The 72,089-nt window shown below is 37.3% G+C and overlaps 1 protein-coding gene and 4 long non-coding RNA genes across 5 annotated transcripts; all 5 read left to right on the top strand.

Moving 5' to 3' along the window:
- The first annotated feature begins 14,676 nt into the window (after positions 1 to 14,676).
- On the top strand, positions 14,677 to 16,374 carry LOC130467197 (uncharacterized). The gene has a single exon (XM_056835628.1). It carries the CDS (start codon positions 14,677 to 14,679, stop codon positions 16,372 to 16,374), a length of 1,698 nt encoding a protein of 565 aa, XP_056691606.1.
- A 104-nt stretch (positions 16,375 to 16,478) lies between these two features.
- Positions 16,479 to 17,849, top strand: LOC130466754 (uncharacterized). Its single transcript, XR_008926906.1, has 4 exons — positions 16,479 to 16,834; positions 16,935 to 16,971; positions 17,072 to 17,173; positions 17,808 to 17,849. It is a non-coding gene; the product is annotated as an uncharacterized lncRNA (long non-coding RNA).
- Positions 17,850 to 23,657: 5,808 nt separating this feature from the next.
- On the top strand, positions 23,658 to 25,292 carry LOC130466755 (uncharacterized). Its single transcript, XR_008926907.1, has 4 exons — positions 23,658 to 24,277; positions 24,378 to 24,414; positions 24,515 to 24,616; positions 25,251 to 25,292. It is a non-coding gene; the product is annotated as an uncharacterized lncRNA (long non-coding RNA).
- A 40,976-nt stretch (positions 25,293 to 66,268) lies between these two features.
- Positions 66,269 to 67,521, top strand: LOC130467734 (uncharacterized). Its single transcript, XR_008927449.1, has 3 exons — positions 66,269 to 66,744; positions 66,816 to 66,875; positions 67,362 to 67,521. It is a non-coding gene; the product is annotated as an uncharacterized lncRNA (long non-coding RNA).
- A 9-nt stretch (positions 67,522 to 67,530) lies between these two features.
- Positions 67,531 to 70,401, top strand: LOC130467735 (uncharacterized). Its single transcript, XR_008927450.1, has 3 exons — positions 67,531 to 67,568; positions 69,225 to 69,370; positions 70,227 to 70,401. It is a non-coding gene; the product is annotated as an uncharacterized lncRNA (long non-coding RNA).
- The last annotated feature ends 1,688 nt before the right edge of the window (positions 70,402 to 72,089 follow it).

Below are 72,089 nucleotides of genomic sequence, written 5' to 3' on the forward strand. Positions count from 1 at the left end.
TCAAGTGGAGATTTATGTTCTCATCATCGAACCTTCCCTTTCGGGAATGGGGAAAAAAGTAGGTGTCTACAGTCTTCAACCGTGCAATTGCCATCTAGCTTGAAAAATTGTCTAATTTTCTCATCATTGAATAAAAGTATCCCAATATGTGGTCCCTTGAGCCCCTAAGTGTACCCTTATTCCCTTCAAAGTGAAACTCTACAAAAGACTTAGTTTTACCTTCGTATCATTCAATAAGTGGCATCATAAGCCACAAGTGTATTTTTCATCTTCTTTGCTCAAATAAAGTTTATTCTTGTAAAGAGAAAATCCCATAATAAGGGAAAAAGAAAAAGCCAAAAACAGTGAAAAAAGGAAAAAAAAAAAAAAAAGAGAAAAAAAAAGGTCTAATAAGAGGTCAATTTGTGGATGCCTCCCACGCTTAGTTTTCACTCGTTCATGTCTTGAGTAGAGGGAAGCAAAAGGGGGTCTAATCGTGCATTTGGGAGATGTGGACCATTATTCTTGGATTCTTTTAACCAAAGTATAGCTTATGAAACCTTTTGAATAGCTAGATGTGCTGTAATGTACCAAGTAAAAGCGCTAATAGAAGTGTCATCTAGCAATTTAGATTAGTCCTCGCCTTTACTCCTAACTTTGGCATACATTTGGAAGAAACTTTTCCGAGAAGTCACTCAATTGTCTTAATTTGTCGACCACTTCCGTGATGGGTTAACTTGGGCATGATCGTGTAGTTTAATTTTCTTTATTTCTATTTTCATTTAAGTTATGGGTAATACTCGAGGAAAACCCTTGTGAGATCTCACTCGCCCTCTAGAATGACTTAGGGGTTTAAAGAGCTTATTGCATGTGCTTAAATGCAATCGTGATTCCTACGACAGTGATTTAGTGTATATTCTCACCCCCGTTTTTCCTTTTTGTTTTGTTTGAATAAAATCTCGTCTTTCCCTTGTTCTTCTCTTGTTTTGCTTGAGGGCAAGCAAAAGTCTAGCTTGGGGGAATTTGATGAGTGACATTTATGTCACTCTTAGGATAGTATTTTGCCTCTTTTTATTCTTGTTTTTGTTTGTTTTCCTCCTCTTTTATGCTCATTTTAGTCCCTTTGCTCTTGTATGCTTAGTTGACTCGGTTTCTCCTAATTACCGTCCTTTCGCCTTATTTTTCTTAATTTTGTCAAGCTTTTACTTTTCACGGGTTTGTTAATGTGTAGGAAAACAAGTAAAACGGACGGAAAAGTCAATGGAAGTCAACGGTATGCAAAGAAAGCTCGAAGTGGAAGAAAGGAGTCAAGGAATCAAGAACTCAAGATGTTCGGCCGAACTTCAGAAGTGTTCGGCCGAACCGAAGCAGAACAGCCTGAAGCAATCAATCCCAGAGTTCGGCCGAACATTCCCAAAAGTTCGGTCGAACTTACCTATGTGCGGGCGAACCTCCCCAAAATGTTTGGCCGAACCACGCAATCAGCAGTTCCTGTTTCTTCCCAGGTTCGGCCGAACCTGCCTTATGTTCGGCCAAACTTGCCTCTTAGTTCGGCCGAACTTTCTTAATGTTCGGCCGAACCTGCTGCCAGCACTGAGCCCTTTTTCCGGGACTATTTAAAGAATTTTAGGAACTTTTAGAATACCCAGTTTTTTACAAAAGTAGTCTGAATTTTTATTTTAGAGAGAGAAAGGAGGAGAACTTCATTCATTGCTCATTGTATTGCTTGGGATTCTCCCTAATCTTGGATTTGAAGCTTCATAGTAATAATTCTCAACTCTTATTTCCATTTATTGTCAATAATTTCTGATTTTTCTTACTTTTGTCTCTTATTTTCTCATTAATCAAAAACCCCAAAAAAGGCACTTTTATGTTTTTCCTTCCTACTTGTTTGATTATTTAGCTTTTCCTAATCCCTTATGATTAGACTTACTAGTTTCTTTGCTAATCTTTTAAGATTTGGTGATCTTGATTGTATTGTGGATGATGGTTTTGCTTATAGATTTGATTGCCATGATGAAACTAGCTTGAACTATTTGGTTAGGGATTTTTGCTTTGATTATTCGGAAATGCATACTCCTATTGAATATATCATGTTGAAATTTGTGGTTAACTCCATGAGTGAGTAGTCTTCATCTAGGGGTTTGGGTGTAGCCTAGGGTTTCCATGTATGGGGTTTTAAGGTAGGATTTATTAGATTTTACAATTAAATGTATAAGTTGGGGGTTCCTCGTTGCTTGCTTGGTTAGACGTAACTTTGCTTGGTCAATGGAATACGATGCATTGATTTGGCAAGGGATTGTGTGTCATTGCGTTGTATGTTTTCGATCGGATTTATTTTGATTCATTCTTAGCCCTTGGATTGATTGCGGAAGCATGATTCATTGTTTGAGAGTATTAAAGATCGATTCCCCTTTCAATTTGTCTTTGCAAGTTTAGTTAATCCCCAAATCCTTAATCCCCTATTGCATGTATCCCTTGGTGAACCCCAATTGCCTAGTGTTTTTAATCTTTGTTCAACATTCTAATCGCTTAGTTTGAATTTTCATTTTCAACAACCAACCCCTTTTAGAACTAGCTTATGTTAGCATTTCTAGCTACGAAACTCGCAATTCTCTTTTTCCCTTTATCAAATTGGCGCCGTTGCCGGGGAGTTGCGGCTAAGTTTAGTAGCTTTTAGTGTATGAGTCTAGTTATTTTAATTGCTTTCCTCTTTTCCTTTTTGATTGTCAATGCTAATGTTTGCTTGAGTGTGCATGCCAAGAATTCCTAGAAAATCTCCCCTCATTCCTCAAGATCCGGAAATTGAGCGGACATTTCGTGCTAGGCGACGAAGCTTGCAACAAGCATCTAACAACATTGATCATCAAGAGGAACCCGTTTTTCCTTTTGACCACGAAGAGTTAGAATATTCGGACGGAGAAATAGAAAGTCTCCGATCTTTCAAGAGTAGTTCAAGTGATACATTTCAAATGGCGCATGATTTGAGGAGTTATGGTGCCCCAGGGGCTTATGAGGCAAAAAGTGCCATCTCACTTCCGGCCTTGGAGGCTACCGATTTTGAGTTACGACCCGCACTTATTGGGATGGTTCAAAGGAGCCAATTTACCGGGTGGAGACTTGAGAGTTCAAGGGAGCATCTAAAGACTTTTGTCGATTATTGCTCCACGGTGAAACACAATGGGGTAACCAAAGAATACATTCGAATGGCACTCTTCAAGTTCTCCTTGATCGGTAATGCAAGAAAGTGGCTCGATGGCCTCAAGCCAAACTCATTGACCTCTTGGAATGAGGTGACGGAGGCATTCATCAACAAATATAGTAGCCCCGCACAAACCGCGGACTACCGGTCCAAGATGATGACATTCAAAGAAAGGACCGATGAAACCCTTCAAGAGTCATGGGAAATATTTAATGATCTGAGCTTCTTCGTCAATGCCTACATCATGGCATAGAGATGGGGGTGCTTCTCCATTGCTTCTACCACGGACTTTCTAAGGCTTCTAGGACGACCCTATATGCGAGAGCCGGTGGGGCAATCATGAAGAAGAGCTTAGAAGAGGTTTTTGACGTAATTGATGATGTGGTCCGAAATTGTGAAGATTGGAACGATGATAGAAGAGAATGAGACAAGAAAGGAGGAATGTACGACCTTGAGCCGATCCATGCTTTGAGCACCAAGTTTGTGAAGGAAATAGTGCCCTTGGTCCAAGTATGCATATAATATTAAGTCTAATAAATGCGGTTCAGTATTAATTAACAAGTTAATAATTCAGTGAGATCAAGTGAGCTGAATGCCTAGCTAGAGGCCGCTTCAGTTCAAGTGGAATTAATGATATTAATCCACAGCTTACTCTTGACTGAACCCGTAGGGTCACACAAATAGTACGTAAACGGATCAAGTATTTAATGGCATTAAATACTCCATCTATGGATATTCAGAATCGACGGATCTTGGTTTCAGTGGGAGCTGAGATCGTCACAAGCAAGAAATGAATACTCCGGAAACGATGATATTGCCGGAAAGGGAAATATGGATCGTATCGGAAATATAAATATTATCCAAATCGTAGATGTTGCCGGAAACGGAAACATGGTACGTATCGGAAAATATTACTGGAAATGGAAATATTGACGGAATCAGAAATATTGCCGGAAACGGAAATATTGTCTGAATCGGAAATATTATCGGAATCGGAAAATAATTCCGGAAACGGAAATATTAAATATTTTTTCGAAACGGAAATTAATTCCGGAATCGGAAATATTAAATATTGTTCGTATTCGGAAATGAATTCCGGAATCGGGAAATTAATCGGAAGCGTATCGTACGAATTAGCATCGGACGAGGCCTGCCGGACAAAGGCCCAGCACGAAGCCGGGCCATCGCCCAGCAAGCCAGCGCGCCACAAACGCACCAGCCAAGGCTGCGCCAGGCCCACCGCAAGGCAGGCCCAGCGCGCGCCAAGGCTGCGGCAGCGTGTGGGCCTCGTGGCAATGGGTTGCGAGCTCGCGGGCTGCGCGCGCGCGCATGGCGCCCCTCGTGGGCTGTTGTGCGTGCGTGTGTGTGTTTGTGTGCTATACGAATCCTAAAGCTATCAGGTTTCGATATATGATTAAATTCCTAATCCTAAAAGGATAAATTAATTAAATAAGAGTTCTATTAGGATTCTAGTTTAATTAATTCGTATCCTAATAGGATTCCAGTTCCTTTTCCATACCTCTATAAATAGGTGCCTAGGGTCATAATTTATAGAGACAATTGAAGTATTCTAAAGGTAAGATTTTGAAGAAAAATCAGCCATACACTTGCACCTAAATATGGATCGTATCGGAAATATAAATATTATCCAAATCGTAGATGTTGCCGGAAACGGAAACATGGTACGTATCGGAAAATATTACTGGAAATGGAAATATTGACGGAATCAGAAATATTGCCGGAAACGGAAATATTGTCTGAATCGGAAATATTATCGGAATCGGAAAATAATTCCGGAAACGGAAATATTAAATATTTTTTCGAAACGGAAATTAATTCCGGAATCGGAAATATTAAATATTGTTCGTATTCGGAAATGAATTCCGGAATCGGGAAATTAATCGGAAGCGTATCGTACGAATTAGCATCGGACGAGGCCTGCCGGACAAAGGCCCAGCACGATGCCGGGCCATCGCCCAGCAAGCCAGCGCGCCACAAACGCACCAGCCAAGGCTGCGCCAGGCCCACCGCAAGGCAGGCCCAGCGCGCGCCAAGGCTGCGGCAGCGTGTGGGCCTCGTGGCAATGGGTTGCGAGCTCGCGGGCTGCGCGCGCGCGCATGGCGCCCCTCGTGGGCTGTTGTGCGTGCGTGTGTGTGTTTGTGTGCTATACGAATCCTAAAGCTATCAGGTTTCGATATATGATTAAATTCCTAATCCTAAAAGGATAAATTAATTAAATAAGAGTTCTATTAGGATTCTAGTTTAATTAATTCGTATCCTAATAGGATTCCAGTTCCTTTTCCATACCTCTATAAATAGGTGCCTAGGGTCATAATTTATAGAGACAATTGAAGTATTCTAAAGGTAAGATTTTGAAGAAAAATCAGCCATACACTTGCACCTAAATAGCCGAAATTCCCAAGCAACCTTAAGGGCGATTCTAGTTGGTCAAGCTTAAGGCGGATCCGGACGTGTTGTGGACTATCTACGGAGGGACGACACTTGGAGTCCTAAAGACTTGTTCTTGTTCGGTTCGGGCGCAGCTAGGGAGGGCACGCAACAAAGTGTATGCATCTAAACTATGCTAAATGATTATGTGTAAATAATATGCTTTCCTGGCTTTATGGTTTTTCCGCATGATTTATGTTTTGTCATATGAATCATAACCTATCAGTGGTATCACGAGCCTCTTATTATTTTCATAATCTAAATTGCACAAACATGGTTAAATATTACAAATTTGCAAGGAATTAAAAGGGGTGATTAATTTTCGTAATTGTTAATTAATTGCAAATTGCGTTTATTTAAATATATGTACGCAGTTTTTCGGCAGTTTCTTCGTTACTCATCCAAATCGAGTGATTTTTGTGTCAATTCCGCATGTAAAAGGCATTCTAAAATTTTGACAAAAATAGTAAATTTTCGCCGAAACCCAGAATTCCCAAATTCGAAGCCTAACTATGACTTTTCGGAGGTTTTAGTTTTTCGAACGCAAAAGTTTGTAAATTTAAGATGTTAAATTAAATATTTGCGATTCTTGTTGATAAATCTTGAATTTTTGATTGACCTACTGTATATGTTTAATAAGTTTGAATGCCTAGCCTTGTTAATTATGCAATCTAATTTGTAATTATGATTAATTTGTTGAAATTCGAATAATTTAGAATTGATTTGATTTTCATAATTAATTAATAATTTAATTAGATGCCTATGATTAAACCACCATAAAAATTGTTAATTTGTGTTAAATTTTAAATTTTTATGACCTAGATTTGAATCCATGATTAATCGGAAATTAATTGATTAATAAATTTTCGATTTTTCGCCCTAAAATTATGAAATTAATATGTTTTATTAATTTGTCATTACTTTTGAATTAAAAATTTTAAATTTTTTATGAAAACGCTCATAAAACTTGCACGCACAATGCAATGGACTCTACGTGTTAGCCTTAAGGGGTGTTGTATAGTGCGGGCATGCGACGACGAGCAAGGGAGCTCGTCGCCCATGCGGTACGAATGCAGCGAGCAAGGCGAGTGGCGCGCGAGCACAAGGCAGTAGTCGTGCCTTGTGTCGAGTGCTGTGCGCATGTGGGCGATGGGCGAAGAGCGATGGCATGGCACGAGGAGACGCGCGCGCGCGAGGGCGAAAGCTGGTCGCCCAGCGATCGCTGCTCCGCGCACCAACACGCGTGGCCTCGAGCGCTTGCTTGCGCGTGCGAGCGAGCACTATCGTAGCTGCTGCGATGCCATGGGCAGGCAGGCTGCGCGCAAGCGTGGCTTGGCTTGCTGCGTTTGCACGTGGCTGCTGCTACGATGTGCCATGGGCCAGCGACAGGCCGAGCAATCGACGGGGCTTGGGCGCAAGCCCAAGTGCTCGTCATGTTACGATTGTCGAGTTTTAAATTTTAATTTGAGATTTTCAGTTCATGTAATTTTAATTAATTTTAAAATTAATAATTTAAATTGTTTTCTTGGATTTTAATTTTGAATATTATAATTATTATAAATTTTATTTATTCTAATTATTTTACTAAAATTAAAAACCTTAAATTAATTTAAATTCGACTGAAAATAAATTAAATAAGTGGATTCAATTATAAATTTATATGAGCTTTAAATTTTAATTAAATTTGTATGTTTCCGGTTAGACTAGAAATACATTTTTATGTTTAAAATTAGTAAAGCATATGAATTTATTGGTTTAAGTGTGAGCCCTTTTTAGTCATAAACTCTTTATTAGGTCTACAAATCCTTTAAGGTTAAACAACTTGATTAGAATTAATAAGGACTGAATAATTGGTAGATTATTGGTGCCCTTGATTAATTGCTGCAAATGTTTATATGATGCATACAATGTGTTTTAACTAACCAATTATGTAGGCCATTCATGATAATGAATGGATGAATGATATATATTGCATATGTATTGTTTTGCAGGTTATGAAGTGACTAGTATGGCCCAAATAGGATAGAAAATATGGTCTGCGTACCATTAATTTGAATGTAATTGGTCTAAAGTACCAAATTTGTTTTTCAATTCAAATATGGTCTGCGTACCATCAAATAGTTGTAATTAGTTTTAATTATAGCTTATCCTATTTGGAGAAAATGGCGCCTCCCACGGTGAAATTCAAGACGAAGTTTCCATTTTCGAGATGGACTTTGAAGTTGAAGCTTCAAGATGAAGTCGGGCCATACTAGATCACATTTATCTTATGCATGCTTTAAGTTATTTATTGCTATTAAATATGTCTTAAATATGCATGAGATCAAGGCTTGATTATGTTGCATGATTAAGGATTTTAGTTCACTTAAAATCTAACCAACATAGTAAGAGCCTTAAGTTCCAAACTTAAAAATTGAGTTAAAATGTGCCATGCCAAAATAACACTTACTTGGATATCCTTTACATCGATCTTAGTAATAGTTTTCCGCCATAGCGAGGTGTTACTTATCGATACTAAAGGGGTAAGGTACACAAATAATTGTGAGTACATGTTAGTTTTGGTGAAACTCAACGATATAAGTAAGGAGTCCTTTTATGTCGTGGCAAAATCGATAGGTTTACCTAATAAGTTCTTAGACGTACCTATCAACCAAGATTAGTTTCTAGACTATTAGCAAAAGGCTTTTGCTTACCTAAAATGTTTTAGAATTGAGTCAAAATACATAATGTGCTTAATTCTTCAATGGTTTTAGGGTCTTGGAATCATTTTATTCACACCTGCCGGAACATTAAATTCGAATAAAATGCTAATAACTTGTTTAAATTGCATGAATGCTTTAATTTTCAAGTTATTACTCATGATAAATGTTTAGACTTTGCATGCTTCAATGTATGTTTTAATTATTGTTTATAATTAAATATCTTGCACTGCAGTAAATCCTTTTAGAAAGGTAACAGTAAATTTCCTCAATTGGTAGTGAATCCAAGAACGATTCACGGAAATGAGAGATGTGAGCAATTTAAAATGTACGTTTCTTTTAGCGACTTTTATGGTTGTTTTCGAGTATCAAAGTCGAATGGCAAACCGATTGGTGCTTGTGAATTCAAAATACAATGTAGTTTTGAGATCATAAAGCATTGAGTTTAAACGCTCAGCTTTACCAATGGTTAACAACCTAATATCTTTTTCCATTTAATTCTCGAATGAGTCTAGTCCCTAGACATTCGAATAGATTGATGCTTAGAGAATTTTAGAAGCTTCTGGTAAGATCATCTAGTTGAAGCAAAACATTCAACATAAATAATATGGTAAGAACTTTGTTGGAGTGACATTGGACATGTCTAAACAAAGTATAAAAGTCAACACTAGAGAATTCAATTCTTAAGACTATAAGAAAGGGTACAAGAAATAGGAAAACAAAGGAACAAATGAAAGGAACTTACAATTCCGTTTCTACCTATAAGTTTATGTTTAAAGAGCAGTGACCTAGCAATCAAACTTCCTTGGTATCATATACCGCCTGAGGTTATTACTTCGGTAATAACTCAAACAATGGAAGCTAGGCTACACTAATGACCTACAAGTGGGAAATGAAGCATGGCAATGCTACATTAGTTGTAGGGTCATCTAGTTTGTTTTAAGTCCTTTCAAAGGCTGGAACTTGATGGCTATTTTGTTCCATAATTAGCATACCTAAATTTCTGTTTTCAAACACAGAAAGACTCACATTCAAGAAAAACAAAAACAATGTTTGTTTGTTTATTTGAATGAAATGGTCAATTACGGGTTGAGTCAATATGCTTGATTAAAACAAACAACTCTTTAACAATAAGAACTTTACTAGGTTCAAATCAACCCCTTGATTTGAGTTCCACTAATCTTTGGCATTGTTGCTTAGACCATATCAACAAGTTAACATTCAAAAGCTCTATGGACTTTTGAAAGTTCATTGATTTCTAGATCAATTTAAGACAACTAGTCTTACTTGTTGAAAGTAACAAAAGATATGAACTATTGTTAGAACACCTAGACAATAGAATTCAAAGCTAAAGAAAGAGATTTTATGACTTTATTATTTCACCTAGATTTGAGTGAATGTTGGTTCATTTACTCGAAGTGATATAAGTTTGAATCTGTTTGACTAGTTCAAAGATTCAGAAGTATGAAATCCACTTGGTAAGAAATCATAAAGACCTAGGATAGATCATGTTAATGATTACTTGAGACCAAAATGATCATCAATGATTGTGTGTAGTAAAATTCACAATCTAGCTCCATAAGATATGGCATATCTAAATTGGAATGATCGAAGTCGATTAGTACTTGATTCGATCAATGATAGATCATAAAGGCTTTTCCTATAATTTCTAAAAACAAAATGCTCAACTACCACCAAACTAAACCAAAATTCGTCAAAGCTATTGAAGAGTAATTTCATAATATCTTTTCATCATATATCTAAAGAAATGCCAAACTCAGTGGGAGCTTAGCAACAAGCTAATGCCCAAGTATAGATATATGTTTCATTGTGATTTATTCAAATGAGACACAAGGGTATTGTTTCTACCACGAATTTTTGAGAACATAATGTTTGTTTGCTCGAAATGATGTCCTTTTGGAGATTCGTTTCCAAAATGACAAGTGGAGAAAATAGACCTCGATAGTCTTCGAGGTGAACAACAACCATAAACGGACATTCCAGAGGCTTTTTCGAAGTTCTTCAGAAAATCCGAACACTTATTCTTAAGGACTTTAGAAGTGGCTTTAAAGAATAGACATCTCTTAGAAGACTTTACAAGTGCTTCAAGGAGAACAGAATATTCAAAGGACTTTCAAGTGGCTATTGATATTCTATTGTTTGATGTTCGATACCCAAGTAGGCATAGAGTTCAAGTCACTGAAACTATGAGATTCTTCTATTAGATAGTGAAGAAACATGGAGATCAGGTCAATGAAGCTATGAGATTCTTCTATTAGATAGTGAAGAAACCTACAACTTGCAGTCAAACTATTATCACATAGATAAATGAGTTTGTGACTTGTAAGAAGGCTATGACGAAACCCAGATTCCCTAAAATGGTTAGAGGCCATATATAGACTCAATGTTTTAAATGGTTAGAGGCCATAAAACATACTCAATGTTTTGATGACAAAATTGAAATTTTGTTGATTTGCAAGAATAGTTTCACACCTATTGGTTGCAAGTTTGTTTTAATGATAAAAACCATCAAACATGAAATTATGTTCACACACAAAGCTAGATTTGTTGCTAAAGGTTACAAGCAAATTCACGGTGTGGATTGTGTTGAAACCTCATGCAAAATCGTAATGCTTAAGTCTATAATTCAAGCACTGATTGCATATTGGTACATATGGCAATTGGATGACAAAACAATTCCTCAATCAAATGTTGGAATAAACTATGTACATGGTATGTCATAGGATTTGTGGATCCAAATAAATGCTTGAAAAGGAAAGCTAGCTTATGAAATCTAAGTACATATTTAAGCAAGTAATTGGGAATTGGAATTGTATTTTAGTGAAGCTAATAAGTATTTTAGTTTCATAAAATGTACATGATTCTTATAGATATATAAGAAGTTTAGTGGGAGTACGTAAAACTTAATTGGTCCTATGTGTATCACACACATATCTCTCTATTGTGAAATAACATTCAAATGCTAATGACTTAGGTTTGAAATTATTCATCAATGATGGACCAAGGCGAAACTTAGTACATACTGGGTATTAAGATCTATTTACAAAGATCTTATGATATTGTTTTGGATTAAGTAATGGCATTTACTGAATCAAACTCGAAAGACTCCATTGGAGATATTCGACCCATATGAATAAATCTAAGTAAAGGATGTTTGAACTATGTATAAGCATTTACTAAGTTAAACATCAAAGAGTCTAAATGAGATTCTTAACCTATATTATATGTCAAAGAATTTAGCTGGAATTAGTATCTACTGAAACTAGATGAGCTAAAGTTACATGAATAGAATTCAATTGGGAATTATTCTGCAAAAGAATTTATCATGTATGATATAATATGAGGATCGCCAAAAACGTATTGTATGGCTTTAGGCATGACGATCATATACCAATCTCTATTGATCTAAGTGAAGATCAACTAGATTGAGATCAAGAATACTTATGGTACTTGAAAAAGTACATAGGAATAGTTCTTGATTCAAGGAAATAAAGATATGCTAAATATTGATGCTACACGCATAAACACCAGCAAAGGATCAAGCAAGATTCCTTTGGAGTTAACCATTGACAAAGACGAGCTAAAGAGCATCGTGTTTTGAAATGGCAACATGGATTGAAGACCATGAGTTTTTGCGTGGGAAATTAAAATAATAATTTATATGTTCTAAGATATAGTTGGAGAGTCTTCCACATATCTATGAACTGCTTGGATAGGTAAATCCAAACAAAGCATCACTAGCAACCTATACAGTTGAAGTAAAAGTAATTATTTCCTAAGAAGCAATAAAACAGGGTTGTTTATGTTAAAGAGTTCTTCACTGAACTTGGGTAGATCACATGTCTGCTGGCTTGATGGTTCTTCATTGAAAAATGCGTAGATCACAAAATAAACATACTCAAAAGATCTTATCATCTATCTCGAAGAACATTCGTTGAAAAGGATATTAAGATTGGCAAAGCATGATAACTAAACCTATGCAACAAGTGAGAAACAACACTCACATTGTAGCACTGGAAATCAAGCATAGATTTGAATTCCATGAACTGTTTTAAAGATGGGTTTGAGGCCCATGGTTGTAAAACATTGGGGTTGAACATTTATCATATATGAAATGCATTTTCATATTCCATTTAATCTTGGTTTAGTATTAAATGATGAGTCCCTTCAATTTGACGAAATATTCAAGATAGACTGTCAGGACCAGTCCTGTGACTAAGAAATGTCTATCAAGTGAACTTGAATGTCAAAATTTGAAAATGGTCCCTGGCCGGAGTTTTCTATAAAGATGGACGCATAGAAAACGTTAGACGACTAGAATGCAAGATGACTAGTAGTTCTGTTTCTTGAACTATGTGGACATGGCAATGTCGCAATCATTTGCATAGATACTTACTTTGGGAAGACTAGTATCGGACAGACCTATGAAACTTTACTATTAGAGATGAAAATCTGTCATAAGTAAATTTCATTAAAATTATTAGACACTAAATCCTCAATACCTGAGTGATTTGATATTACTTGTTTGAGAACTGGTTGCTTTGACGTTGACTAACCGTCGCACCGTAAAAGGAGGCTATAAAGGCAACGCTCAGGTAATTAATCACCTATCAAACGAAGTCTAATCTCAAGATCACGAGATTGGGATTGTCCTCCCATAAATCGGGATGAGATGCTTAAAAGTTGTACAAGGCCACTCGGAGAGCTAGAAACTGTGAAATGCATGGCCGTGCTCGGATGAATCATAGGCTATGATTATCTTTTTATTTGATCAGTTGAACTCTGAAACCGAGAAACACCTCTGGACATAATAAGGATGACAACTCTTACCTTATGTTCAAGAGCAAGCATCGAGCGACAAAGGAATTAGGTAATGCACACTTGTCCCTAAGGACAAGTGGGAGACTGGAGGAAATAGTGCCCTTGGTCCAAGTATGCATATAATATTAAGTCTAATAAATGCGGTTCAGTATTAATTAACAAGTTAATAATTCAGTGAGATCAAGTGAGCTGAATGCCTAGCTAGAGGCCGCTTCAGGTCAAGTGGAATTAATGATATTAATCCACAACGTACTCTTGCCTGAACCCGTAGGGTCACACAAATAGTACGTAAACGGATCAAGTATTTAATGGCATTAAATACTCCATCTATGGATATTCGGAATCGACGGATCTTGGTTTCAGTGGGAGCTGAGATCGTCACAAGCAAGAAATGAATACTCCGGAAACGATAATATTGCCGGAAACGGAAATATGGATCGTATCGGAAATATAAATATTATCCAAGTCGTAGATGTTGCCGGAAACGGAAACATGGAACGTATCGGAAAATATTAATGGAAATGGAAATATTACCGGAATCGGAAATATTGCCGGAAACGGAAATATTGTCTGAATCGGAAATATTATCGGAATCGGAAAATAATTCCGGAAACGGAAATATTAAAAAAATTTTCGAAACGGAAATTAATTCCGGAATCGGAAATATTAAATATTGTTCGTATCGGAAATGAATTCCGGAATCGGGAAATTAATCGGAAGCGTATCGTACGAATTAGCATCGGACGAGGCCTGCCGGACGAAGGCCCAGCACGAAGCCGGGCCATCGCCCAGCAAGCCAGCGCGCCACAAACGCACCAGCCAAGGCTGCGCCAGGCCCACCGCAAGGCAGGCCCAGCGCGCGCCAAGGCTGCGGCAGCGTGTGGGCCTCGTGGCAATGGGCTGCGAGCTCGCGGGCTGCGCGCGCGCGCATGGCGCCCCTCGTGGGCTGCTGTGTGTGCGTGTGTGTGTTTGTGTGCTATACGAATCCTAAAGCTATCAGGTTTCGATATATGATTAAATTCCTAATCCTAAAAGGATAAATTAATTAAATAAGAGTTCTATTAGGATTCTAGTTTAGGGTCATAATTTATAGAGACAATTGAAGTATTCTAAAGGTAAGATTTTGAAGAAAAATCAGCCATACACTTGCACCTAAATAGCCGAAATTCCTAAGCAACCTTAAGGGCGATTCTAGTTGGTCAAGCTTAAGGCGGATCCGGATGTGCTGTGGACTATCTACGGAGGGACGACACTTGGAGTCCTAAAGACTTGTTCTTGTTCGGTTCGGGCGCAGCTAGGGAGGGCACGCAACAAAGTGTATGCATCTAAACTATGCTAAATGATTATGTGTAAATAATATGCTTTCCTGGCTTTATGGTTTTTCCGCATGATTTATGTTTTGTTATATGAATCATAACCTATCAGTTTGATGCTCTCGTCACACAACTTCAAAGGTCCAATTCTATCCCTTCTTGTCCGTCTACTCCCCAATCCCCTTCTAGTGTCATGTCTTATGCTTTGTCTTGTGATTATTGTGGTTCATTTGAGAATCCCTCTTCATATTGCTATCCTTTCGACCAACACATGGAACAAGTTAATGCTTTTAATAATGCAAACAACCAACGGTTTGATCCTTATTCCAACACCTATAACCCCGCTTGGAGGCACAGCCCAAGGTTTAGTTGGAAGGATGATCAAACCCAAGGTCAAAACCAATTTCAAAACCATGGGAATGGTCGAAATAAAGGCAACTATGAGGGTGGAAGTTCAAGCTATTATGGGGGTCCAAGGAATCAAAACTATGCCCAAAATTTTCAAAATCAAGGCCAATCTTCAAACTTCCAAAGACCACCACCACCACAAAGCTATCAAAGTCAAGGGAGCTACCAAGGTCAATCCTCCTCTTCTTCTCAATTTCAAAAGCCACCTCCACCACAAAGCTTTCAAAATCCTCCTCCCGGTTTTCAAAGACCACTCCTCAATGCTCCACCTCCTCAAGAGTCCAATATTGAAACAATGTTGAAAACTTTCATGACTCAAGTCAACCAAAAGTTTGATTCCATGGCCACCCATAATAAAATGCTTGAAACACAAATTGCCCAATTGTCATCCTCTAATGCTTCAAGAGTTCCCCGTTCTTTACCCCCTCAAGGGATTAGTCCCGGTGAGACCCATCAAGCCAATGCTATTGTGACAAGAAGTGGGAAAAACCTTGTGAATTCAACTACTAAGTGTCCAACCCAAGGAGAGAGAGAGCCCATTGATGAGAGTGAGCCTATTGTTGATACCACCATAGATGAGGAAGAGGTTGTGGTGAGTGAGCCAATGGTTGTTGAAGTTCCAAAGAGATTGGTCCCTCCTTACAAGCCCAAATTGCCTTTCCCATCTCGTTTTGCCGGAGCTAACTTTGATGATCAATTTGCAAAATTCCAAGAAGTGCTCAAGAACCTTTATGTGAACATTCCTTTTGCTAAAGCCCTTAGGAAAATGCCTACATATGCCAAGTTTTTGAAGGAGATTCTAACCAAGAAGAGGGTTGTGGATGTGGTTGAGACTATTAGCCTACCCGAAAGTTGTAGTGCCATTATCCAAAATAAGTTTCCCACCAAATTGAAAGATCCCAGGAGTTTTTCCATCCCTTGTGCAATTGGGGAACTTGTCATAGATAAATCCCTATGTGACTTAGGAGCAAGTGTGAGTGTAATGCCATTCTCTATTTTTCAAAGGTTGAATGTGGGAGAGTTGAAGCCTACCCAAATGTCCCTCCAATTAGCCGACCGTTCGGTGAAGCTTCCATTGGGGAAGGTAGAGGATGTGCCTATGAGGATCGGGAAGTTCTTTATCCCTGTAGATTTTGTGGTCTTAGAAATGGAGGAGGACCCTAATTTCCCAATCATCTTAGAAAGACCTTTTCTTGCCACCACGGGGGCAATCATAGATGTGAGAGGTGGTAGACTATCCCTTAGTGTGGGGGATGAGAAAATTGAGTTTCAACTTAACCAAATCATGAGATGCCCATCCCATATGGATGATTGTAAAAGGATTGATGTCCTTGATGAGATTTTCAATGAGTCTATGAGCATGCATATGCATTCTACTAACGATGTTCTTGAGTATGTTCTTGTGCATGATCCCAATGAATGCAATGCCACCATGGAGATGAGAGTAGAGGGGAGGGGTTTGAGTTCATGTAATCCCCCGTAATTTTATATATTTCATTTATATATTTTAACGTATATTTAATATATTTAAATAAGAATTTATGAATTTTGGAAATAAATATATAGTTAACGTATATTTATTTATTACATTTTAATATTTTCAACGATTTACGAAATCGAAAATGATTTTAGAATTTTAAGTTGAAAAGAATTTGAATTACGAAAATTGATTGAATTTAGAAAACGATCCTATTCAGTTTTGGACTCGAATCATTAAAGCTAAATCCTAAGTCTAGCCCACTTGAAAAGCCCAACATTAAAACCCAAACTCAAACCCTCCCCTTCTTTCTTCTAATTCACGTGAAAGCTAGGAAGAGAAAAACAAAACCCTCCTTCACTATTCACGTAAGTTTTCAAACCCTCAAGAACTCATCCTCTCTCTCTCCTCGTCGCTGCTCTCCTCCTTCACGCCGTTGCTCCAGCCGCCGGTCTCCTCGCCGTCGGTAAGTATCCTTCGACCTTCTCCTTCGTCGTCCTTTTTTCCCCTGTTTTCGTTCTTCCTTGCGTTTCCTCTCCTCCTTAATGCTTTGTCTTCTTGAACAGCCACCAAGGCCGCCGGACCGCGTCGCTGTCCTCGCCGGTAAGCCACCGCTTCATCTCCTCGTCGTTCCCTTCTTTTCTTTCGATTCACTGCTGTTCATCCTCCCTCACTCCCCTCCTCTTGTTCGACTTGCGCACAGCACCACCCGCGACAGCAACCACCGCTGCCGCCACGTCAACAACCCAGCCGGCCGCCGCTGACCGCGTCGTGCACCGCCCAGCTTTTCCTCTCCTCTTTCTTGGTTATTTCTTAAACCCTAAGTAACTAATTATTTTAATTATAGTTTGTTAATTTAAATGATGTTCTTGGATTAAATTTATAATTTTGTTGTTGAATATGATTTCCAGATTTGGGTGTTGATATTATAAACCAATTATTTTCAGTTTTGGTTAATTAAAAATAAGTTAGGGCTTAATGAGGTTTTATTAATTTGAATTACGTTTTCGTGAATTAAAGTTATGGTTTTTGTGATTAAATTATAAATTTCAGATTATGCAAATTATATAATAAAGTTATTAATTTTCAGATTATCAAATTACTTTGAAATATTAATTTTGATTGTTTAAAGTATGAAATTCAAGGTTTTTATGATTATTAATCATGGTAAGTTGAGTATGGATTATTGAATTCGTCGTTTTGAGATACTAGGAACATAGATTGACCTCGGTGAAGCTTTTAAATGAATTTATATTGCTGAAAATTTAAAGTACGATGTTTGCAAAAAGTTTTCAACGAATTTCAATGATGCTAGGAAATCAAATGTCTAAGTTTAGATATTGGGGAAAGTTCTAAATATGTTTAGGATGCATTTAGAATGCTTTATTATGGTTGCCAATGATTAGAAATTGATTGGGATTACTTGCTGGTTATTTTAGGCGGAGAATTCTCTTTAGGCGACTTTTGAAAGTGTTAAAGTGGCCTATCAATTTGTTTACACAAGGTACGTACATACCTGCGTGCTTGGAATGTGTGCTAATTGTTGAAATCATGTTGATATTATTGTTGAACTTGGTGATGTTGATATTATAGACAAACTTGGTTATATGGAATGTGCATGTTTAATACTGTTGGACAAACTTATTGAACTTATTTTGCACTATAAGAACTGTAACATGTTAGTATGGATGTTTGATACAAACATGTTGGTTGGGGACACTAGATTATTCTATATGATTGGGTTGGATCAATTGGTTGTTGTTCCCTTTCTATCTTTTCACTACTTTATAAGGGCGGAGGACCTTGTTTAGTAAGTTGAAACTTTATGCCCATATAAAGGGTTGCTCATGGTTAAAGGAAAGGTTGGTTAAGTTGGAATGAGTCTTGATTGATGCTGTTATGATCACTTACTTAATTCCAAGAAAAAAAAAACAGTTGTGAACAAATGTGAATTGTCTGTCTTATGTAATGGTTGAGTCATAACGGGATCTCAATTTGTAAATCATGTAAAGTGAAACTGAATAGCAATAGCTTTAGACTGTGCACGTCTGAAGTGACGGACAAACAGGAGTTGGGGTTCATGGTGGTAGCCCATGGCCTTTAATTCGGACCGGATTGATCACCGTGTCCTATTTTTATTTAAACGTTCCTCGATATCGCAGGTCACTGAGGTTACGGAGTCGCGCCCGTACCTCGTCTTCCTTAGTGAAGACTTCTGGATGGTCAACTCGGTCCATTGTCTATTTCAACTAAAATAATATTATTGCTAAAAGTCTAGCCTAGTCTAGTCTGGTCAAGTATGGTCGTCAAACTATCATGTTTTGTCTACCCTTGTTTGTGTTCATTAGTATCATGTTAGGGTGTTTCGTTTAATAGAATCATGTTAGGATTATTATTGATTTAGTATGTAGTACTCAGCTTTGCTGATTACGTGCTTTTGCTTGTGCATGTTGATCATGGCTATGCCTTATTGATCCTGTGATGACCCAATCTTTGGTGAGCAGTCTCTAAGGATCAATAAGCATTGTCCATCTGCAGGTTTGAAGATGTTGCATCATTGGGATCGGGAATAGAGAGCTTGTATTTAGTTTTGATTTGCTAAGTTGACTTGGGTTTGTTTAAATGGACTTTAAACTTGTCATACTATTTATATTTCCTTATTTTCGTTGGTTGATTTTTGAGACTAAACCTGTAATCGATTATTTATAAACCTAAAGTTAGTTTTATGTTTTCCGCTGCAAAATTCTGAATAAGCCGTTACGTTTTCACACGGGCGATAATGCCTTGATAATTCTCTATGTTTTATATTAAAAGGTTATTTTAGAAAAGAGAGAATTGTCGGGGTGTTACAAAGTGGTATCAGAGCTAAGGTTTTACTTTAATAAATTTTTAGGCGCCTAACTATCTAGTTATTTAAAATAAATTTCTTAAAAATCGAGATTCTACGTATTATAGTGTTCAAAAATTGGTACTTTTTTTTTGGGGGGGCAGATCTCCTTTTATCTTGTTTGAAAGTATATAATATTTCTTATTTAAGTTCGAAATCAAATTATTTATTCGAATTAAATTGACTTTCGAAATTTTTATTCTTTTTCTTATTAATTATTATTCAAAAAAAGGAGTACAATTTTTTTTTTTAAAAGTTCAATTTTTTTTTTAAATTGTTTCAAGAGTTAGAATTCGTTATTTAAAAAAAAAAATATATATATATAAATCTTCTTCGAATTAATAACTTTATTTTCGAATTTATTCGCTACGCATTTCCTTAATTTATTTTACTTTATTTATTTTATATTTTTATTCTATGTTATAATTTTATTATATTATCGTCCTTTTAATTTGTTATTTAAACTATTTCAATGCTTTAGTTTATGAGAGATGGGTAGTATAAGAAGGGCATATAAGATAGAATTATATGTGCATTAGTAGCTAGTCAATGCTAGCATAAGAAATTGATTGTTATGTACGTGCGTATGCTAATTGTTTAATGTTACATTTAAATGTGCATAAAGAATTGTTTGCTTCCACCAAACTTATTGCATTATTGAACTTTGTTTATGATTTGGCTGGAAAATCGTTAGTGAGACCTTGAATTGTTTATTTCAGGAATAAAATGTTTCTTTCCAAGTATACCAACATAGGATCCTTCGAGAAACTTGATATAGAAACCCCTGATATTTACGTGAAGAAAATTGTGTTTGGATGTGAATATTATGCTAAAGTTCAAGGGCAACCTATCTTAATGAGAAAGGATATCATAGCAGCCACTATCATTAATTGTTTACCTAACCAAAATGCCATACCTAGAACTCAAATATAGGTTTAAAGACATGCATTCTGATGATGGAACACCAAAGTTGATTAAGTATGGGACTAGGGATGGTAGGTAGAGATATGACGTAGAGATCCTGACCACCATTATTGAGGTCGTAGAAAATGGGTTCAAGGAGGGTAGAAACTCATGGAGTCATGCTTGGGATGCAGTTATAGAAGAACCTATTAGAGTTGTAAATATCTAGAGGGAAATGATGTAACCGTGGAGAATGAGAATGTAGTGGTTGAGGCAAATAACCCTAACCCAGTGGCCCATGAGCCTACCATTGAGATTCCTAGTGAGTCGGATGTGGAACCTAAAGGTGATGGTGAGGTGGCAAGTGAGTCTCATCAAGATAAAGACATGAAAGAAGACTCATACTCGGAAGAAGAATTCGACGAATATTGAAGATCTAGATCTTACTCCACAAGTTTCCAAGGAAAGAATAGGTAGGCAAGATGCCTTAAACATTTGAAGTTGTAATAGTTAGTTAGTTCTTTTATGTTTTAAAGAATAAGTGGCATATCAGCAACGGTTTAAAGTTAAAGCAATAAGAGTTTGAGTTATTCTTTATTCTCTTCAAGGATATAATAAGCCTTTATAGAGTTAGCAATAGAAGTTAAAGTATTCATTTCCAGTTTGAGAGTTTCGTTATTCAACAACAATAGTTTATGTTTGTGTCGTAGAACCTTTATGTTAATTTGAGGACAAGTGCGTTATTATGGTTTAGAAATTGTTATTAACATTCTTTTGAGGAATAGAGTTAGATTATTGATAATCCAAATGATCAAAAGTTTATTTTGGGCACGCGAATGGGAATATTATTACTTATTTGTTGTGATTGAACTTCCATTCATTGGTTTTCAAATTTTATGTCCTTGATAGGGATATTTTCTTGAATGAGTGACAATGATTGCTCTATTATTGGTGTACATTCTTGAATAAGTGTTTGTTGATGCGATCTCTATGATCAAATCTAAAATTCTTTCGTAGAGGGGACATATGAGTTATGTATCGTAGAGTAATTAATTTTAGGTCGCACACTAGAATGTCAAGCAATAGTGAGTTAGTTGCTACTATTCGCCTTTTGGCGGGAAGACTGGCTGAAGAGAGAACTGAGCGTCCTGATTCTACTGGGGACATGTTTGAGAGACTAACCAAAGTTAAGCCATCATACTTTAAGAAGCAAGCTGATCCTACCTTTCTAGAGAACTGGGTTAGAGAGTTTGAGAAACTGTTTGGGGATGTGAACTGTCTTGAGAACATGAGAGTGGGTCAAGTTGCACTGTACTTGGAAGATGAAGCTGATTTGTGGTGGAGAGAAAATGGGGTTAGACTTAGCGTTGTTGAGAGATTCAATTGGGATTCATTTGTTACCGTCTTAAGGAAAAAGTTTTATCCTCTTTTTATGAGAAAACAAAAGGCACAAGAATTCATAAACCTTAGGATGGGATTGGCTAAGTTTGTACAACGCTAAGATAGACGTACTGTGAAATTCAGAAAGTAAATTTAAGGAACCATATTGGAAGATTGACCTCGTATAGATGTTTTGAGAAGTCCAAGAACCTTTAGTTATTTCTGTAATGCAAGTGAGGACTTGGTGAACAAGAAGTGTGAACTATTTTTCGATAGTGTGTTAGAGGTTAGTAAAGAAGTTAGAGTGAAAATCGAGGATGTTACCTTTGTGAATGGATTCATTGATGTGTTTCCGAGTGAAATTGCGAGTATGTCACCTGCTAGAGCCTTTGAGTTCATTATAGAGTTAAATCCTGAAACGACACCTATATCTAAGGAACCTTATAGCATGACACCTCCTGAAATGAGCTAATTAGGACACAGTTGTAAGAATTGTTTGGTCAAGGAATATATTAGGCCTAGTGCATCACCGTGGGGAGCTCCTGTGTTGTTTGTTAAGGAGAAAAACAAGAGTATGGAATTATGCATCGATTTCAGGGAGCTAAACACCATCCATAACAAGTATCCCTTGCCTAGGATAGATGACATATTGGATCAATTGAATTGGGCGAGTGTGTTCTCGAAGACTGATTTGCGTTTGAAGTACCACCAATTGGGAATAGCTGATAAGGGTCTAAGACCTCATTAGGATTCGTCATTGTCATTATGGGTTTTAGAGTAACGTCTTTTGGGTTAACCAATGCACCTGCATTAATTATGGATTTGATGAATGAGATTTTCTACGAATTCCGAATTAAGTTCGTTATTATGTTACTGATGGTATCCTGATTTATTCAAGGAATGAAAAGAGCATAATGAAATCTTGAGGATTACTTTGGAGACGCTTAAAAAGAATCTAGTTTTATTAAATGAAGTATACAAATCTTGAAGTCATATGTGTATAAGTGACATTGACGGAAAAGTGAAGGGCTAAATTGATTGAGAACTATGTTACGTAAGGGAATAAATTTAAGAGAAGATTTGAGTGGTCCAGGATCGTTAGAAATTATTTGTTGTCTGGAAAAGATGAAAAGAAATACATGAATTGGTGAAAGAGCTAAGAGTTAAGCCCAAAAGTTATACATCCGTGAAAGACATAAGGAGGTTTGGTAAAAAGGAAAAGTTGACCAGAAGGAGTCTCTGTAGATCCTGCTAAGACTCAAGCTGTAAGTGAGTGACCTATTCCAAGAACGTGTCTGGTATCTAAAGTTTTCTAGGCCTAGATGACCATTATAGGAGGTTGTGAAAGACTTTTGGAAGAAAGAAAAACCAATGAGCAACTTGTTGAAAAAGGAATCGAAATTCAAGAGTGAGAAATGTGAAGAAGCTTTCCAGATCTTAAAAGAGAGTTTGACATCCGCACCTGTTGTCGCGTCAGTTGAAACCTTGTGAGACAAATAACCCTACCCATAACCTAGAGCTAATTGTTATTGCATTCGCTGTGAAGATTTGAAGACATTACCTTTATATGAAAACGTTTGAGATCCTTACCGACCATAAAAGTCAAAAATTTTTGCAAAAAGTTCCAATTGAACCTTGGGAACAACATTGAAAATGAGTATTGCCTTTCACCCTGCGACTGATGGATAGACTGAGGGGATTAACTAAACCATGGAAGATACGTTGAGAGCCTGTACTAGTGACTTTAAAAGACAGTTGGGAACACCATATAGATTTGATTGAATTTTCGTGCAACAATAGTTATCATGCGAGCATTAAGATGTCACATTTTGAAGCATTTTATGGAAAGAAGTGCAAAAGCCCCACTTGCGGGAATAATTTTCGTAAAAATATTGTATTGGGGACAGACTTCGTTGAAGGTGAAATATCCAAAGTTATTCCCTGAGATGAGTTACGAGGGCGTAACTCGTTTTCTTTAAGGGGGGTAGAATGCGATAGAAATTCGCGCTTTTTTTACCTATTTTTATGGTATTTTATGCATTTTATGCTCATTTTTAGCAACTTATACATGTTGATGTAAAGGAAATAGATTCTCCGCATAAGAAAATGTGTTCTTGAATATTACAAGTAACTCTTAGTTGGCAAAAGAGTGCACAAGAGTGGCACAAAGTACTTCTACAATAAGAATAAGTTGAAAAGTTTGGAAAAATATGTGAATTTTCGTGTCAAGTTTCGGGACGAAACTTCTTTTAAGAGGGGTAGATTGTAATCCCCCGTAATTTTATATATTTCATTTATATATTTTAACGTATATTTAATATATTTAAATAAGAATTTATGAATTTTGGAAATAAATATATAGTTAACGTATATTTATTTATTACATTTTAATATTTTCAACGATTTACGAAATCGAAAATGATTTTAGAATTTTAAGTTGAAAAGAATTTGAATTACGAAAATTGATTGAATTTAGAAAACGATCCTATTCAGTTTTGGACTCGAATCATTAAAGCTAAATCCTAAGTCTAGCCCACTTGAAAAGCCCAACATTAAAACCCAAACTCAAACCCTCCCCTTCTTTCTTCTAATTCACGTGAAAGCTAGGAAGAGAAAAACAAAACCCTCCTTCACTATTCACGTAAGTTTTCAAACCCTCAAGAACTCATCCTCTCTCTCTCCTCGTCGCTGCTCTCCTCCTTCACGCCGTTGCTCCAGCCGCCGGTCTCCTCGCCGTCGGTAAGTATCCTTCGACCTTCTCCTTCGTCGTCCTTTTTTCCCCTGTTTTCGTTCTTCCTTGCGTTTCCTCTCCTCCTTAATGCTTTGTCTTCTTGAACAGCCACCAAGGCCGCCGGACCGCGTCGCTGTCCTCGCCGGTAAGCCACCGCTTCATCTCCTCGTCGTTCCCTTCTTTTCTTTCGATTCACTGCTGTTCATCCTCCCTCACTCCCCTCCTCTTGTTCGACTTGCGCACAGCACCACCCGCGACAGCAACCACCGCTGCCGCCACGTCAACAACCCAGCCGGCCGCCGCTGACCGCGTCGTGCACCGCCCAGCTTTTCCTCTCCTCTTTCTTGGTTATTTCTTAAACCCTAAGTAACTAATTATTTTAATTATAGTTTGTTAATTTAAATGATGTTCTTGGATTAAATTTATAATTTTGTTGTTGAATATGATTTCCAGATTTGGGTGTTGATATTATAAACCAATTATTTTCAGTTTTGGTTAATTAAAAATAAGTTAGGGCTTAATGAGGTTTTATTAATTTGAATTACGTTTTCGTGAATTAAAGTTATGGTTTTTGTGATTAAATTATAAATTTCAGATTATGCAAATTATATAATAAAGTTATTAATTTTCAGATTATCAAATTACTTTGAAATATTAATTTTGATTGTTTAAAGTATGAAATTCAAGGTTTTTATGATTATTAATCATGGTAAGTTGAGTATGGATTATTGAATTCGTCGTTTTGAGATACTAGGAACATAGATTGACCTCGGTGAAGCTTTTAAATGAATTTATATTGCTGAAAATTTAAAGTACGATGTTTGCAAAAAGTTTTCAACGAATTTCAATGATGCTAGGAAATCAAATGTCTAAGTTTAGATATTGGGGAAAGTTCTAAATATGTTTAGGATGCATTTAGAATGCTTTATTATGGTTGCCAATGATTAGAAATTGATTGGGATTACTTGCTGGTTATTTTAGGCGGAGAATTCTCTTTAGGCGACTTTTGAAAGTGTTAAAGTGGCCTATCAATTTGTTTACACAAGGTACGTACATACCTGCGTGCTTGGAATGTGTGCTAATTGTTGAAATCATGTTGATATTATTGTTGAACTTGGTGATGTTGATATTATAGACAAACTTGGTTATATGGAATGTGCATGTTTAATACTGTTGGACAAACTTATTGAACTTATTTTGCACTATAAGAACTGTAACATGTTAGTATGGATGTTTGATACAAACATGTTGGTTGGGGACACTAGATTATTCTATATGATTGGGTTGGATCAATTGGTTGTTGTTCCCTTTCTATCTTTTCACTACTTTATAAGGGCGGAGGACCTTGTTTAGTAAGTTGAAACTTTATGCCCATATAAAGGGTTGCTCATGGTTAAAGGAAAGGTTGGTTAAGTTGGAATGAGTCTTGATTGATGCTGTTATGATCACTTACTTAATTCCAAGAAAAAAAAAACAGTTGTGAACAAATGTGAATTGTCTGTCTTATGTAATGGTTGAGTCATAACGGGATCTCAATTTGTAAATCATGTAAAGTGAAACTGAATAGCAATAGCTTTAGACTGTGCACGTCTGAAGTGACGGACAAACAGGAGTTGGGGTTCATGGTGGTAGCCCATGGCCTTTAATTCGGACCGGATTGATCACCGTGTCCTATTTTTATTTAAACGTTCCTCGATATCGCAGGTCACTGAGGTTACGGAGTCGCGCCCGTACCTCGTCTTCCTTAGTGAAGACTTCTGGATGGTCAACTCGGTCCATTGTCTATTTCAACTAAAATAATATTATTGCTAAAAGTCTAGCCTAGTCTAGTCTGGTCAAGTATGGTCGTCAAACTATCATGTTTTGTCTACCCTTGTTTGTGTTCATTAGTATCATGTTAGGGTGTTTCGTTTAATAGAATCATGTTAGGATTATTATTGATTTAGTATGTAGTACTCAGCTTTGCTGATTACGTGCTTTTGCTTGTGCATGTTGATCATGGCTATGCCTTATTGATCCTGTGATGACCCAATCTTTGGTGAGCAGTCTCTAAGGATCAATAAGCATTGTCCATCTGCAGGTTTGAAGATGTTGCATCATTGGGATCGGGAATAGAGAGCTTGTATTTAGTTTTGATTTGCTAAGTTGACTTGGGTTTGTTTAAATGGACTTTAAACTTGTCATACTATTTATATTTCCTTATTTTCGTTGGTTGATTTTTGAGACTAAACCTGTAATCGATTATTTATAAACCTAAAGTTAGTTTTATGTTTTCCGCTGCAAAATTCTGAATAAGCCGTTACGTTTTCACACGGGCGATAATGCCTTGATAATTCTCTATGTTTTATATTAAAAGGTTATTTTAGAAAAGAGAGAATTGTCGGGGTGTTACAGTTCAAGCTTGCTTACCTCCTTGGTGGTCTCAACGGACACCAAGGGCTCTTCACAATCCATAGCTAAACTCAATGATGAAGAGCTTTCCAAACTCTTAAATGTTTTGAGAAAATATAAAAAGGCCATTGGGTATAGCATTGGTGATTTGAAAGGGATTAGCCCGGATTTTTGCATGCATCGAATTTTTCTTGAAGAAGGTCACAAACCTTCCATTGAGCCTCAAAGGAGATTGAATCCCAAAATGACGGAAGTGGTATGGAAGGAAGTGGTAAAACTATTGGATGCGGGAATCATTTATCCGATTTCGGATAGTAAGTGGGTTTCCCCCGTCCAAGTAGTACCCAAAAAGGGGGGAATTACCGTCATTAAGAACAATAATGATGAGTTGATCCCCACTAGGGTTGTGGCCGGTTGGCGCATGTGCATAGATTATCGCAAACTAAATACCGCCACCCGAAAAGACCACTTTCCTCTACCATTCATTGATCAAATGTTGGAAAGGCTTGCCAAGCACAAATATTTTTGTTTCTTTGATGGATATTAGGGATTATTCCAAATCCCCATACATCCAAGTGACCAAGAAAATACAACATTCACATGCCCAATTGGCACCTTTGCATATCGAAGGATGCCGTTTGGGTTGTGCAATGCTCCGGCAACTTTCCAACGATGCATGATGGCAATATTTTCGGAATTTCTTGAGAAAATCATGGAATTCTTCATGGACGATTTTAGTGTCTAGGGAGAAGACTATGATTCATGCCTAGTCAATCTAGGAAAAGTATTGAAAAGATGTGAAGATGTGAACCTTGTTTTAAATTGGGAAAAATGTCATTTTATGGTTGAGGAAGGCGTTGTCCTTGGTCATGTGATTTTAAGCAAGGGAATCCAAGTTGACAAGGCCAAAATAGAAGTGATTGAGCAATTGCCTCCCCCAATCAATGTCAAGGGGATTCGTAGTTTCCTTGGTCACGCCGGTTTCTACCGGCGGTTTATCAAGGATTTCTCAAAAATTGCTAAACCACTATCTAGTTTGCTTGTCAAGGATGTCCCTTTTGTTTTTACTAATGAATGCCTTGAGTCTTTTAATAGGATCAAACAAGCTCTCGTCACGGCACCCATCATTCAACCCCCCAATTGGGAGCTACCATTTGAGATTATGTGCGATGCTAGTGATTTCGCCATTGGGGCGGTGCTTGGGCAAAGAGATGGTAAGGCCCTTCATGCAATTGCTTATGCAAGCAAGACTCTTGATGACGCGCAAGAGAACTATGCCACTACGGAAAAAGAGCTTCTTGCGGTTGTCTATGCCTTGGAAAAGTTTCGTCCTTATCTTCTCGGCTCTAAAATTGTCATTTACACGGATCATTCGGCCTTGAAGTACCTTCTTGCCAAGAAGGACGCCAAGCCAAGGCTTATTCGTTGGATCCTCCTCCTTCAAGAATTTGATATCGAGATCCGTGATAAGAAGGGAACCGAGAATCTAGTGGCGGATCACTTGTCTAGGTTGGAAGTGAAGGGAAGTGGTGAAAATCTCCCCATTGATGAGACTTTTGCGGATGATCACCTCTATGCTATTCAAACCAAGGTCACTCCTTGGTATGCCGATATTGTGAATTTTCTAGCTTGTGGGGCAATTCCTCCGGACTTCACCTCCCAACAACGGAGAAAGTTGAGGCATGATTGCAAGCACTACATTTGGGATGATCCGTGTCTATTGAAACGAGGTGTTGATGATCTCTTGAGAAAGTGTGTTCCGGATGATTAAATTCAAGGTGTTCTTCATATGTGTCATTCCTCACCTAGTGGTGGTCACATGGGTGCCTCCAAAACCACGACAAAGGTTTTGCAATCTCTTCTATGGTGGCCATCTCTTTTTAAGGATGCTTGGGTTTTTGTGAAGACTTATGATAGGTGTCAACGAGTTGGGAATATCTCCAAGAAGGATGAAATGCCTCAAAATCCCATCCTTGAGCTTGAAATTTTCGATGTATGGGCTATTGACTTCATGGGGCCTTTCATATCTTCGCAAGGGAACACCTACATACTTCTAGCGGTTGATTACGTGTCCAAGTGGATTGAGGCCATAGCCACCCCTACAAATGATGCTAAAGTGGTCATCCAATTCTTCAAGAAGGTGATATTTCCTAGGTTCGGGATGCCCAAGGCAATTATTAGTGATGGTGGGTCTCATTTCAAGGGTGCTTTCTCAAACCTTCTCTCCAAATATGGTGTCATCCAAAGGCGAGGCTTATCCTACCATCCTATGACAAGTGGTCTTGCGGAGGTCTCTAACCGCGAGATCAAACGCATTCTTGAGAAGACGGTAGCCTCGAACCGTAAGGATTGGGCTTTGAAGCTTGATGATGCCCTATGGGCCTATAGAACGGCCTACAAGACTCCCATTGGAACAACACCATATAAACTCGTGTATGCCAAGAGTTTCTACCTCCCGGTAGACATGGAATTCAAGGCCTCAAGTGCCATCAAGCATATCAACTTTGATCTAAAGAGTGCGGGAGAGAAGAGGCTCCTAGACTTGCATGAGCTAGAGGAATTGCGCATGAACGCATATGACTCGGCAAGCATCTACAAGGCCAAGTCTAAGGAATATCATGTTAGGTTATGATACATATGATATTACATAAATCATGCGGAAACAACCATTAACCCAGGACAACATATTATTTACACATAATCATATAGCATAATTTAGATGCATACTCTTTGTTGCGTGCCCTCCCTAGCTGCGCCCGAACCGAACAAGAACAAGTCTTTAGGACTCCAAGTGTCGTCCCTCCGTAGATAGTCCACAGCACGTCCGGATCCGCCTTAAGATTGACCAACTAGAATCGCCCTTAAGGTACTAGAAAATTTCGGCACTTTATGAGCAAGATGTGTGTTTTAATTTTCTCTCAAAAAACTCACTTTTGAATACTTTGAAACTTGTTATAAATTGTGAGCCCTAGCCTCATATTTATAGGGGTATGGAAAGGGAATCGAAATCCTATTCAGATACAAATTAATTAAACCTAGAATCCTACAAGAACTCTAATTTAATTAATTTATCAAATAGAATTAGGAATTTAATCATTAACCGAACTCTGCATGTTTTAGGAAACGTGCACGAACACAAACACTTGCACACACACGCACGGCAGCCACGATGGGCCGCCCATGCGTGCGCACGGGCAGCAGCCCACGCAGCGAGGCCTGCGCGAGCCACAAGCCCACGCAGCTCCCGCGCGCGCTGCGCGCGCTGTGCGCGCTGCCACGGCCTGCTGGGCCTGGCCTTGCGCTGGGCCTGGCGTGGCTGTTTGTGCGGCGCGCTTGGCTTGCTGGGCGATGGCCTGGCTTCGTGCTGGGCCCTCGTCCGGCAGGCCTCGTCCGATGCTTATTCGTACGATATGCTTCCGATTAAATTTCCGATTCCGGAATTCATTTCCGATACGAACAATATTTAACATTTCCGATTCCGGAATTAATTTCCGTTTCGAACAAATATTTAATATTTCCGTTTCCGGAATTATTTTTCCGATTCCGGTAATATTTCCGATTCTGACAATATTTCCGTTTCCGGCAATATTTCCGATTCTGGTAATATTTCCATTTCCGATAATATTTTCCGATACGTACCATGTTTCCGTTTCCGGCAACATCTACGACTTGGATAATATTTATATTTCCGATACGATCCATATTTCCGTTTCCGGTAATATCATCGTTTCCGGAGTATTCATTTCTTGCCTGTGACGATCTCAGCTCCCACTGAAACCAAGATCCGTCGATTCCGAATATCCATAGATAGAGTATTTAATGCCATTAAATACTTGATCCGTTTACGTACTATTTGTGTGACCCTACGGGTTCAGTCAAGAGTAAGCTGTGGATTAATATCATTAATTCCACTTGAACTGAAGCGGCCTCTAGCTAGGCATTCAGCTCACTTGATCTCACTGAATTATTAACTTGTTAATTAATACTGAACCGCATTTATTAGACTTAACATAGAATGCATACTTGGACCAAGGGCATTATTTCCTTCAGTCTCCCACTTGTCCTTAGGGACAAGTGTGCATTTCCTAATTCCTTTGTCGCTCGATGCTTGCTCTTGAACATAAGGTAAGAGTTGTCATCCTTATTATGTCCAGAGGTGTTCCTCGGTTTCAGAGTTCAACTGATCAAATAAACAGATAATCATAGCCTATGATTCATCCGAGCACGGCCATGCATTTCACAGTTTCTAGCTCTCCGAGTGGCCTTGTACAATTTTTAAGCATCTCATCCCGATTTATGGGAGGACAATCCCAATCTTGCGATCTTGAGATTAGACTTCGTTTGATAGGTGATTACCTGAGCGTTGCCTTTATAGCCTCCTTTTACGGTGCGACGGTTGGTCAACGTCAAAGCAACCAGTTCTCAAACAAGTAATCTCAAATCTCTCAGGTATTGAGGATTTAGTGTCTAATAATTTAATGAAATTTACTTATGACAGATTTTCATCTCTTACAGTAAAGTTTCATAGGTCTTGTCCGATACTAGTCTTCCCAAAGTAAGTATCTATGCAAATGATTATGACATTGCCATGTCCACATAGTTCAAGAAACAGAACTACTAGTCATCTTGCATTCTAATCGTCTAACGTTTTCTATGCGTCCAATTTTATAGAAAACTCCGACTAGGGACCATTTTCAACCTTTGACATTCAAGTTCACTTGATAGACATTTCTTAGTCACAGGACTGGTCCTGACAGTCTATCTTGAATATATCGTCAAATTTGAAGGGACTCATCATTTAATACTAAACCAAGATTAAATGGAATATGAAAATACATTTCATATATGATAAATGTTCAACCCCAATGTTTTATAACCATGGGCCTCAAACCCATCTTCTAAAACAATTCATGGAATTCAAAGCTATGCTTGATTTCCAGTGCTACAACGTGAGTGTTGCTTCTCACTTGTTGCATAGGTTTAGTTATCATGCTTTGCCAATCTTAATATCCTTTTCATCGAATGTTCTTCGAGATATGATGATAAGATCTTTTCGAGTTTGTTTATTATGTGATCTAGTCTTTCTTACTTCGATGGTGGTTTTACTCATTTTGCAATGAAGGACCATCAAGTTAGCAGACGTTTTTCTTGCTTCAAGAGTGGTTCTACGCATTTTTTCAATGAAGAACCATCAAGCCAGCAGATAGGTGATCTACCCAAGTTCAGTGAAGAACTCTTTAACATAAACAACCCTGTTTTATTGCTTTTTAGGCAATAAGTACTTTTTACTTCAACTGTTTAGGTTGCTAGTGATGCTTTGTTTGGATTTACCTATCCAAGCAGTTCATAGATATGTGGAAGACTCTCCAACTATATCTTAGAACATAGAAATTATTATTTTAATTTCCCACGCAACAACTCATGGTCTCCAACCCATGTTGCCATTTTCAAAACACGATGCTCTATTGCTCGTCCTTATCAATGGTTAACTCCAAAGGGTCTTGCTTGATCCTTTGCCAGTGTTTTATGCGTGTAGCATCAATATTTAGCATATCTTTATTTCCTTGAATCAAGAACTATTCCTATGTACCTTTTCAAGTACCATAAGTATTCTTGATCTCAATCTAGTTGATCTTTACTTAGATCAATAGAGATTGGTATATGTTCGTCATGGCTAAAGTCATACGATACGTTTTTGGCGATCCTCATATTATATCATACATGATAAATTCTTTTGCAGAATAATTCCCAATTGAATTCTATTCATGTAACTTTAGCTTATCTAGTTTCAGTAGATACTAAATTTAGCTAAATTCTTTGGCATATAATATAGGTTAAGAATCTCATTTAGACTCTTTGATGTTTAACTTAGTAAATGCTTATACATAGTTCAAACATCCTTTACTTAGATTTATTCACATGGGTCGAATATCTCCAATGGAGACTTTCGTGTTTGATTTAGTAAATGTCATTACTTAATCCAAAACAATATCATAAGATCTTTGTAAATAGATCTTAATACCCAGTATGTACTAAGTTTTGCCATGGTCCATTATTGATGAATAATCTCAAATCTAAGTCATTAGCATTTGAATGTTATTTTACAACAGAGAGATATGTGTGTGATACACATAGGACCAATTAAGTTTTAAGTACTCCCACTAAACTTCTTATATATCTATAAGAATCATGTATATTTTATGAAACTAAAATACTTATTAGCTTCACTAAAATACAGTTCTAATTCCCAATTGCTTGCTTAAATCTGGACTTAGATTTCATAAGCTAGCTTTCCTTTTCAAGCATTTATTTGGATCCACAAATCCTATGACATACCATGTGCATAGTTTATTCCAACATTTGAGTGAGGAATACGTTTTGTCATCCAATTGCCATATGTACCAATATGCAATCATTGCTTGAATTATAGACTTAAGCATTACGATTTTGCATGAGGTTTCAACACTATCCATGCCATGAATTTGCTTGTAACCTTTAGCAACTAATCTAGCTTTGTGTGTGAACACAATTCCATGTTTGATGGTTTTTATCCTTAAAACAAACTTGCAACCAATAGGTGTGAAACTATTCTTGCAAATCAACAAAATTTCAATTTTGTCATCAAAACATTGAGTATGTTTTATGGCCTCTAACCATTTAAAACATTTGAGTCTATATATGGCCTCTAACCATTTTAGGGAATCTATATTTCGTCATAGCTTTCTTACAAGTCACAAACTCATTAATCTATATGATAATAGTTTGACTGCAAGTTGTAGGTTTCTTCACTATCTAATAGAAGAATCGCATAGCTTTAGTGACCTGAACTCCATGTTTCTTCACTATCCAATAGAAGAATATCATAGTTCCAGTGACTTGAACTCTATGCCTACTTTGGGTATAGAACATCAAACAATAGAATATCAATAGCCACTTGAAAGTCCTTTGAATATTCTGTTCTCCTTGAAGCACTTGTAAAGTCTTCTAAGAGATGTCTATTCTTTAAAGCCACTTCTAAAGTCCTTAAAGAATAAGTTCGGATTTTCTGAAGCACTTCGAAAAGCCTCCGGAATGTCCGTTTATGTTTGTTGTTCGCCTCGAAGACTTTCGAGGTCTATTTTCTCCCACTTGTCATTTTGGAAACGAATCTCCAAAAGGACATTATTCCGAGCAAACAAACATTATGTTCTCAAAAATTCGTGGTAGAAATAATACCCTTGTGTCTCATTTGAATAAATCACAATGAAACATATATCTAGACTTGGGCCTTAGTTTGTTGAATAACAAACACTAAGCTCCCACTGAGTTTAGCAACTCTTTAGATATATATAATTGAAAAGATATCATGAAATTACTTTTCAATAGCTTTGACGAATTTGGTTTAGTTTGGTGGTAGTTGAGCATTTTGTTTTAGAAATTATAGGAAAAGTTTTTTTTTATGATTCATCATTAATCGAATCAAGTACCAATTGACTTCGATTATTCCAACTAAGATATGCCATATCTTATGGAGCTAGATTGTGAAATTACAACACACAATCATTGATGATCATATTTGGTCTCAAGTAATCATCAACATGATCTAACCTAGATCTTTATGATTTCTTGCCAAGTGGATTTTATACTTCTGAATCTTTGAACTAGCCAAACAGATTCAACTTATATCACATTTGAGTAAATAAACCTATATTCACTCAAATCCATGTGAAATAATAAAGTCATAAAACCTTTCTTTAGCTTTGAACTCTATCGTCTAGGCGTTCTAACAATAGTTCATATTCTTTGTTACTTTCAACAAGTAAGACTAGCTTGTCTTAAGTTGATCTAGAAATCAACCAACTTTCAAAAGTCCATCAAAATAGAGCTTATGAATGTTAACTTGTTGATATGGTCTAAGCAACAACGCCAAAGATTAGTGGAACTCAAATCAAGGGTTTGATTTGAACCTAGTAAAGTTCTTTAAAGAGTTGTTTGTTTTAATCAAGCATATTGACTCAACCTGTAATTGACCATTTCATTCAAATAAACAAACAAACAAGCATTGTTTTTTCTGAATGTGAGTCTTTCTGTGTTTGAAGCAGAAATTTAGGTATGCTGATTATGGAACAAAATAGCCATTTAGTTCCAGCCTTTGAAAGGACTTAAAACAAACTAGATGACCCTACAACTAATGTAGCATTGCCATGCTTCATTTCCCACTTGTAGGTCATTAGTGTATCCTAGCTTCCATTGTTTGAGTTATTATCGAAGTAAGAACCTCAAGCGGTATATGATACCAAGGAAGTTTGATTGCTAGGTCACTTCTCTTTAAATATAAACTTATAGGTAGAAACGAAATCGTAAATTTCTTTCATTTGTTCTCGTTTTCCTATTTCTTGTACCTTTTCTTATAGTCTTAAGAATTGAATTCTTTAGTGTTGACTTTTATACTTTGTTAGACATGTCCAATGTCACCAACAAGGTTCTTTACCATTTTAATTTATGTTGAATATTTTGTTTCAACTAGATGATCTTACCAGAAGCTTCTAAAGTTCTCTAAGCATCGATCTATTCGAATGTCTAGGGACTAGACTCATTCGAGAATTAAATGGACAAAGATATTAGGTTGTTAACCATTGGTAAAGCTGAGCGTATTAAACTCAATGCTTTATGATCTCAAAACTACATTGTATTTTGAATTCACAAGCACCTATTGGTTTGCCATTCGATTTTGATCTTCGAAAACAACCATAAAAGTCGCTAAAAGAAACGTACATTTTAAATTGCTCACTTTCTCTCATTTCCGTGAATCGTTCTTGGATTCACTACCAATCGAGGAAATTTACTGTTACCTTTCTAAAAGGATTTACTGCAGTGCAAGATATTTAATTATAAACAATAATTAAAACATACATTGAAGCATGCAAAGTCTAAACATTTATCATGAATAATAACTTGAAATTAAAGCAACCATGCAATTCAAACAAGTCATTAGCATTTTATTCGAGTTTATTGTTCCGGCAGGTGTGAATAAAATGATTCCAAGATCCTAAAATCATTGAAGAACTAAGCACAGTTTGTCGACTTAATCCTAAAACATCTTAGGTAAGCAAAAGCCTTTTGCTAATAGTCTAGAAACTATTCTTGGTTGATAGGTACGTCTAAGAACTTATTAGGTAAACCTATCGATTTTGCCACGACATAAAAGGACTCCTTACTTATATCGTTGAGTTTCACCAAAACTAACATGTACTCACAATTATTTGTGTACCTTGCCCCTTTAGGACCAATAAGTAACACCTCGCTGAGCGAAAACTATTACTAGATTGATGTAAAGGATATCCAAGCAAGTGTATATTTTGGCATGGCACCTTTTAACTCAATTTTTAAGTTTGGAACTTAAAGCTCTTACTATGTTGGTTAGATTTTAAGTGAACTAAAATCCTTAATCATGCAACATAATCAAGCTTTTGATCTCATGCATTTTAAGACATATTTAAAAGCAATAAATAACTTAAAACATGCATAAGATAAATGTGATCTAGTATGGCCCGACTTCATCTTGAAGCTTTGACTTCAAAGTCCGTCTTGAAAATCTCCGTGGGAGGCACCATTTTCTTCAAATAGGATAAGCTATAACTAATTACAACTATTTGATGGTTCGCATACCATATTTGAATTGAAAAATAACTTTGGTACTTTAGACCAATTACATTCAAATTAATGGTACGCAGACCATATTTTCTATCCTATTTGGGCCATACTAGTCACTTCATAACCTGCAAAACAGTACATATACAATATATATACCATTCACCCATTCATTATCATGAATGGCCCACATAGCTGGTTAGTAAAACACATTATGCATCACGTAAACATTTGCAGCAATTAATCAAGGGCACCAATAATCTACCAATTATTCAGTCCTTATTAATTCTAATCAAGTTGTTTTAACCTTAAGGATTTGTAGACCTAATCAAGAGTTTATGACTAAAAGCGCTCCCACTTAAACCAATAAATTCATATGCTTTACTAATTTTAAACATAAAAATGTATTTCTAGTCTAACCGGAAACATACAAATTTAATTAAAATTTAAAGCTCATATAAATTTATAATTGAACCCAAAAAGTTTAATTTAATTTCAGTCGTATTTAAATTAATTCATGATTTTAATTTTAGTAAAATAATTAGAATAAATAACATTTATCATAATTACAATATTCAAAATTAAAATCCAAGAAAATAATTTAAATTATTAATTTTAAAATTAATTAAAATTACGTGAACTGAAATTTTCAAATTAAACATTCAAAACGATCTAATCGTAACGCAAACACCCTACGCATTGCACGCCCATGGGCCGCTCGCACACAGCCATCGCTGGCCATGTGCGCGCAGCCCATGCGCTCGTCGCATAGCTGCTGCATTTCCATCGCAAGCCATCGCACGCTGCGCGCGCGCCAGCGCTCGTCGCACACGAGCCATCGCTCGCAGTGCGCGCGAGCCATCGCTCGCTGTGCGCGCGACATCGCTCGCTGGGCGCGCGACATCGCTCGCTGGGCGCGCGACATCGCTCGCTGTGCGTGCGAGCCATCGCTCGCTAGGCGCGCGACATCGCTCGCTGAGCGCGCGACATCGCTCGCTGTGCGCAGCGCTCGTGGCACGCGAGCTTGCGCTCGCTGCGCGCGAGGCTGCGCACTCTTGCGCGAGGCAGTGCGCGTTGTGGCGCAGCTCGCTTGCTGCCCACACGCGACTGCCTTGGCTCGCCCTTCGCCCATGCCCATTCGTCCATTGCTCGTGGCACACGACACAAGGCAGGGCTACTGCCTTGTGCTCGTGCACTACGCCCTTGCTCATTGCATTCGTGCCGCACGGGCGAGGAGCTCCCTTGCTCGTCGTCGCATGCCCGCATTATACAACACCCCTTAAGGGTAACACGAAGCGTCCATTTCTTTGTGCGTGCAAGTTATATGAACGAATCGCATAAAAAATTTAAAATTTATATTTAAAATTAATGACAAATTAATAAATAATATTAATTTCATAATTTTAGGGCGAAAAATCGAAAATTTATTATCCAATTGATTTCCGATTGTTATGGATTCAAGTCTAGGTCATAAAAATTTAAAATTTATCATAAATTTACAATTTTTATGGTGGTTTTTAATCATAGGTTTCTAATTAAATTACAATTAATTATGAAAATCAAATTAATTCTAAATTATTCTAATTTTCAACAAATTAATCATAATTACAAATTAGATTGCATAATTAACAAGACTAGGCATTCAAACTTGTTAAACATATGCAGTAGGTCAATCAAAAATTCAAGATTTATCAACAAGAATCGCAAATATTTAATTTAACATCTTAAATTTACGAAATTTTGCATTCGAAAAACTAAAACCTTCTAAAAGTCATAGTTAGGCTTCGAATTTGAGAATTCTGGGTTCGGCAGAAAAATACTTTTTTTGTCAAAATTTTAGAATGCCTTTTACATGCGGAATTGACACAAAAATCACTCAATTCGGATGAGTAACGAAGAAACTGCCGAAAAACTGCGTACGTATAATTAAATAAACGCAATTTGCAATTAATTAACAATTACGAAAATTAATCACCCCTTTTAATTCTTGCAAATTTGTAATATTTAACCATGTTCATGCAATTTAGATTATGAAAATAATAAGGGGCTCGTGATACCACTGTTAGGTTATGATACATATGATATTACATAAATCATGCGGAAACAACCATTAACCCAGGACAACATATTATTTACACATAATCATATAGCATAATTTAGATGCATACTCTTTGTTGCGTGCCCTCCCTAGCTGCGCCCGAACCGAACAAGAACAAGTCTTTAGGACTCCAAGTGTCGTCCCTCCGTAGATAGTCCACAGCACGTCCGGATCCGCCTTAAGATTGACCAACTAGAATCGCCCTTAAGGTACTAGAAAATTTCGGCACTTTATGAGCAAGATGTGTGTTTTAATTTTCTCTCAAAAAACTCACTTTTGAATACTTTGAAACTTGTTATAAATTGTGAGCCCTAGCCTCATATTTATAGGGGTATGGAAAGGGAATCGAAATCCTATTCAGATACAAATTAATTAAACCTAGAATCCTACAAGAACTCTAATTTAATTAATTTATCAAATAGAATTAGGAATTTAATCATTAACCGAACTCTGCATGTTTTAGGAAACGTGCACGAACACAAACACTTGCACACACACGCACGGCAGCCACGATGGGCCGCCCATGCGTGCGCACGAGCAGCAGCCCACGCAGCGAGGCCTGCGCAAGCCACAAGCCCACGCAGCTCCCGCGCGCGCTGCGCGCGCTGTGCGCGCTGCCACGGCCTGCTGGGCCTGGCCTTGCGCTGGGCCTGGCGTGGCTGTTTGTGCAGCGCGCTTGGCTTGCTGGGCGATGGCCTGGCTTCGTGCTGGGCCCTCGTCCGGCAGGCCTCGTCCGATGCTTATTCGTACGATATGCTTCCGATTAAATTTCCGATTCCGGAATTCATTTCCGATACGAACAATATTTAACATTTCCGATTCCGGAATTAATTTCCGTTTCGAACAAATATTTAATATTTCCGTTTCCGGAATTATTTTTCCGATTCCGGTAATATTTCCGATTCTGACAATATTTCCGTTTCCGGCAATATTTCCGATTCTGGTAATATTTCCATTTCCGATAATATTTTCCGATACGTACCATGTTTCCGTTTCCGGCAACATCTACGACTTGGATAATATTTATATTTCCGATACGATCCATATTTCCGTTTCCGGTAATATCATCGTTTCCGGAGTATTCATTTCTTGCCTGTGACGATCTCAGCTCCCACTGAAACCAAGATCCGTCGATTCCGAATATCCATAGATAGAGTATTTAATGCCATTAAATACTTGATCCGTTTACGTACTATTTGTGTGACCCTACGGGTTTAGTCAAGAGTAAGCTGTGGATTAATATCATTAATTCCACTTGAACTGAAGCGGCCTCTAGCTAGGCATTCAGCTCACTTGATCTCACTGAATTATTAACTTGTTAATTAATACTGAACCGCATTTATTAGACTTAACATAGAATGCATACTTGGACCAAGGGCATTATTTCCTTCATATCATGACCGGAAAATCACAAAGAAGGACTTTCAAGAAGGTGAGAAAGTCCTATTCTTCAACTCAAAGTTGAAGCTTTTTCCCAGAAAACTCAAATCCCGGTGGAGCGGTCCCTTTGAGGTAAAGAAAGTGTTGCCCTATGGTTCATTGGAGCTTTGGAACAAAGACAAATGTGATTTCTTCAAGGTCAACGGTCATAGAGTGAAAAAGTATTTCGAAGGAGCCCACATTGGGACGGTTTGCACAACACATCTCCAAGCAATTACTTGATCTTCTCCGTGAAGATGCGTCAAGCTAGTAACGTTAAAAGAGCGCTTTCCGGGAGGCAACCTGGTGATCTCTAACCCTTGTCCTTTAGTTTTTTCTTTCATTTCTTTACTTTTTGGCATTTTTGGTGTTTGGTGAGCTGCGGTTAGTCATCGGTTTTTGAGTATATGATGCATGGCTTGAATGAGAAGGGAAAGGGGGGACTTGTTTTGAATCAGGTCAAGTTCGGCCGAACAATGGAGAAGTTCGGTCGAACTCCATATTGTTCGACCGAACTAGGTGGAGATCAGGAACTCCAAAAAAGTGGGTTCGGCCGAACTTTTCCTTAGGTTCGACCGAACTTGAAGGAAAGTTCGACCGAACTCCTTTTTGTTCGGCCGAACGTTCATGAGATCAGAATCTCCAAAAATTGGGGTTCGACCGAACTTTTGAAGAAGTTCGACCGAACTTGAAGGAAATTTCGACCGAACTCCTTCTTGTTCGGCCGAACCCGCTTGAGATCAGAATCTCCTAAAATTTGAGTTCGGCCGAATTTTTCCTCAGGTTCGGCCGAACTTGAAGGAAAGTTCGACCGAACTCCCTTCTGTTCGACCGAACTTTTCTGAGAATCAGGAACCCCAGAATTTTTGGTTCGACCGAACTTTTCTATAAGTTCGCCCGAACTTGAAGGAAAGTTTGACCGAACTTCCTTCTGTTCGGCCGAACTTTTCTGAGATCAGGAACTCAAAAAAATAGAGTTCGGCCGTACTTTGCCAAAGGTTCGACCAAACTTTAAGCAAAGTTCGACCGAACTATTGTAAAAGTTCGGCCGAACAAGTCGGGAAACAGAAGCTCTCAATTTGCCAGTTTGACCGAACTTCGCCGAAAGTTCGACCGAACATTAAGGAGTTCGGCCAAAATCTCTTAATGTTCGGCCGAACCTGCTGGGAAATTCGGCCCCTTTATTTCTTTTTGCCCGATTCTCTCTCCTCTCATTCAAAATATTCGACCACTCTACTTTCTCTACTCTTTCATTTCCTCTCATCCTCCTCCTCCATTGCAAAAAAAATTCAACTCCTCTCCATACTCCATCACAAATCCTTACTCCTTTCACTCACAAATCAACTCCACAACAACAAAATCTTCATTCAAGTCCACAAATTCTTCAAAAAAATCTGAATTTTCTCAACTTTGCAAATTTGGGGGAATTCATCAACGTTCTCAAATCCTTCAAATTGGTTGCAAGTAAGGGTGTTTTATTGTCTTATTCATCTCCCTAATGGTTTTGAGTAGCCTAATTTGCATCTTATTACTTGTTTTCATGCTATAATCTTCGAAATTCATATGTTAGGGTTTGAGAAATTGTTGATTGTGAATTGAGAAATTACTGATTTTTATTTGCTTTATTGATGGATTATGTGTTGTTGGTAGTTTATATGTGTTGTTGATGGATTATTATTTTTGTATGTATTGTGTTTCTACAGGTGTGGTTGTAGTTTTGGAGGTTGAGTTGAAATTTGTTGTGGGTGTGTTATTGGAGTTGATAGTTGTCTCTCACATTGGGGATTTGTTGTTGTTGTTCTTGATAAACCATTAGAACCTTGTGAAGTAACCTTTGAAGCATCTACCGAACCCCCAAACACATTATGCCTCCTAAGCCAACAAAGAAGAGAAGGGGAGGAGATGTTGGTTCTTCCTCATAAATCACCCCACCCACCAATGTCTCAACAACCTATGGCATCCAATTCGAGTCCCAAAAGCATTGGGACAACTTTGAGCGGCTCCCCTCTAGAAAAATCCGACCTACAAAATTCTATCACGGGCCTACTCTAGTTTCACTTGGACTTAAGGATGAAGTGATGCTATTGGTTAAAAACTTTGGATTAAAGGAGTTCATAAATCTAAATTGCGAGACCTATCCTAGGCTCACCTTAGAATTCCTATCCTCCATAGAGACCACTTCAACGGATGATGGGTTACAAGTGCACTTCCGGCTTTTCAATGAATCACATGAGTTAAGCTCCTCCGAGTTGGGTGCAATATTTTTTTTCCCCCAAGATGGTGAAGTTCACACCAACTTAGCCACCACTCTAGTAGCCAATGGGTTTGCCTATAATGAGAGCGATTGGTGGAGCCAAATCACCGAGCATACCCACTTCCAAACAAACCAATCCAAGGAATCGGAAATCATTCACCTAGCCCTCCGATATTTCTCTCGAATTCTTTCCTATTCCATATTTTTCAAGGCAAGTCTAGGAGCCATGATTAAGGATGAGGTTGCTAGGCTATGGTTGGCCGACAAACCACGACCGCATTTCCGCTACGATTGTGTAGCATCCTTCATTAGCCGACGCTTGGGCCCTAGGGATGGGACCGTGAAGGGAGAAATCCACATGGGAGCCATGGTCACCCTCATTTCCAAGAGGATGAACAAAGGGAAACTTGCGGAAAGGTTGAATGGTCTCGCTAGCATTGGTGGCCCGGATGACAAGTTTCTCAACATTACGGCCCTCCAAAGCCAACGGTTCATCAATTACACCAAAAGGAAGGATACTAGGTGGATCGCCGTGGTCTACAAGGAACAAGAATGGTATGTTCTCCCAAACCACAACCTCACAAAGATTGATCGCACCAAAGCCCACCCATGGGCCATCGAAGCACAAGACATCCCGGATGGTCTAAGCTTGGTGGTAACCGAGCCACCGCAACAAAGGGTGAGAGTACCCCGGCAACAAGCTCCCCAAGGGGAGAAAGGTACATCATCTTCCTCTACCCCCTCCCCATTTAGCTTTGAGGGTATTCAAAGTACCCTTAGTGATTGTTAGGTTATGATACATATGACAATTCATAAATCATGCGGAAACAACCATTAAGCCAGGAATACATATTATTTACACATAATCATATAGCATAATTTAGATGCATACTCTTTGTTGCGTGCCTTCCCTAGCTGCGCCCGAACCGAACAAGAACAAGTCTTTAGGACTCCAAGTGTCGTCCCTCCGTAGATAGTCCACAGCACGTCCGGATCCGCCTTAAGATTGACCAACTAGAATCGCCCTTAAGGTACTATTATTTTCGGCTAAATGGGCAAGAGTTATGGCTGATTTTTCTGCTTAAAAATCCTAGTTTTGAATACTTGAAAACTTATGTATAAATAATGACCCCTAGGCCCTTATTTATAGAGGTATGGAAAAGGAATTGTAATCCTACTAGGATGTGGATTTGTTAATTAGAACTTTATTAGGACTCTAAATAACAAAGCAATTCTAATAAAATTAGGATTTTAATCTTCGCACGAATCCCAATAGAATTAGGATTTCCGGCATACGCATCGCACAATCCGTGCACCCGCGCAGGCCTTGCGGCCCACGACAAGCGCACAGCCCATGTGCGGTGCTGCGTGCGCGCGCGCGCCCTTGGCTGGGCCTGGCCTTGCGCTGGGCCTGGTCGAGGCGTGCGTTGCGTGCGGCTCGCTGGGCGATGGCCTGGCTTCGTGCTGGGCCTTCGTCTAGCGGGCCTCGTCCGATGCTAATTCGTACGATACGCTTCCGATTAAATTCCCGATTCCGGAATTCATTTCCGATAAGAACAACATTTAATATTTCCGATTCCGGAATTAATTTCCGTTTCGAACAAATATTTAATATTTTCGTTTCCGGAATTATTTTCCGATTCCGATAATATTTCCGTTTCTGACAATATTTCCGTTTCCGGCAATATTTCCGATTCCGGCAATATTTCCATTTCCGATAATATTTTCCGATATGTACCATGTTTCCGTTTCCGGCAACATCTACGACTTGGATAATATTTATATTTCCGATACGATCCATATTTCCGTTTCCGGCAATATCATCGTTTCCGGAGTATTCATTTCTTGCCTGTGACGATCTCAGCTCCCACTGAAACCAAGATCCGTCGATTCCGAATATCCATAGATGGAGTATTTAATGCCATTAAATACTTGATCCGTTTACGTACTATTTTTGTGACCCTACGGGTTCAGTCAAGAGTAAGCTGTGGATTAATATCATTAATTCCACTTGAACTGAAGCGGCCTCTAGCTAGGCATTCAGTTCACTTGATCTCACTGAATTATTAACTTGTTAATTAATACTGAACCGCATTTATTAGACTTAACATAGAATGCATACTTGGACCAAGGGCATTATTTCCTTCAGTCTCCCACTTGTCCTTAGGGACAAGTGTGCATTTCCTAATTCCTTTGTCGCTCGATGCTTGCTCTTGAACATAAGGTAAGAGTTGTCATCCTTATTATGTCCAGAGGTGTTTCTCGGTTTCAGAGTTCAACTGATCAAATAAACAGATAATCATAGCCTATGATTCATCCGAGCACGGCCATGCATTTTACGGTTTCTAGCTCTCCGAGTGGCCTTGTACAACTTTTAAGCATCTCATCCCGATTTATGGGAGGACAATCCCAATCTTGCGATCTTGAGATTAGACTTCGTTTGATAGGTGATTACCTGAGCGTTGCCTTTATAGCCTCCTTTTACGGTGCGACGGTTGGTCAACGTCAAAGCAACCAGTTCTCAAACAAGTAATCTCAAATCACTCAGGTATTGAGGATTTAGTGTCTAATAATTTTAATGAAATTTACTTATGACAGATTTTCATCTCTTACAGTAAAGTTTCATAGGTCTTGTCCGATACTAGTCTTCCCAAAGTAAGTATCTATGCAAATGATTATGACATTGCCATGTCCACATAGTTCAAGAAACAGAACTACTAGTCATCTTGCATTCTAATCGTCTAACGTTTTCTATGCGTCCAATTTTATAGAAAACTCCGACTAAGGGGACCATTTTCAACCTTTGACATTCAAGTTCACTTGATAGATATTTCTTAGTCACAGGACTGGTCCTGACAGTCTATCTTTAATATATCGTCAAATTTGAAGGGACTCATCATTTAATACTAAACCAAGATTAAATTGAATATGAAAATACATTTCATATATGATAAATGTTCAATCCCAATGTTTTATAACCATGGGCCTCAAACCCATCTTCTAAAACAATTCATGGAATTCAAAGCTATGCTTGATTTCCAGTGCTACAACGTGAGTGTTGCTTCTCACTTGTTGCATAGGTTTAGTTATCATGCTTTGCCAATCTTAATATCCTTTTCATAGAATGTTCTTCGAGATATGATGATAAGATATTTTCGAGTTTGTTTATTATGTGATCTAGTCTTTCTTACTTCGATGGTGGTTTTACTCATTTTGCAATGAAGAACCATCAAGTTAGCAGACGTTTTTCTTGCTTCAAGAGTGGTTCTACGCATTTTTCAATGAAGAACCATCAAGCCAGCAGATAGGTGATCTACCCAAGTTCAGTGAAGAACTTTAAACAACCCTGTTTTATTGCTTCTTAGGCAATAATTACTTTTACTTCAACTGTATAGGTTGCTAGTGATGCTTTGTTTGGATTTACCTATCCAGGCAGTTCATAGATATGTGGAAGATTCTCCAACTATATCTTAGAACATAGAAATTATTATTTTAATTTCCCACGCAACAACTCATGGTCTCCAACCCATGTTGCCATTTTCAAAACACGATGCTCTATAGCTCGTCCTTATCAATGGTTAACTCCAAAGGGTCTTGCTTGATCCTTTGCCATTGTTTATGCGTGTAGCATCAATATTTAGCATATCTTTATTTCCTTGAATCAAGAACTATTCCTATGTACCTTTTCAAGTACCATAAGTATTCTTGATCTCAATCTAGTTGATCTTTACTTAGATCAATAGAGATTGGTATATGTTCGTCATGGCTAAGTCATACGATACGTTTTTGGCGATCCTCATATTATATCATACATGATAAATTCTTTTGCAGAATAATTCCCAATTGAATTCTATTCATGTAACTTTAGCTTATCTAGTTTCAGTAGATACTAAATTCAGCTAAATTCTTTATCATATAATATAGGTTAAGAATCTTATTTAGATCCTTTGATGTTTAACTTAGTAAATGCTTATACATAGTTCAAACATCCTTTACTTAGATTTATTCACATGGGTCGAATATCTCCAATGGAGACTTTCGTGTTTGATTTAGTAAATGCCTTTACTTAATCCAAAACAATATCATAAGATCTTTGTAAATAGATCTTAATACCCAGTATGTACTAAGTTTCGCCATGGTCCATCATTGATGAATAATTTCAAATCTAAGTCATTAGCATTTGAATGTTATTTCACAATAGAGAGATATGTGTGTAATACACATAGGACCAATTAAGTTTTAAGTACTCCCACTAAACTTCTTATATATCTATAAGAATCATGTATATTTTATGAAACTAAAATGCTTATTAGCTTCACTTAAAATACAGTTCCAATTCCCAATTGCTTGCTTAAATCTGTACTTAGATTTTATAAGCTAGATTTCCATTTCAAGCATTTATTTGGATCCACAAATTCTATGACATACCATGTACATATTATATTCCAACATTTGATTGAGGAATACGTTTTGTCATCCAATTGCCATAAGTACCAATATGCAATCATTGCTTGAATTATAGACTTAAGCATTACGATTTTGCATGAGGTTTCAACACAATCCATGCCATGAATTTGCTTTTAACCTTTAGCAACTAATCTAGCTTTGTGTGTGAACACAATTCCATGTTTGATGGTTTTTATCCTTAAAACAAACTTGCAACCAATAGGTGTGAAACTATTCTTGCAAATCAACAAAATTTCAATTTTGTCATCAAAACATTGAGTATGTTTTATGGCCTTTAACCAATTAAACATATAGTCTATATATGGCCTCTAACCATTTTAGGGAATCTGGGTTTCGTCATAGCTTTCTTACAAGTCACTTCTTTTAGTTTGACTGCAAGTTGTAGGTTTCTTTACTATCTAATAGAAGAATTGCATAGTTTTAGTGACTTGAATTCTATGCCTACTTGGGTATAGAACATCAAACAATAGAATATCAATAGCCACTTGAAAGTCCTTTGAATATTCTGTTCTCCTTGAAGCACTTGTAAAGTCTTCTAAGAGATGTCTATTCTTTAAAGCCACTTCTAAAGTCCTTAAAGAATAAGTTCGGTTTTTTCTGAAGCACTTCGAAAAGCCTCCGGAATGTCCGTTTATGTTTGTTGTTCGCCTCGAAGACTTTCGAGGTCTATTTTCTCCCACTTGTCATTTTGGAAACGAATCTCCAAAAGGACATTATTTCGAGCAAACAAACATTATGTTCTCAAAAATTCGTGGTAGAAACAATACCCTTGTGTCTCATTTGAATAAATCACAATGAAACATATATCTAGACTTGGGCCTTAGTTTGTTGAATAACAAACACTAAGCTCCCACTGAGTTTAGCAACTCTTTAGATATATATAATTGAAAAGATATCCTGAAATTACTTTTCAATAGCTTTGACGAATTTGGTTTAGTTTGGTGGTAGTTGAGCATTTTGTTTTAGAAATTATAGGAAAAGTCTTTATGATTCATCATTGATCGAATCAAGTACTAATTGACTTCGATTATTCCAACTACGATATGCCATATCTTATGGACCTAGATTGTGAAATTAAAACACACAATCATTGATGATCATATTTGGTCTCAAGTAATCATCAACATGATCTAACCTAGATCTTTATGATTTCTTGCCAAGTGGATTTTATACTTCTGAATCTTGGAACTACCCAAACAGATTCAACTTATATCACATTTGAGTCAATAAACCTATATTCACTCAAATCCATAAAGTCATAAAATCTTTCTTTAGCTTTGAACTCTATCGTCTAGGCGTTCTAACAATAGTTCATATCTTTTGTTACTTTCAACAAGTAAGACTAGCTTGTCTTAAGTTGATCTAGAAATCAACCAACTTTCAAAAGTCCATTAAAATAGAGCTTTTGAATGTTAACTTGTTGATATGGTCTAAGCAACAATGCCAAAGATTAGTGGAACTCAAATCAAGGGGTTGATTTGAACCTAGTAAAGTTCTTTAAAGAGTTGTTTGTTTTAATCAAGCATATTGACTCATTCCGTAAATGACCATTTCATTCAAATAAACAAACAAACAAGCATTGTTTTTGTTCTTCTGAATGTGAGTCTTTCTGTGTTTGAAGCAGAAATTTAGGTATGCTGATTATGGAACAAAATAGCCATTTAGTTCCAGCCTTTGAAAGGACTTAAAACAAACTAGATGACCCTACAACTAATGTAGCATTGCCATGCTTCATTTCCCACTTGTAGGTCATTAGTGTATCCTAGCTTCCATTGTTTGAGTTATTACCGAAGTAAGAACCTCAAGCGGTATATGATACCAAGGAAGTTTGATTGCTAGGTCACTTCTCTTTAAACATAAATTTATAGGTAGAAACGGAATCGTAAATTCCTTTCATTTGTTCCTCGTTTTCCTATTTCTTGTACCCTTTCTTATAGTCTTAAGAATTGAATTCTTTAATGTTGACTTTTATACTTTGTTAGACATGTCCAATGTCACCAACAAGGTTCTTTACCATTTTAATTTATGTTGAATATTTTGTTTCAACTAGATGATCTTACCAGAAGCTTCTAAAGTTCTCTAAGCATCGATCTATTCGAATGTCTAGGGACTAGACTCATTCGAGAATTAAATGGACAAAGATATTAGGTTGTTAACCATTGGTAAAGCTGAGCGTATTAAACTCAATGCTTTATGATCTCAAAACTACATTGTATTTTGAATTCACAAGCACCAATCGGTTTGCCATTCGATTTTGATTCTCGAAAACAACCATAAAAGTCGATATAAGAAACGTACATTTTAAATTGCTCATTTTCTCTCATTTCCGTGAATCGTTCTTGGATTCACTACCAATCGAGGAAATTTACTGTTACCTTTCTAAAAGGATTTATTGCAGTGCAAGATATTTAATTATAAACAATAATTAAATCATAATTGAAGCATGCAAAGTCTAAACATTTATCATGAGTAACAACTTGAAAAGCAATCATGCAATTTAAACAAGTTATTAGCATTTTATTCGAATTTATTGTTCCGGCAGGTGTGAATAAAATGATTCCAAGATCCTAAAATCATTGAAGAACTAAGCACAGTTTGTCGACTTAATCCTAAAACATCTTAGGTAAGCAAAAGCCTTTTGCTAATAGTCTAGAAACTATTCTTGGTTGATAGGTACGTCTAAGAACTTATTAGGTAAACCTATCGATTTTGCCACGACATAAAAGGACTCCTTACTTATATCGTTGAGTTTCACCAAAACTAACATGTACTCACAATTATTTGTGTACCTCGCCCCTTTAGGACCAATAAGTAACACCTCGCTGAGCGAAAACTATTACTAGATTGATGTAAAGGATATCCAAGCAAGTGTATATTTTGGCATGGCACCTTATAACTCAATTTTTAAGTTTGGAACTTAAGGCTCTTACTATGTTGGTTAGATTTTAAGTGAACTAAAATCCTTAATCATGCAACATAATCAAGCTCTTGATCTCATGCATTTTAAGACATATTTAAAAGCAATAAATAACTTAAAACATGCATAAGATAAATGTGATCTAGTATGGCCCGACTTCATCTTGAAGCTTTAACTTCAAAGTCCGTCTTGAAAATCTCCGTGGGAGGCACCATTTTCTTCAAATAGGATAAGCTATAATTAAAACTAATTACAACTATTTGATGGTACGCAGACCATATTTGAATTGAAAAACGACTTTGGTACTTTAGACCAATTACATTCAAATTAATGGTGCGCAGACCATATTTTCTATCCTATTTGGGCCATACTAGTCACCTCATAACCTGCAAAACAGTACATATACAATATATACCATTCACCCATTCATTATCATGAATGGCCCACATAGCTGGTTAGTAAAACACATTATGCATCACGTAAACATTTGCAGCAATTAGTCAAGGGCACCAATAATCTACCAATTATTTAGTCCTTATTAATTCTAATCAAGTTGTTTTAACCTTAAGGATTTGTAGACCTAATCAAGAGTTTATGACTAAAAGCGCTCCCACTTAAACCAATAAATTCATATGCTTTACTAATTTTAAACATAAAAATGTATTTCAAGTCTAACCGGAAACATACAAATTTAATTAAAATTTAAAGCCCATATAAATTTATAAATGAATCCAAAAAATTTTAATTTGATTTCAGTCGAATTTTAAATTAATTCATGATTTTAATTTTAGTAAAATAATTAGAATAAATAAATTTTATTATAATTACAATATTCAAAATTAAAATCCAAGAAAATAATTTAAATTATTAATTTTAAAATTAATTAAAATTACGTGAACTGAAAATTTCAAATTAAACATTCAAAACGATCTAATCGTAACGCAAACACCCTACGCATCGCACGCCCATGGGCCACACGCACACAGCCATCGCTGGCCATGTGCGCGCAGCCCATGCGCTCGTCGCATAGCTGCTGCATCTTCCCATCGCAAGCCATCGTACAAGTGGTGCTCGCTGCGCGCGCGCCAGCGCTCGACGCACGCGAGCCATCGCTCGCTGTGCGCGCTCGCCAGCGCTTGCTGCGCGCGCTCCAGCGCTTGATGCACGCGAGCCATCGCTCGCTGTGCGCGAGCAATTGCGCGCGATCAACGCTGGGCGCAGCGCTCGTGGCACGCGAGCTTGCGCTCGCTGCGCGCGCTTGCGCGAGGCAGTGCGCGTTGTGGCGCAGCCCGCTTGCTGCCCACACGCGACTGCCATGCCTTGCCTTCGCCCATGCCCATTCATCCATAGCTCGTGGCCCACGACACAAGGCAGGGCTGCTGCCTTGTGCTCGTGCACCATGCCCTTGCTCATTGCATTCGTGCCGCACGGGCGACGAGCTCCCTTGCTCGTCGTCGCATGCCCGCACTATACACCCCTTAAGGGTAACACGAAGCGTCCATTGCTTTGTGCGTGCAAGTTATGTGAACGAATCGCATAAAAAATTTAAAATTTATATTTAAAATTAATGACAAATTAATAAATAATATTAATTTCATAATTTTAGGGCGAAAAATCGAAAATTTATTATTCAATTGATTTCCGATTATCATGGATTCAAGCCTAGGTCATAAAAATTTAAAATTTATCATAAATTTACAATTTTTATGGTGGTTTTTAATCATAGGTTTCTAATTAAATTATAATTAATTATGAAAATCAAATTAATTCTAAATTATTCTAATTTTCAACAAATTAATCATAATTACAAATTAGATTGCATAATTAACAAGGCTAGGCATTCAAACTTGTTAAACATATACAGTAGGTCAATCAAAAATTCAAGATTTATCAACAAGAATCGCAAATATTTAATTTAACATCTTAAATTTACGAAATTTTGCATTCGAAAAACTAAAACCTTCGAAAAGTCATAGTTAGGCTTCGAATTTGAGAATTCTGGGTTCGGCAGAAAAATACTCTTTTTGTCAAAATTTTAGAATGCCTTTTACATGCGGAATTGACACAAAAATCACTCGATTTGGATGAGTAACGAAGAAACTGCCGAAAAACTGCGTACGTATAATTAAATAAACGCAATTTGCAATTAATTAACAATTACGAAAATTAATCACCCCTTTTAATTCTTGCAAATTTGTAATATTTAACCATGTTCATGCAATTTAGATTATGAAAATAATAAGAGGCTCGTGATACCGCTGTTATTAGACTTAACATAGAATGCATACTTGGACCAAGGGCATTATTTCCTTCAGTGATATCCTTCACGGGAAAGATCACTGGGGGTACTATGCACGGGCAAACTATGATGTTAATGTGAGGAACAACCTCATTGACCCGTACTTGAACTACCCTAACCACCCCCAAGAAGGGCCAATTCCTCGTTGGGGGGGGGGGGGGGGAGATGGCGCACCACTCACCTATCCATACTATAGTGGTCATGTTTCCCCCGAGGAGAGAATTGCCCCTCCCCCTCCATATGATTGGACTAGGCCGGGCGGGGCGGACATTGCGTATGACCCGGCATTCCCCGATGTTTACCCTCCCCGTTCTGAAAATTGGGGGGCATGTTGAGGGACATACCAAGCACCATACATGTCGGTTTGCCCCACCGCCCCTAGATATGATTGGCCACCCTACACCGACGCCTCCGGGCCCGATGTGGATAGCCAATACAACATCTCCCCGACCCCGCCCGATTTTATTAGTGAATATGATCCATCGGGCATCTATTATCCCTACCGACCTCCTCAAGAGGATGATGATGATCGTATGGACGATGCTTGAGTCATTCCCCCCCCCCCCTATTTGTGCCTTGATTAGATTATGTTGCTCGAGGACGAGCAAATGGTTAGCTTGGGGGGAAGATTTTAGCTAGCTTGGGGGGATGCTACTTGGGAGCATGTGGTGGGTTGGAAGAGGTATCTTTTGGTAGTTGTTTCTTGTTGGTGGTGGTTGTTGGTTGTTTCTCTTGCTAGTTGGTTGATGGTTAGTGGTTGGTGGTTGTTGCTTGTTGCCATTGCGTGTTGGTTGTGTTGGTTGTTTGATGATGTTGCTTGCTTGTTTTATTTTGCTTGCTATGAGTATGATTGGTGTATGCTTGTGGTGCTTGATTCATGTCTCATCGATATCCTTAGTGGATGATCGCTCCCATTTCTAAAAATCCAAAATGGCTAACAATTTCTCTCATTTGAGTTTTCTTCTCTTAATTTTTGTTATTTTCTTTTCGCTTTCTTTTCTTAATTTTTGCTATTTTCTTTTCACTTTCTTTTCTTAATTTTTTGTTATTTTCTTTTCTTAATTTCTTAAAAAAAAAATTACAAAAAGATTTTTCACTTATTATTTTTGTTTTCGCTTTTTATTCAACTTTCGCAATTTACTTTTTGTAAATAAATTTTTAAATATATATATATATATATATATATATATATATAATTTATTTTATTTTTTAAAAAAAAGGCTTTCTTTATTACTTAATAAACGGTCAAAATGCCCAAGGACGATGCCCAAATGATGAAATCTAATGTGGTTCCCTTTTTTAGGCCTTTGTGGGAAATTGTAGGAGTTGTTCTCAGAAAAATGTATGCTAGAGTTAGGGTGTTCTGGGAGTTGCTTAATCTCTATTGCTCCTTGTACCACTAAAGTTAGTCTTCAACCGTGAAATTTCCATCTAGCTTGAAAAATTGTCTAATTTTCTCATCATTGAATAAAAGTATCCCAATATGTGGTCCCTTGAGCCCCTAAGTGTACCCTTATTCCCTTCAAAGTGAAACTCTACAAAAGACTTAGTTTTACCTTCGTATCATTCAATAAGTGGCATCATAAGCCATAAGTGTATTTTTCATCTTCTTTGCTCAAATAAAGTTTATTCTTGTAAAGAGAAAATCCCATAATAAGGGAAAAAGAAAAAGCCAAAAACAGTGAAAAAAGGAAAAAAAAAAGAGAAAAAAAAAGTCTAATAAGAGGTCAATTTGTGGATGCCTCCCACGCTTAGTTTTCACTCGTTCATGTCTTGAGTAGAGGGAACCAAAAGGGGGTCTAATCGTGCATTTGGGAGACGTGGACCATTATTCTTGGATTCTTTTAACCAAAGTATAGCTTATGAAACATTTTGAATAGCTAGATGTGCTCTAATGTACCAAGTAAAAGCGCTAATAGAAGTGTCACCTAGCAATTTAGATTAGTCCTCGCCTTTACTCCTAACTTTGGCATACATTTGGAAGAATCTTTTCCGAGAAGTCACTCAATTGTCTTAATTTGTGGACCACTTCCGTGATGGGTTAACTTGGGCATGATCGTGTAGTTTAATTTTCTTTATTTCTATTTTCATTTAAGTTATGGGTAAAACTCGAGGAAAACCCTTGCGAGATCTCACTCGCCCTCTAGAATGACTTAGGGGTTTAAAGAGCTTATTGCATGTGTTTAAATGCAATCGTGATTCCTACGACAGTGAGTTAGTGTATATTCTCACCCCCATTTTTCCTTTTTGTTTTGTTTGAATAAAATCTCGTATTTCCCTTGTTCTTCTCTTGTTTTGCTTGAGGGAAAGCAAAAGTCTAGCTTGGGGGAGTTTGATGACTCTTAAGATAGTATTTTGCCTCTTTTTATTCTTGTTTTTGTTTGTTTTCCTCCCCTTTTATGCTCATTTTAGTCCCCTTTCTCTTGCATGCTTAGTTGACTCGGTTTCTCCTAATTACTGTCCTTTCGCCTTGTTTTTTTTTAATTTTTGTCAAGCTTTTGCTTTTCACGGGTTTGTTAATGTGTAGGAAAATAAGTAAAACGGACGGAAAAGTCAATGGAAGTCAACGGTATGCAAAGAAAGCTCGAAGTGGAAGAAAGGAGTCAAGGAATCAAGAACTCGAGATGTTTGGCCGAACTTCAGAAGTGTTCGGCCGAACCGAAGCAGAACAGCCTGAAGCAATCAAGCCCAGAGTTCGGCCGAACATTCCCAAAAGTTCGGTCGAACTTACCTATGTTCGGGCGAACCTCCCCAAATTGTTTGGCCGAACCACGCAATCAGCAGTTCTTGTTTCTTCCCAGGTTCGGCCGAACCTGCCTTATGTTCGGCCGAACTTGCCTCTTAGTTCGGCCGAACTTTCTTAATGTTCGGTCGAACCTGCTGCCAGCACTGAGCCGTTTTTTCGGGACTATTTAAAGATTTCTAGGAACTTTTAGAATACCCAGTTTTTTACAAAAGTAGTCTAAATTTTTATTTTAGAGAGAGAAAGGAGGAGAACTTCATTCATTGCTCATTCTATTGCTTGGGATTCTCCCTAATCTTGGATTTGAAGCGTCATAGTAATAATTCTCAACTCTTATTTCCATTTATTGTCATTAATTTCTGATTTTTCTTACTTTTGTCTCTTATTTTCTCATTAATCAAAAACCCCCAAAAATAGGCACTTTTATGTTTTTCCTTCCTACTTGTTTGATTATTTAGCTTTTCCTAATCCCTTATGATTAGACTTACTAGTTTCTTTGCTAATCTTTTAAGATTTGGTGATTTTGATTGTATTGTGGATGATGGTTTTGCTTATAGATTTGATTGCCATGATGAAACTAGCTTGAACTATTTGGTTAGGGATTTTTGCTTTGATTATTCGGAAATGCATACTTCTATTGAATATATCATGTTGAAATTTGTGGTTAACTCCATGAGTGAGTAGTCTTTATCTAGGGGTTTGGGTGTATCCTAGGGTTTCCATGTATGGGGTTTTAAGGTAGGATTTATTAAATTTTGCAATTAAATGTATAAGTTGGGGGGTTCCTCGTTGCTTGCTTGGTTAGACGTAACTTTGCTTGGTCAATGGAATACGGTGCATTGATTTGGCAAGGGATTGTGAGTCATTGCGTTGTATGTTTTCGATCGGATTTATTTTGATTGATTCTTAGCCCTTGGATTGATTGCGGAAGCATGATTCATTGTTTGAGAGTATTAAAGATCGATTTGTTAGGTTATGATACATATGACATTTACATAAATCATGCGGAAACAACCATTAACCCAGGAAACATATTATTTACACATAATCATTTAGCATAGTTTAGATGCATACTCTTTGTTGCGTGCCTTCCCTAGCTGCGCCCGAACCGAACAAGAACAAGTCTTTTAGGACTCCAAGTGTCGTCCCTCCGTAGAAAGTCCACAGCACGTCCGGATCCGCCTTAAGATTGACCAACTAGAATCGCCCTTAAGGTACTCAGAAAATTCGGCACTTTTGGGGCAAGATGGGTGTTTGAATTTTCTCTCAAAAACCTCACTTTTGAATACTTTGAAACTTGTGTGTAAATTATGACCCCTAGGCCTTTATTTATAGAGTTATGGAAAAGGAATCGTAATCCTAGTAGGATGCGAATTAATTGGAATTAGAATTCTACATGAATTCTACTTAATCAATTTATCCAATAGGAATAGACATTTAATCATACACTGACTCTTGCAGATTCAGGAATCTCGCATGAGCTCAAACTCACACACACACGGCAGCCACAAAGGCTGCCCACGCATGCGAGCAGCAGCCCACGCAGCGCGGCCCACGCATGCGCGGCCTTGTGCGCGCTGGGCTGTGGCGTGCGTGCTTGCTGGGCGATGGCCTGGCTTCGTGCTGGGCCTTCGTCCGGCAGGCCTCGTCCGATGCTAATTCGTACGATACGCTTCCGATTAAATTTCCATTTCCGGAATCTATTTCCGATACGAACAATATTTAATATTTCCGATTCCGGAATTAATTTCCGTTTCGAACAAATATTTAATATTTCCGTTTCCGGAATTATTTTCCGATTCCGGTAATATTTCCGATTCTGACAATATTTCCGTTTCCGGCAATATTTCCGATTCTGGTAATATTTCCATTTCCAACAATATTTTCCGATACGTACCATGTTTCCGTTTCCGGCAACATCTACGACTTGGATAATATTCATATTTCCGATACGATCCATATTTCCGTTTCCGGCAATATCATCGTTTCCGGAGTATTCATTTCTTGCCTGTGACGATCTTAGCTCCCACTGAAACCAAGATCCGTCGGTTCCGAATATTCATAGATGGAGTATTTAATGCCATTAAATACTTGATCCGTTTACGTACTATTTGTGTGACCCTACGGGTTCAGTCAAGAGTAAGCTGTGGATTAATATCATTAATTCCACTTGAACTGAAGCGGCCTCTAGCTAGGCATTCAGCTCACTTGATCTCACTGAATTATTAACTTGTTAATTAATACTGAACCGCATTTATTAGACTTAACATAGAATGCATACTTGGACCAAGGGCATTATTTCCTTCAGTCTCCCACTTGTCCTTAGGGACAAGTGTGCATTTCCTAATTCCTTTGTCGCTCGATGCTTGCTCTTGAACATAAGGTAAGAGTTGTCATCCTTATTATGTCCAGAGGTGTTCCTCGGTTTCAGAGTTCAACTGATCAAATAAACAGATAATCATAGCCTATGATTCATCCGAGCACGGCCATGCATTTCACAGTTTCTAGCTCTCCGAGTGGCCTTGTACAACTTTTAAGCATCTCATCCCGATTTATGGGAGGACAATCCCAATCTTGCGATCTTGAGATTAGACTTCGTTTGATAGGTGATTACCTGAGCGTTGCCTTTATAGCCTCCTTTTACGGTGCGACGGTTGGTCAACGTCAAAGCAACCAGTTCTCAAACAAGTAATCTCAAATCACTCAGGTATTGAGGATTTAGTGTCTAATAATTTAATGAAATTTACTTATGACAGACTTTCATCTCTTACAGTAAAGTTTCATAGGTCTTGTCCGATACTAGTCTTCCCAAAGTAAGTATCTATGCAAATGATTATGACATTGCCATGTCCACATAGTTCAAGAAACAGAACTACTAGTCATCTTGCATTCTAATCGTCTAACGTTTTCTATGCGTCCAATTTTATAGAAAACTCCGATTAGGGACCATTTTCAACCTTTGACATTCAAGTTCACTTGATAGACATTTCTTAGTCACAGGACTGGTCCTGACAGTCTATCTTGAATATATCGTCAAATTTGAAGGGACTCATCATTTAATACTAAACCAAGATTAAATGGAATATGAAAATACATTTTCATATATGATAAATGTTCAACCCCAATGTTTTACAACCATGGGCCTCAAACCCATTTTCTAAAACAATTCATGGAATTCAAAGCTATGCTTGATTTCCAGTGCGACAATGTGAGTGTTGCTTCTCACTTGTTGCATAGGTTTAGTTATCATGCTTTGCCAATCTTAACATCCTTTTCATCGAATGTTCTTTGAGATATGATGATAAGATCTTTTCGAGTTTGTTTATTATGTGATCTAGTCTTTCTTACTTCGATGGTGGTTTTACTCATTTTGCAATGAAGAACCATCAAGTTAGCAGACGTTTTTCTTGCTTCAAGAGTGGTTCTACGCATTTTTCAATGAAGAACCATCAAGCCAGCAGATAGGTGATCTACCCAAGTTCAGTGAAGAACTTTAAACAACCCTGTTTTATTGCTTCTTAGGCAATAATCACTTTTACTTCAACTGTATAGGTTGCTAGTGATGCTTTGTTTGGATTTACCTATCCAAGCAGTTCATAGATATGTGGAAGACTCTCCAACTATATCTTAGAACATAGAAATTATTATTTTAATTTCCCACGCAACAACTCATGGTCTCCAACCCATGTTGCCATTTCAAAACACGATGCTCTATAGCTCGTCCTTATCAATGGTTAACTCCAAAGGGTCTTGCTTGATCCTTTGCCAGTGTTTATGCGTGTAGCATCAATATTTAGCATATCTTTATTTCCTTGAATCAAGAACTATTCCTATGTACCTTTTCAAGTACCATAAGTATTCTTGATCTCGATCTAGTTGATCTTTACTTAGATCAATAGAGATTGGTATATGTTCGTCATGGCTAAAGTCATACGATACGTTTTTGGCGATCCTCATATTATATCATACATGATAAATTCTTTTGCAGAATAATTCCCAATTGAATTCTATTCATGTAACTTTAGCTTATTCAATTTCAGCAGATACTGAATCCAGCTAAATTCTTCGACATATAATATAGGTTTAGAATCTCATTTAGACTCTTTGATGTTTAACTTAGTAAATGCTTATACATAGTTCAAACATTCTTTACTTAGATTTATTCACATGGGTCGAATATCTCCAATGGAGACTTTCGTGTTTGATTTAGTAAATGCCATTACTTAATCCAAAACAATATCATAAGATTTTTGTAAATAGATCTTAATACCCAGTATGTACTAAGTTTCGCCATGGTCCATCATTGATGAATAATTTCAAAATCTAAGTCATTAGCATTTGAATGTTATTTCACAATAGAGAGATATGTGTGTAATACACATAGGACCAATTAAGTTTTAAGTACTCCCACTAAACTTCTTATATATCTATAAGAATCATGTATATTTTATGAAACTAAAATACTTATTAGCTTCACTAAAATACAGTTCTAATTCCCAATTGCTTGCTTAAATCTGGACTTAGATTTCATAAGCTAGCTTTCCTTTTCAAGCATTTATTTGGATCCACAAATCCTATGACATACCATGTACATAGTTTATTCCAACATTTGATTGAGGAATACGTTTTGTCATCCAATTGCCATATGTACCAATATGCAATCATTGCTTGAATTATAGACTTAAGCATTACGATTTTGCATGAGGTTTCAACACAATCCATGCCATGAATTTGCTTGTAACCTTTAGCAACTAATCTAGCTTTGTGTGTGAACACAATTCCATGTTTGATGGTTTTTATCCTTAAAACAAACTTGCAACTAATAGATGTGAAACTATTCTTGCAAATCAACAAAATTTTAATTTTGTTATCAAAACATTGAGTATGTTTTATGGCCTCTAACCATTTAAAACATTTGAGTCTATATATGGCCTCTAACCATTTTAGGGAATCTAGGTTTCGTCATAGCTTTCTTACAAGTCACAAACTCATTAATCTACATGATAATAGTTTGACTGCAAGTTGTAGGTTTCTTCACTATTTAATAGAAGAATCTCATAGTTTCATTGACCTGATCTCTATGTTTCTTTACTATCTAATAGAAGAATCTCATAGTTTCAGTGACTTGAATTCTATGCCTACTTGGGTATAGAACATCAAACAACAGAATATCAATAGCCACTTGAAAGTCCTTTGAATATTCTGTTCTCCTTGAAGCACTTGTAAAGTCTTCTAAGAGATGTCTATTCTTTAAAGCCACTTCTAAAGTCCTTAAAGAATAAGTTCGGATTTTCTGAAGCACTTCGAAAAGCCTCCGGAATGTCCGTTTATGTTTGTTGTTCGCCTCGAAAACATTCGAGGTCTATTTTCTCCCACTTGTCATTTTGGAAACGAATCTCCAAAAGGACATCATTTCGAGCAAACAAACATTATGTTCTCAAAATTCGTGGTAGAAACAATACCCTTGTGTCTCATTTGAATAAATCACAATGAAACATATATCTATACTTGGACCTTAGTTTGTTGAATAACAAACACTAAGCTCCCACTGAGTTTAGGAACTCTTTAGATATATTATGAAAAGATATTCTGAAATTACTTTTCAATAGCTTTGACGAAATTGGTTTAGTTTGGTGGTAGTTGAGCATTTTGTTTTAGAAATTATAGGAATAGTCTTTATGATTCATCATTAATCGAATCAAGTACTAATTGACTTCGATTATCCTAACTAAGATATGCCATATCTTATGGACCTAGATTGTGAACTTACAACACACAATCATTGATGATCATATTTGGTCTCAAGTAATCATCAACATGATCTAACCTAGATCTTTATGATTTCTTACAGAGTGGATTTTATACTTCTGAATCTTTGAACTAGCCAAACAGATTCAACTTATATCACATTTGAGTAAATAAACCTATATTCACTCAAGTCCATGTGAAATAAAGTCATAAAACCTTTCTTTAGCTTTGAACTCTATCGTCTAGGCGTTCTAACAATAGTTCATATTCTTTGTTACTTTCAACAAGTAAGACTAGCTTGTCTTAAGTTGATCTAGAAATCAACCAACTTTCAAAAAGTCCATCAAAATAGAGCTTATGAATGTTAACTTGTTGATATGGTCTAAGTAACAATGCCAAAGATTTAATGGAACTCAAATCAAGGGTTTGATTTGAACCTAGTAAAGTTCTTTAAAGAGTTGTTTGTTTTAATCAAGCATATTGACTCAACCAGTAATTGACCATTTCATTCAAATAAACAAACAAACAAGCATTGTTTTTGTTCTTCTGAATGTGAGTCTTTCTGTGTTTGAAGCAGAATTTTAGGTATGCTGATTATGGAACAAAATAGCCATTAAGTTCCAGCCTTTGAAAGGACTTAAAACAAACTAGATGACCCTACAACTAATGTAGCATTGCCATGCTTCATTTCCCACTTGTAGGTCATTAGTGTATCCTAGCTTCATTTGTTTGAGTTATTACCGAAGTAAGAACCTCAAGCGGTATATGATACCAAGGAAGTTTGATTGCTAGGTCACTTCTCTTTAAACTTATAGGTAGAACCGGAATCGTAAATTCCTTTCATTTGTTCCTTTGTTTTCCTATTTCTTGTACCCTTTCTTATAGTCTTAAGAATTGAATTCTTTAGTGTTGACTTTTATACTTGTTAGACATGTCCAATGTCACCCAACAAGGTTCTTAACATTTAATTTATGTTGAATATTAAGTTTCAACTAGATGATCTTACCAGAAGCTTCTAAAGTTCTCTAAGCATCGATCTATTCGAATGTCTAGGGACTAGACACATTCGAGAATTAAATGGACAAAGATATTAGGTTGTTAACCATTGGTAAAGCTGAGCGTTTAAGCTCAATGCTTTATGATCTCAAAACTACAGTGTATTTTGAATTCACAAGCACCAATTGGTTTGCCATTCGAATTTGATATTCGAAAACAACCATAAAAGTCGCTATAAGAAACGTACATTTTAAATTGCTCACTTTCTCTCTTTTCCGTGAATCGTTCTTGGATTCACTACCAATCGAGGAAATTTACTGTTACCTTTCTAAAAGGATTTATTGCAGTGCAAGATATTTAATTATAAACAATAATTAAAACATACATTGAAGCATGCAAAGTCTAAACATTTATCATGAATAATAACTTGAAATTAAAGCAACCATGCAATTCAAACAAGTTATTAGCATTTTATTCGAATTATGTGTTCCGGCAGGTGTGAATAAAATGATTCCAAGATCCTAAAATCATTGAAGAACTAAGCACAGTTTGTCGACTTAATCCTAGAACATCTTAGGTAAGCAAAAGCCTTTTGCTAATAGTCTAGAAACTATTCTTGGTTGATAGGTACGTCTAAGAACTTATTAGGTAAACCTATCGAATTTGCCACGACATAAAAGGACTCCTTACTTATATCGTTGAGTTTCACCAAAACTAACATGTACTCACAATTATTTGTGTACCTTGCCCCTTTAGGACCAATAAGTAACACCTCGCTGAGCGAAAACTATTACTAGATTGATGTAAAGGATATCCAAGCAAGTGTATATTTTGGCATGGCACCTTTTAACTCAATTTTTAAGTTTGGAACTTAAGGCTCTTACTATGTTGGTTAGATTTTAAGTGAACTAAAATCCTTAATCATGCAACATAATCAAGCTTTTGATCTCATGCATTTTAAGACATATTTAAAGCAATAAATAACTTAAAACATGCATAAGATATTTGTGATCTAGTATGGCCAGACTTCATCTTGAAGCTTTGACTTCAAAGTCCGTCTTGAAAATCTCCGTGGGAGGCACCATTTTCTTCAAATAGGATAAGTTATAACTAATTACAACTATTTGATGGTACGCAGACCATATTTGAATTGAAAAACAACTTTGGTACTTTAGACCAATTACATTCAAATTAATGGTACGCAGACCATATTTTCTATCCTATTTGGGCCATACTAGTCACTTCATAACCTGCAAAACAGTACATATACAATATATACCATTCACCCATTCATTATCATGAATGGCCCACATAGCTGGTTAGTTAAACACATTATGCATCACGTAAACATTTGCAGCAATTAATCAAGGGCACCAATAATCTACCAATTATTCAGTCCTTATTAATTCTAATCGAGTTGTTTTAACCTTAAGGATTTGTAGACCTAATCAAGAGTTTATGACTAAAAAGGGCTCCCACTCAAACCAATAAATTCATATGCTTTACTAATTTTAAACATAAAATTGTATTTCTAGTCTAACCGGAAACATACAAATTTAATTAAAATTTAAAGCTCATATAAATTTATAATTGAATCCAAAAATTTAATTTTAATTTCAGTCGCATTTAAATTAATTCATGATTTTAATTTTAGTAAAATAATTAGAATAAATTCCATTTATTATAATTATAATATTCAAAATTAAAATCCAAGAAATTAATTCAAATTATTAATTTTAAAATTAATTAAAATTACGTGAACTGAAATTTTCAAATTAAACATTCAAAACGATCTAATCGAAACGCAAACACCCTACGCGTTGCACGCCCATGGGCCGTACGCACACAGCCATTGCTGGCCATGTGCGCGCAGCCCATGCGCTCGTTGCATAGCTGCTGCTGTCCCATACGCAAGCCTCCGCACAGCGCCCACCGCACGCGAGCTATCGCTCGCAGCGCGCGCGCGTTACCGCGCTCGCTGGTGCGCGAGATCGCTCGCTGGTGCGCGCGAGCCATCGCTCGCTGGGGCGCTGCATCGCTCGCTGGTGCGCGCGAGCCATCGCTCGCTGGCGCGCGAGATCGCTCGCTGCGCGCGCGCGAGCCATCGCTCGCTGGTGCGCGAGATCGCTCGCTGGTGCGCGCGAGCCATCGCTCGCTGGCGCGCGAGATCGCTCGCTGGTGCGCGCGAGTGATGCTGTGCGCAGCGCTCGTGGCACGCGAGCTTGCGCTCGCTGCGCACGAGGCTGCGCGCTGTTATGCGAGGCAGCGCGCGCTGTGGCGCAGTTCGCTTGCTGCCCACACGCGACTGCCTTGGCTCGCCCCTCGCCCATGCCCATCCGTTCATTGCTCGTGGCACATGACACAAGGCAGGGCTGCTGCCTTGCGCTCGTGCACTACGCCCTTGCTCATTGCATTCGTGCCGCACGGGCGACGAGCTCCTTTGCTCGTCGTCGCATGCCCGCATTATACAACACCCCTTAAGGGTAACACGAAGCGTCCATTGCTTCGTGCGTGCAAGTTATTTGAACGAATCGCATAAAAAATTTAAAATTTATATTTAAAATTAATGACAAATTAATAAATCTTATTAATTTCATAATTTTAGGGCGAAAAATCGAAAATTTATTATCCAATTGATTTCCGATTGATATGGATTCAAGTCTAGGTCATAAAAATTTAAAATTTATCGTAAATTTACAATTTTTATGGTGGTTTTTAATCATAGGTTTCTAATTAAATTACAATTAATTATGAAAATCAAATTAATTCTAAATTATTCTAATTTTCAACAAATTAATCATAATTACAAATTAGATTGCATAATTAACAAGACTAGGCATTCAAACTTGTTAAACATATGCAGTAGGTCAATCAAAAATTCAAGATTTATCAACAGGAATCGCAAATATTTAATTTAACATCTTAAATTTACGAAATTTTGCATCCGAAAAACTAAAACCTTCGAAAAGTCATAGTTAGGCTTCGAATTTGAGAATTCTGGGTTCGGCAGAAAAATACTATTTTTGTCAAAATTTTAGAATGCCTTTTACATGCGGAATTGACACAAAAATCACTCAATTCGGATGAGTAATGAAGAAACTGCCGAAAAACTGCGTACATATAATTAAATAAACGCAATTTGCAATTAATTAACAATTACGAAAATTAATCACCCCTTTTAATTCTTGCAAATTTGTAATATTTAACCATGTTCATGCAATTTAGATTATGAAAATAATAAGGGGCTCGTGATACCACTGTTAGGTTATGATACATATGACATTTACATAAATCATGCGGAAACAACCATTAACCCAGGAAACATATTATTTACACATAATCATTTAGCATAGTTTAGATGCATACTCTTTGTTGCGTGCCTTCCCTAGCTGCGCCCGAACCGAACAAGAACAAGTCTTTTAGGACTCCAAGTGTCGTCCCTCCGTAGAAAGTCCACAGCACGTCCGGATCCGCCTTAAGATTGACCAACTAGAATCGCCCTTAAGGTACTCAGAAAATTCGGCACTTTTGGGGCAAGATGGGTGTTTGAATTTTCTCTCAAAAACCTCACTTTTGAATACTTTGAAACTTGTGTGTAAATTATGACCCCTAGGCCTTTATTTATAGAGTTATGGAAAAGGAATCGTAATCCTAGTAGGATGCGAATTAATTGGAATTAGAATTCTACATGAATTCTACTTAATCAATTTATCCAATAGGAATAGACATTTAATCATACACTGACTCTTGCAGATTCAGGAATCTCGCATGAGCTCAAACTCACACACACACGGCAGCCACAAGGGCTGCCCACGCATGCGAGCAGCAGCCCACGCAGCGCGGCCCACGCATGCGCGGCCTTGTGCGCGCTGGGCTGTGGCGTGCGTGCTTGCTGGGCGATGGCCTGGCTTCGTGCTGGGCCTTCGTCCGGCAGGCCTCGTCCGATGCTAATTCGTACGATACGCTTCCGATTAAATTTCCATTTCCGGAATCTATTTCCGATACGAACAATATTTAATATTTCCGATTCCGGAATTAATTTCCGTTTCGAACAAATATTTAATATTTCCGTTTCCGGAATTATTTTCCGATTCCGGTAATATTTCCGATTCTGACAATATTTCCGTTTCCGGCAATATTTCCGATTCTGGTAATATTTCCATTTCCAACAATATTTTCCGATACGTACCATGTTTCCGTTTCCGGCAACATCTACGACTTGGATAATATTCATATTTCCGATACGATCCATATTTCCGTTTCCGGCAATATCATCGTTTCCGGAGTATTCATTTCTTGCCTGTGACGATCTTAGCTCCCACTGAAACCAAGATCCGTCGGTTCCGAATATTCATAGATGGAGTATTTAATGCCATTAAATACTTGATCCGTTTACGTACTATTTGTGTGACCCTACGGGTTCAGTCAAGAGTAAGCTGTGGATTAATATCATTAATTCCACTTGAACTGAAGCGGCCTCTAGCTAGGCATTCAGCTCACTTGATCTCACTGAATTATTAACTTGTTAATTAATACTGAACCGCATTTATTAGACTTAACATAGAATGCATACTTGGACCAAGGGCATTATTTCCTTCACGATTCCCCTTTCAATTTGTCTTTGCAAGTTTAGTTAATCCCCAAATCCTTAATCCCCTATTGCATGTATCCCTTGGTGAACCCCAATTCCCTAGTGTTTTTAATCTTTGTTCAACATTCTAATCGCTTAGTTTGAATTTTCTTTTTCAACAACCAACCCCTTTTCGAACTAGCTTATGTTAGAATTTCTAGCTACGAAACCCGCAATTCTCTGTGGATATCCACCCTTTGCTTGTCACTCTACTTGATTCTTGTAGTTAGTTTAGGTATTTGAATTGATTTAGGTGAGACTAGTAAACGACCTAGTTTTTCCCTTTACACTAGTAGAAAAAACCCCTGTTGCAACCCCCTTGTTGCAGCGTACAAGTATTAATACGCTTCAACAACCAGTCGGTCAACGCGGGTCAAACCCTTTAAAGGGTTGTTGCAGCGTACAAATTAATTGCCCCCTGCAAAAGAGATTTTTGCAGCGTACATAGTAAAAGCCCCCTGCAATAGACCTTTTATTTTGCAGCGTACATGGTAAAAGCCCCCTGCAATAACATATTTGTAATTTTTTTCGCTGCAACTTTAACTCAGACCAAACATTTCTACCTCAAACCTCATGACCAATTTCGCAGCGAATATCCCACTCTCATTACTCCCTTCTTCTTCTCTCGGCTTACCCTGCGTCTCGCCGGTGGTTCTCACCAGTGGTCGTCGCCGCGTGGTCTCGCCCGTCGCCGGTGGTACTCTAGCAAGAGTCTATTTAATTTCCTCACCTCTCACCGGTGGTTCCCTGCTCGAAAAACCCCCGCAAAAGGTATTCCCTGCTCGAAAAAACAACCGGCGAAGTGATTCCCTGCTCGGAAAACTAAGCTTCTTTGCTCGGCCGGTTCGCGAACCCTGTTCTCCGTCAATCCTCGCTGCGGCAAGTAACTTTCTCCCCTGTCCCTTTTTATTTTCGTTTTCAAAATTAGGGTTTGTTCAGTTTTCATTTTTGCAGAGAAAGCCAAAGAAATTGTTGGCTGACAAGATTAGGAGAAAATACATACGTTTATCTCGGGTGGGTTATGATTTCTTTTGTTTTAAATGATGAAATTTTGCAAATTCTTGAATCTTGATCTTCGTATGTAATTTAAACAGAGATATATCAATTAATTTGATTTTCTTGATGAGAAAAATATTGTAATAATCCCTGATTAAGGAAATATAATTCTGTTCATGCTAGAAAAATTCACTCAAAGATAAATGTTGAACATCCGACTACCGTAAAAGTGATGTAAAATCGAATGTTTCTGGTGGTTTCATCTTGGTTAGTACCTCAAATCATGTTTTAGGCTCTTTCATTAGGCAAATGTGAAAAACTACTCCCTCCATTCTTGAATGTCAGTCCTTTTTTGAATCTAAAGCAATCCAATTTAAGTAATTTCATGTTTCATGTTTTAGGCCTTTTCATTAGCCAAATGTGACAAACTATATATTATTCTGATGAAATTAATATGCTTATTTTGAGGTGTTTTCTTACTTGGTTCATTTGGTGGAGTCACAGAGACTTCCTCCACCCTTTTGAAGGGCGCATATACCAGTAAAAAACCGTACTGTTATAGTACTCGAGACAGATACTGGAGAACAATACGAAGCCAATTATCTGCCTCAATATCGTGGACTCAGTGGTGGGTGGAAAAGGTTTGCCATAGTTCTGAAATTGGAAGGAGATGCTGTTGTTTTTCAACTAGTTGAACCTGCCAAATTTAAGGTAGTTTTTGATAAAACTTTGTTATCTTTAGTTTGCATTTATTTTCTTCTTGGTCCTGCACATTGAAGTGTTCTTTAATACTAGTATATGTTATTGTTCATGGACTGACTGATATAAGGATAAGGGTAAATGTTAGGATTCTGCTTTACTTCGGGGGAATTCAATTGATCAAGTTTATATTTTGAAATCAGCCATACTTTGATACGTTAAAACAAAAATTGATATGTTTCAGCTAGGCCAGGCTTACTATTATCTGTCATTTTTTATTCCTTGCAGAATTCTTTATGGTCATCTAATAGTTCTATTCCACTTTCAAGTAATTATATGAATACAAATGATTTCGTGCAGTGGGTTATAGATGTGGATGTTATCATATTGTTGTTAAGGGGTAGACCGAAGCTTGAAAATAGTGGCCAAGCAATCCAACGCAACTTTTATTCTTAACTTTGAGTGAATATGCATTCCTAACTTAAGCGTAACTGACAACATCGAGGGTTGTTGATTGAGCGAAAAGTCTTTTCAATTCCTAATTTTTATCCGTCCCAAACACATGTCTTAGCATAAACATCTGAACCACCTTTCAGCTAGCTGCACTTTGATTTAGCGTTTGAGGTATTGTCGTATTTATGCCTTTCCAAAGTTTCAGCTTTCATAATACTAGTCCCATAGTCTGGCTAGTATTATTATTTTCAGTTTTTCAAGGTCTTGTAGTGATCACTGATTCACTGCAAACTGGATATTGATTATTTATATACTGTATTAGATGAACTGCAGTTTCATGTTCGAGAGGGGTTCAAATCACTCTCTGATCAGTGGTTCCACACTTCCAACTCTCCTATGTAGTACTTATGCAATATATGCCGAGAAGCTACCTCTAGGATAGGTCTTTCTAGTAGTATGTTACAATGGTGTATTGGTGACCGGAATTATAAAATTATAATTGCTTCCACTAGAGCATTGATAGTCCTAGGAAACTACGTTGAGCAGCTTGGTATTGTGCGTACCGTAGAGACCCAGATGAATACAACGTTTCCTGGTATCTAGCAATCACTTTCTTTTTGGTTTAGATACTTGTGCTGCTGTCTCCTATATTCTCTGATAAATTGACGGGTTTTTTCCTTTGAGAGACTTGAGTTTTAGACCCTCATCCCCTGTAACTAAAAGCTGAAATGAGTCCAGTTTTGAGATTGAAAAATGCGCTTGACTATGTAAGAGATGCAGATGATGGAGCAAGTCTTTTTTGGAAAAAGTATAATTGGTGTTCAGTGTAAGTTAGAGAAGAACCAGAGTGATGGCCAGGGACTCAGTTACAAGCCAAGCCCAGAATTTGTCTTGCGGACTCTTGCCTTTATGGGTTTTGTTTGAGATGAGAGGAGGGTGGACATACTAATTTCAATCTATTTACGCACATCTAAGGCTCATGCCACAAACTTTTATGTTAAAAGGAATTTCATGGATAAAACCGTTCCACTGTTTTTTTTCCTGTTAAAGTTAAAAAAAATCAGACAACTGTTGATTTGATATTCCTCTGTACTCTAGTTCTGTTGTGATAAATTCACTTCTCCAACTCTTTGTTTGTGTAAATGTAGTCTGACATATCTTCCCGTGCCTCTACTTACTATGTGATCTATTCTATCTTCTTGTATCTGTCCACAGTCTACCTCTTCTAGAATCAAATCACTAAACTAGTTGAAGCTGAGGATAAAAGCTGCTAATGAAGCTGAGGCGGCTTGCCAACGGCGTCTCTCTGTTGCTGAGGCTGAAATAGCTGATTTAAGATCCAAATTGGATACTACTGAAAGGTTTGGACTTGGTTGAGTTTACTTCAGGCCTTGGTTATTTTGTGCTTTTGGATTCACTTTTAAATACTAGGAGCTAGGCAATTGTTTTATAGAGGTATGGTAGGCAAGCACTTTTCGTAAAGGTATTCCATTGTATGTTTATTTTGTTTGAAGAAAGGGTTTTGTATCAGTAAACTAAACTTGTATGCTCTTGCTGGGCAGGGAAAACTGACCCATAAAACTACACCCCAGTCATAATGCCATCAGGGTCTCACCCCCCCCCCCCCCTCCCCGCCCACCCCACCCCCCCCACTCCCACACACACACACACACATGTAGATTTGGTCCAACTCATCATCCAATTCTTACTCGAACCACTTCTATTTGCTTTATTTGAGTCACTTCTTCCACAAAGCTTTTGATTTCCCAACATTGCATCATTAGTTGACAAGTGATCGTTGCGAGGATTAGAAGCTTCGATAGACATTGTGTACTTTATAGTAGTTTTTAACAATGTTAACTAGCTTGGGTATAGGTGATAGGTATCTGTATATGTTTTATGTGGCTCATTAGTTTGGATTTATCACTAGTTAGGGTGGAGTTGTGGGAACATGACAATTCAAGAATTAAGTATTTATAAAGAGTTATAACAACCTGTAAGTCTGTAACTTATTTTGTTCAGAAAATAGGACCCAAATTTCAATCTTATAAACAGGTTTGCTGTCAAATGTTTTGTGAAGCTGTTGAGATCCACATATATGAATATCCCTTATACCTAAGAAGTGACAGGGAGAGAGGGATCACCCTCTTAATGGTTGTTTGAATAACATATTCGCTCCATGTATGTAGATCACCAAATGTATTAACTTCTATGCAGCATGGAAGGCAAGCATTCGTTTCTGTGCCTAGCACTTTTCCTGTGCCTGGAGAAGAACTGATGTTTTGATGATTGTAAGAGGGGCAAGGAGAAGCTTGTTTGTGATGCTGCTCAAGTACTGCTTTATTTCGGAGTTGAACAAATCATCTATGTTTCTGAAATGACGCACTGCTAAATAAAGGTTTTTCTTCTTAACTATACCACTTCAAAGCACTATTTGTAATGCTTTCGTGTCCTGTTTCTCTTATTGAGTTGTTCAAATGAAGGCGAGATTTCTTTTCAGAGTTTCTGATTCAAGAACATTCTAGCTCTTATTCTCAAACACCTAATACAACTTAAGATTTAGAAATGTTTCACGATAATACATTTGAGCTTAATAGAAGTACGTATCAACATAATTAAGAGACTATATTCTGAAATAGATAGTTGCTCTTATGTCTCTTGTGTCCGTACTGCTCATAAGCACTATTTATAGACGAACAAAAAAGTGAAAAACAATATGAAGCTATTAAAGTGAAGTACATAACTCAAACATATGAGATAACTAGATCATAGGACATGCACCGATATCATAGATGGAGTTGTTCTGGTTCATGTTTAGAGGTGGACAGTTGGTCATCTTTCATAATATTAGCCAATTCATAAGTTATAACCTGATTTGGCCCGTGAAATTTGAATAAACTTGCTGCAAATATGTACTTTGTCCGGCTAATATTTGTCCCCAAATTCTGAATGTTTTCATGTTTACATGTTATATCCTTCGGTTTAAATGAACCACATTATTAAAATTTGGAGATTTTGGACTTGAGGATGCTGCAAGTTAGAGACTAATGCAATAATATTTGCTGAAATCAAGTCCTAGAACATGGTTAATATACGGTAACAAGTGGAGTGTTTCCTACTTTCCTTGTTGGTCCTTAATAGATACAAAGTACGGAGTAATAAACACTACTTGCTATTATGATCAATCCTCAAAGGGTTTACTTTACAATAAACCTTAATTTATATGGACCGATACAACATGGAGTCAGGCCAATATCTCCAAACCATCATCAAACTATGAAAAATAAACTGAAACTTCATGAAAAACAATAATAAAGCACAAAACTTCATCATCTTAGTCTTTAGTTACTCATTTATAAACAACTCATATTTTGGCTAAAATGATATTTTCGTCCCCAACTTGAACTAAAGAATCTAATGACTCATTTCAAACTTATTACATGATAAATGTGCTTAGTTTTAAGTTTCCAAGACTCTTTGCAATGTATTTATGCACATTTAAGGCTCATTGGGTCGTTATAGGCTATATTTAGGCTCAAATGACATTTTTGCTCCGAACATTGAACTAAAGAATCTAATGACTCATTTTAAACCTTTTACATGATTAATATGCATAGTTTTAACTTTCTAAGACTCATTTCAATCTATTTATTCACATTTAAGGCTTATTGGGTCGTTATAGGTCATATTAAGGCTAAAATGAAGCATTTTCGCTCCCAATTTTGAACTAAAGAACCTAAGGACTCATTTTATACTTATTACATGTTTAATATGAATAGTTTAACTTTCTAACACTCATTCCAATCTACTTATGCAAATTTAAGGCTTGTTTGGTCGTTATAGGTCATATTAGGCTAAAATGAGGCTTTTTTGCTCCCAAATATGAAATAAAGAACCTTAGGACTCATTTTAAACATATTAAATGTTTTATATGATTAGTTTTAACTTTCCAAGACTTAATCCAATCTATTTATGCACATTCGAGACTTCTTTGGCCGTTATAGGTCATATTTAGGCTAAAATGACATTTTCGCTCCCAACTTTGATCTAACGAACTTAAAAACTAATTTCAAACTTATT

This window comes from Spinacia oleracea, chromosome 2 (genome assembly GCF_020520425.1).
Source record: "Spinacia oleracea cultivar Varoflay chromosome 2, BTI_SOV_V1, whole genome shotgun sequence".
Taxonomy (NCBI): domain Eukaryota; kingdom Viridiplantae; phylum Streptophyta; class Magnoliopsida; order Caryophyllales; family Amaranthaceae; genus Spinacia; species Spinacia oleracea.

Excerpts from the sequence above, each read along its gene's own strand:
- LOC130467197 (XM_056835628.1), top strand. The coding sequence starts at position 14,677 with ATGTCTTATGCTTTGTCTTGTGATTATTGTGGTTCATTTGAGAATCCC.